This window comes from Podarcis raffonei, chromosome 9, assembly GCF_027172205.1.
Source record: "Podarcis raffonei isolate rPodRaf1 chromosome 9, rPodRaf1.pri, whole genome shotgun sequence".
NCBI classification, from domain to species: Eukaryota; Metazoa; Chordata; class Lepidosauria; order Squamata; family Lacertidae; genus Podarcis; species Podarcis raffonei.
In genome coordinates this window covers 35544582-35608442 of record NC_070610.1, presented here as the reverse complement: position 1 = coordinate 35608442, position 63861 = coordinate 35544582, and the positions used below count along the sequence as shown (strand labels likewise).

The window sequence follows — 63861 nt, the reverse complement described above, 5'->3', positions numbered from 1 at the left end:
GTATCAGAAATCAACTTTACAGTGGTGTTAGGCTGCATGTACACTAATTTCAGTAGTTTAGTACTGAGTACAGATTGCTTGTTTAATATATATAGTTTTAACAAACCACAGGGTTAAGACCTCCACCCCTTATATGGTCATCACTAATCTGGGGATGGTTTAAAACAATGTACAGTGGCATCTTGGTTTAAGAACAGCTTAGTTTATGAACAACTTGGATTAAGAACGCTGCAAATCCAGAAGTAGGTGTTTTAGTTTGTGAACTTTGCCTTGGAATCAGAACATGTTTTGCTTCCTGTTGAGTGTGTTCCATTTGTAAATTTAGTCCCCCACTGCTATGGGAAAGTGTGCCTTGGTTTGAGAACGCTTTGGTTTAAGAATGGACTTCCGGAACGGATTAAGTTTGTAAACAAAGGTACCACTGTATATTATTCTCCCCATGCAAAGTTGTAGAAATGAAGCTGCAGACCCCAGTTAGCCTTCTCCAGCTCTATTGAGTCCCCCATGGGTTGTGGAAGAGGCTAGATAGCTAGATACCATTGCAAATTCACCTATGTGATAGTTCCTTTACTGCCGGAACAAACCTTGCTGATCCCTGTAATTATTATGCACGCATTCTGCTGCAGCAGAGGGCTTTTTGTGCCACCTTGGGGCAATTATTCATTGTTGTGGATTGAACTGAAGCCAGGATGTTGTGAAAGAGGTGAGGAGGGTTGGGGATTTCTCCAGGGGCCAGAAGCACTTGCCCCTAGAGGCAGTGATAATTGGAAGCCCTTCGGCATATTTAAGCAGCTCAAGGCACAGCTGGTTGCCTGATGTGTGGCAGAAACGGCTGGCAGGTTACTAGATGTTATGGCAAGTCTTTGGCAGTGTTTCACAATCAGAGCTGTGTACAAAATGACCTTGAAATTCTCCATCCTACTTGTGGGCAGAGAATTTGAGGGGATCATTTCACTGCCTTCCTCTTGGATGGTGGAGAAGAATTCTCTAACAATTTCTCAGAGCGTAGGGCTTGCTATTAGCAATTGTACAATGCCTCTCTTTTTGCAGAGTTTCATATTTGCTGCCTCTGTGAGTGGGACCAGGCTGATCAGACCCCAAAGATCAGACTTTTTTGCGATAAGGAAAATGCACTGAAAACTGGGCTAATGCTTGATGCAGAGCCGGCTGTCCAACTCCCCCACAAACTAATCAGAACAAACGGTCAATAAATAGGTGACCTGGAAGAAATCTCTGTTGGCAGCCATTTTGCAGCCTGACCTAACATCATTCCAGGGTATTGTGGTGGGGGAGGGGGGAAATTGTGTTTGCTGCCAAAAAATTTAAAAAGTGGCATGTATTCCGAGAAAAAGCTTCAAAATGGCCGTCTTTTTCTGGAGGGGTGTATGAGAGAAAGTTTTTGGGATTTTTCTTTTTCTTCAGTTCAGCTCTATTCAACACATGTTTGTAACGGTGTTTTAGTTGAGACAAAGTTCTAGTTAAATAATTTAAATATTCAAGGGTTCTGCCCCTCAGAGAGGGCCCTGTTAACAACAAATCTTACCCAACAGGGCTTTCTCTATATTATATAGAAGGACTGTGCTTGATTTACCATTTTTACCCATCCGAAAAGTGATGCCGCTGTTTAAGCCAGAAGATTCATGGGAACAATAAATAAAACAATTGCTGTCATTAGACTGTGTGTGTGTGTTGTTGTTTTCATACTCTTCTTAAATATATTGATGTGATTTGCCTGAGTCCCTTGTAATTCTTGGGTCCTAAATCCAGCAAGGGTTAAAATCTAATGGAGGATTCAATTGTTGAAGTAGCCAGGCCAGCTTCTAGGTGAGTTAATAGGCCTAAGCATAGATGTTAGTATTACAATGGAAGTGGCTTTGTGCCAGAAGCCAAATGGATGGGGCCCCTCCCTCACCTGGCTAGTAGTGAGAAAGACAAAAGCCAAGGACTTGTGTGTGAGAGCTGGAAGCAGGCTGCAGGCAGAAGCCAGAGAATGAGAGTCATGCTTCATTTCTGTTTGAACCCATGACTGTGACGATGGGAGAAGCAAGATCTTCTTTGATGTGATATGCAACAATGATTAGTTTAGCAGAGCATCTTGTTAACTCCTAAAGGTTGAAAAAGAAATATTGCTTAGGACCGTATGAAAAAAATAAAAGACTAAGGGGATGATCACCTAAGCATCAGATTTACCTTCTGCTAAGGATAGTATTAACACCTCCGAACAGGTGTTATTCCACCTTTACCATAAATCTGCTGGGAAGGTAAATCTGCTTGAGCTTCTAGTCTGCAGGGGGTAGAAATACCATTATTTTAATGTTATACTACACCTTCCAATTCAACTAGTGATTTGGATGGATCAGAAGAAACTAGAACCTGAAAGCAATGCTCATGCCCAGCTTACCCAGTGGGGAGGCAGGAGCCAGCGTCAGAGCTGTTTCTGAGCCTGGAAGATGTGGTGGTATTCAACTAAGTTATGCTCAGAGTAGACCCATTGAAATTAAGCAACATGACTAAGTTAGGGCCATTAATTCCAATGGGTCTGCTCTGTGTAAAACATAGTTAATTGCCACCACATATGTTTAAAGCACTCTTACACCACTTTAACAGTGATGGAGACTCCTGTGAACTGTAGCTGGTTGTTAAGGGTACTGGGAATTGTAGGTCATTGAGGCTAGTACCCTGAACCAACTGTAATTCCCAGGATTCTTTGTGTGCAGCTACCACCATGTGCACAACATCATGTGTACATTGGGCCGTGTACATGTGTGCTGGGTATTAATAACTCTCTCACCTGAAGGACTGGAGGCTGTGTTTATCATTATGGCTGCTGGCTGTGAGCCTGAGCACGATAAAAGTTAAATGCCTTCTCTGGGACATTGATTTCAGTGGGAGAGAGTTATGTAGGAGCTTAACTTTCTTTCACATGGCTGTTGAAATCAACAGGACTCCGAAGTGCTTCCCTTTGGCTAGATTATGGTCTCACAGTCTTCCAGGACTTCTTACCACATGAATTGGTCTTGGGCTTCACATTATCCACACCCACCCACCCCAGTACAGACCTTCTCATCCATTTTGAAAATATAAACCTTCCCTCTCTTTCACAAACCTTCTCAGCAGCATATTCTTCATGTCCTTGTACAAGAAGACCAGCCTCTTCTTTGTGATGAAACAGATTCTTAATTGGATTGATGTGTAAGGAGTAGATTTGAGATCAGTAGGTGTAACAAGCAGGACTCCCTAATTTACAAAGATGCTTTCAATGAATGAGTGTGGCTCAAGTCTCACAAGAGACATTAGGGAATGCAGGGCCTTCATGGTGCTGCTTTCCTATTCAAAGCACATCTCCCTGATCATAAGTCATCTTTGAAGGAAATCAATGATCTTTGTTTCCTGACAGCGTTTCTTACTGTTCCCAGGAACCGCTTTCTATCATTTCTCAAGAGGGCATTAAAAATGTTAAGCACTCTCTCTCTCTCTCTCTCTCTCTCTCTCTCTCTCTCTCACACACACACACACACACACACACACACACAGCTTGTTTATATATTACACGCTGTACGATTCACTTACAGAAAGATTTTGGTGCCAAATTACAGCTTGGCTGCTGTGAAAACATCTCCTTTCACACCCTAGAAAACAAATGCTTCTCAGCTGCTCTGGGCAATTAATTGTTCTCAAAGATCCAGTGGAATAGAGGTGATCAAAATAAGATGGGTGAAGATTTCCTTGGCATTTGTGCCGATTTCTATGGTGACCACATACATTGCAAACAATAAACAGCTTACAATGCTTTTCTAAGGGGAAAACAGACTGCCTGTGTTTAGTTTTGTCAATGTGACAGAAACCTAAACTGGAGATGGGAGACTTCTGTGTTTTCACAATTTGCTAATTGCGATTTTAAAGCTTTCCTACTTCCTTGCTTTCCCCACTTCCAAGTACATTTTGAAGCAAAAAAGAAATGGTGAATCCAACTCCAAACAAAAAACCCTTTCAGGAGAACAGAATATAGTTCACTGCTGCATTGCAGTAAGAGTGTAAAAAACCCCCAAACATTTTTGTTCTTTGTATTTTCTTCAGTGCAAGACTACGCAGAGAAAGAAGTATTATGCGATTCATTGTCCAATGCTAAGAGCAGCTTGACTAAATAAACATGGTGAATTGCCCAGCAACATCCAGAGATGTCAAGGTAGCACACTGGTGCAAATGTTTAGCAAGAGATACAGGAAATGTAAAATGGGCTCCACAAGGAATCTTGTGATGGAATTCTGGTGGCCATAATCATAGTTCATTTTTGTTGTATCCCTGGTTGTGGGAAGCAGATTCAAACTGAATTCTGGATTATAGAAATGCTTGCATTATAGGCAAATGTTCCCATTCAAAATTCAAATGCCCGTACTGGAAACACTCCTGTAAGACATCCAGCAGAGTGCCTGATTTTTGTGAATATGATTTTCTTTACTTTTCATTTTGGTGCTTTGTGCTTAAAGCAGCAGGGGTCTCAAACTGGGAACCCTGGCATCAGAGCTCAGGAGCAGCTCTCCATTTTACTGTGTTGGCTTGCCAGAAGACGGAATTTATTTACTTTATTTCATACAAATTATATACCCCTTGATTGGAAAAAACAACAACAACCACCCCAGTAAAAGTGATCTTGCTCGTTTGGTTTCTGCTATACTCCAGCATCACCACCTATTGGCCTATATTTATGGTCATATAAAGCTTTTGACATTGGACAGCTCCTCAATATGAGTAACTTGTGAACAAACAGCTCTTAATATTGTCTGCCTGGTTATTCATGTATCTGATAAACTGCTTGTGAATTCGGTATATGTCCACCTACACTCCATAAACCCAGACGCCTTTCTCTCCCTCAGCACTGTGAATGAGCCCTGTCATTTTCAATTCCCAGAAGAGTAATTGACAAAACTCAGTCACAGAACGGTGGCAGGCCATTTAAGACAAGAAATTAAAAGATGTGTTCCCCTTCTTAAGGCTGGAGCATTTGAAAAAAAGCTTGTGGTGGGGGGAGTGCAGATTGGTTATTTGTTACTGATTTAACTCGTTAGTAATCTAACACAAGCTAGTCTCTAGGTGACTTGTGCAATCAAGTTTAAAAAACATACAAAATTGTTTAAAATGGCGACCAGAATTTAACAAATAAATACAAAAACACCAATCTTCACAAGGGGTGAGGAGAACCTTATCAGGAACCTCAACCCAGTTGGATCATATCCCATCAAATGCCTGGGAGAAGAGGAAAATCTTAACCTGGCACCAAAAAGCTGTGTCGGTGCCAGGTAGGCCTCACTGGGGAGATCATTCCACAGGGCTACAACAAAAAGGCCTTCTCCTTTGTTGCCACTCTCCAAGCCTCTCTCAGAGGGGTACCCAGAGAAGGGCCTCAGAGGGTGCCATCCTTTCTCATAATGAAGTGTAGGGTGAGCTGCTGGGCAAAGAAAAGAACAGGTAACTTTCTTTGCCTGAACTTACTTTAGAATCCAAGCCCAATTCTGAGTGATTCCCATCCCCCCAAACCCTATCCCAAATGTTCAGGAAGGCCTTTCTGACTTTCAGAAAAGAGGTTTTCATGGAACACAAGATCTGCTGAAGGTGGGAGGGGGCAGAAAACACCCCCTCTGTGTGAACTTCCTGTAATTCACTTGTGTCTGTATCCCAGTTACTGCCAGTCAGCTAAAAAAATCTCAGCATGTGCTGTTCTTAAAAATCAAGACACGGCAATTACGCATTTGTGCAGCAGAATACTCATGTTCATTACATTTGTCCTGAAATAATGAAGACAACATTAGCTTCAGTGCAAGCAGTTTCTTTGCAGCAAGGAAAATGCAGAAATTCTACATTCTGTGAACATAGGTTTGCAGTCCATAAATAGTGTTTGGCCAGGATAGCCACAGTCAGGATGGACAACAAGAAACACCCCCATCATCCCCAACTGCTGGACTTGCTGTCCGAGGTTGATGCCCAACAATATCTGGAGAGCCACAGGTAGTTGTTCACCTCTGGCCCAGGTAATTAATTGTTGGCAATTCTCTAAGTTCAGGCTTGAATGAATACTTAACACTTTAACATTGATTACAGTTGCTTGAGCAGTAGTCGATGCGCTGCCTTAGGTTAGGAAAACCTGTTGATACATTACAGTACATTTTTTAAAATTTATCTGTTGAGCAGAAGAATGACAAAGCCACAAGTTCTCCTATACTAGACTCACAGTTAACAATTCAGAAAAATTAGGCAGACACTGGCATCTTAAAGTGCAGCCCCTGTAAGATAAGCTGACAAGCAGAGGGCAGGAACACATCTTCTAAGAAGAGACAAAAAAAGCTGCATTAAGGAATCAATAGCTAGTTCACCCTTCCAAGAATGGGTTTCTGTTTTAGACTAAGCACATTCACGGAAGTATTTAGCCTGCATCATAGGTCCTTTTGTATCTGAGATGTGATAAAATGACACTAACCCCTGGAGTAGCCAATTTGGTGCCCTCTACAATTTGTTGAGGGATGCGGGTTGCGCTGTGGGTTAAACCACTGAGCCTAGGGCTTGCCAACCAGAAGGTTGGCGGTTCAAATCCCCGCGACGGGATGAGCTCCCGTTGCTCGGTCCCTGCTCCTGCCAACCTAGCAGTTCAAAAGCACATCAAAGTGCAAGTAGATAAATAGGTACCACTCCGGCAGGAAGGTAAACGCCGTTTCCGTGCGCTGCTCTGGTTCGCCAGAAGCGGCTTAGTCATGCTGGCCACATGACCCGGAAGCTGTACGCTGGCTCCCTCGGCCAATAAAGCGAGATGAGCGCCGCAACCCCAGAGTCGGCCACAACTGGACCTAATGGTCAGGGGTCCCTTTACCTTTTTAACTCCCATCAGGCCCATGGTCAATGATCAGGGATGGAGGGAGTTGTAGGTCAACAACACATGGAGGAATACCACATTGGTTCTTCCTGCACAACCTATTTAAACCATAATCCAGTGATGTAGCTCCTCAAGCCTCTTATTTGTGGAGTTACCTTCACCCTGACAGGGAAAGGGTTCTTCTTGAGCTTTTAGCCTAAGACCACACTCCAGAGCCCTGCTAAGAGCCGACAATGACACATGGAAACGCAGGAAAGAACAGCACATATGGTGAGAAGTGTTCCTTTCTGTTTTTGCTTTGCCAAGACACTGCCAAAGAACCAAGCTGCTTGGTTCAGCCTGATGATCACTATGGTTATTTTGCATACATTTTAAAGCTTTAATTGAACTGTTACAGGTGGTACTTTTGTGCACGTCATTGCTATTTAATACCACTTTTTAGTTCCCACCCCCTGAATACATACACCTTACAACTGAGGATAACGCCATGCACCTGATGTAGAGCAGCCTCCCACAATGTTGTGCTTTCCAGATGTTTTGGACAACAACTACCATGAACCCTGCTCCTGTTCCAGGTGCTGTCTGGGGCTGAGGGGAGTTTGCAGTTCAAAACATCTGGAGGGAAAGAGGTTCAAATTGGCTGAAGTAAATTCTTGTGCACAAAAGATTAAATTGGTTAAATCTTTAAAATGCTAGGAGACCCTTTGTTGTCTTAACCTGCTGCCATTTAGTTTATATAGTGCTGCACAAAATAAATATAAGCTGCATGTGCCATTTGCTCCTGTTCACGTATTAATCTTGGTTTTCAGTTGCAAGCTCTCCAGGGCAGGAACTTTATCTAGTCTGAGGTTTGCATGACTCATTGCCTGTGCATATCAAATACTGAATACAGTAAGACTGTTAAGAAAAGGATTGCCTTTAAAAATAATAGGCAATAAGCAGCATCTACACTCCTTTTAAATTTCATTTTGCTGTTACAGTACACTGCATTTAACAGTGCAATCCTACACATGCCTACTCAGAGGTTCCACTGAGTACAAAGGGATTTACTCTCATGCTAAGTGTGTCTAGGCCTGTAGTCTATTACTGATGCACAACTATTCCAAAGCTAAAATGCTAATTTATGGATTCCCCGCCCCCAATTCCCCCATCCCCAAATAACATAATCTTGAAGGGGATATAGAAGCTATGAAATTCCACAAAGTAAAATGGGAAGCCTGCAGTTCAGCACTCAGTATATCCACATCCGAACTTCACAGACATGTAAATAGATGAAAGACAGGGCTTAATCTTTGGACAAGCTTAATTCTTGGACCATTTGCTATGGAAAAGTCACATGGATTTAAATATGGTGACTCCAGGTTAAGTAGCTATAGTCTAATGTACAGGTCTTGTGAATAGCTGTACACAAGGAGGGTGTTCTAAGTGAATGAATGGAAAGAAGAAAAGCTGAAAGCAGAGAGGGAAAGGAGGACGTTTGAGTTAATTTACTTCTCTTTCTAACCCATCTGAGCTTTTTCTTGGGGCAAAGGCTCTACTTAGATCTATAAATTCCTGAGTAGTGACAGCAATCAAATAGGCATCTAAGTGCTAAGACTGTACATGCAACTTGTGGCAGCTTAAGAAATCCTTTTTAACAAAAGCCCCATCTAAGACATTTGCATGGCATACTAAATAAATACATGGGGGGGGTGCTGGTACACCCACATTGCCATTCTTGGCATCCTCCACAAGTTGAGAGTTGGCTGCTCTGTACTTGTGGAGGCTCCTTGCAGATTTAAGAATCTCTCAGGGTTCTAAAATGTGTAGGGAGAATTCACAAGTACAGGAGGGCAGTCTCCACTCATCTCACGGAGAGTGACCAGAACAATGGGAGGTGGAGCGAGTACACTCATCCACACAGACTTTTCGCTTTTGCATCTGATCCAGTAGTGTTGGATCCAGTAGGTCTCTTCTGAGATTCCTAAAAGGAGCCTCAGTGAGATCAGAAGACATTTCATGTGAACATTTAATGTGCTGCTATCTTTTCCTTAGCACAGGCTGTCTATTAAAGTATATACATAATGACTCTCTGGCTATGCAAGAGTTGATCTTGTAGGAAAACTATATGCTTCTTGGTGACGTCTGGGAAGTAAAATCTGCTGGAGCTATGCTAAGATGACCATCTGTGCCACAGCAATTGGCGCCTGTGGGCCTACATTATAACTAATAAGATATAAACCAGATCACTATGATTGTTACATCCTGCATCCTTCAATACGTTCACATAATTTATGCAGTGAAGTTATCCTTTAAGCTCAAGACTTGCCCAATACCAGGCTGCCCATAAATGCCAGTGTAGATTTACATTCATTGACTTCACAGAGGTCTAATGGCTTCTTTCCAAACATCTGAGCAAATAAATGAATTCCCCTCCAAATCATAGATTTGCAAGTGCTGTTCCCATGCTACACAGTGACCTGCATTCACATTTCATTACAATTCAACAGTATTGTGCATAGGTTAGGGCAGCCTCCCTCAACCTGATGTTGTTGGACTACGACTCCCATCACCCCTAGCTAGCAAGGCCAGAGCTCAGGGATGATGGGAGTTGCAGTCCAACAACATCTGGGGACCCACAGGTTGAGAACCACTGCGTCTAAGTCCCTTCATGACAAACATCACCTGTAGAACTTCCTCTCTTACACAAGGGGCCAAGTTCTCCTTTGCACGTGGCCATCATAGCTGGGGGAGTGGGCAACTGTGCTCCAGACTGCACTCATTGTTTGTATAAAGCTTTCTAGCTGGAGACAAATAGCCCTCTTCCAACGAAAACAAGTGGCTTAGTGTACCCTCCCCATGGAGCAACATTTGTTGGGCTCTTTCTTCCAAAGGAGCAAAAGAAGGAGGACATTTCCCCCGCTCCACCCTCCCCCACTCCACATGCTCTAAATACAAATTGCCTGCTTTCAAATGAAATAAATTCATCTGACCTTCTTCTTGCTTGCTACAAAGCGCTAGTAAATGGCATCCCACACAGATTTTCATTTGGCTAGGGAAATGCTCCCTCTTGAACAGCATTACAGAATCATGGGAGCAAAGTCACAAGAGACACGTAAGGGAGCAAGTCACAGAGCAGAAAGAGGCAAGGCAGGCGGGGGGGGGGGGAGAACCTCTTTGCTGTGTTACATAAACAGAGAAACATTTCAATAGTAGAACAAAACAATAGTTCCGTTGACTTCAGGAGCCCTGCTCCAAAGTCAAGGGTCTTCGGGGACCCAGACTTATAAGTCCTGTTTCCAAGCACTATACATGGATTCCAAGTACCCATCACAAGCAACGCTGACCCAAACAATTCTGAGGTAAATATTTTGTGAATTTTTTTAAAAAAATCTCCTGAACATTAAAACGCAATTCATATTAGTGTAATAGCAATTATTCCTTCACAAACCTCCTGACTAAACTAAGGGCTGAGCCAGACTTTCGTAGCACAATTAGCAGCTACATCAGGGTTTCCTCTTTCCGCATCAGGTGTGGTGGGACCAGATTTTTTCCAGCAATGGAAACTTTTGCTGCTAAATGCTGCACATTTAGAGTGTAGGGAAGAGGTTGTGGCTGGAGAGAAAAGGTTAAATCTCCTGGGTTCCACAAACCCCCAGGCTCCCAACCCAAGTCGAAAAGTGGAGAATCTCATGTGTGGTATTTAAATTTTTTAAAAAACAAAACACAACCAGGTGTGATTGCTAGTCATGCTAAGTGGGTACATACCATACATTTAAAATAACCCCCTCCAAGAACCCAGAGAACTGTAGTTTGTTTAGGGTGCGGGGAATTGTAGCTACGAGGGGTAAATTTCACTTCCCAGCATTCTTTTTGGGAGGGGGCGGGGGAGATGCGCTTTAAATGTATGGCGTGTATTCAGCCGTAATGTCTGGTTCGACCCTCAGGAAGAAAGGCCCCAGTAATCCATACATGCAGGCTTTTGCTATGATAGTCTTTAGGTAAGGCTTATTGGCAAAAACATTATCCTTTTTGTTTTTGTTTTTAAAGAGGGCTCCACCTAATATTCTTGCTATGCATAGATTTGAAGATTGTGTCATACATGGCTTTCGTAAACAGTGCATGTGTCCATGTTGCTTCCCAGAGTTGTCTCAGGAGGGTTTGGTTCACTGGAAGGCTCTGAGGCCGGCTCAGAAGGTTCTTCTGGCGCTTCGACAATTTCCTCCTCTTCCTTCTCCTTTTTAATTTCCAATTGTATACTGCCGTGTGACTGGTCATCCACCCAGTCCTTTTTAGCCAACGGGTGGACCGACACTTTTATCGCAATCTTCAGTGGTGGTTCGTGCAGAGAGGAAGCATCTGAGTCAGCGGTGAAAGAATTGCTACGCTTTAGGGAGTTGGGAATCATGTACATCTCTTCCGTCTCAGCAGTCTCTTGTCCTACAGCTGACTGCCTGACAGAGTTAGGGCCCTGCTCCTCTAGCCCCACCACCTCCATGATTTCTCCCATGATAGTCTTGCAGTTCATGATGAGAGGGGGCAGCGGGACACTCCTAGCCAGCTCTTCAATGTAGCGGGCAAACTCCATGGTCTTGAACTGCGTGACTTTGGCAAGTTCAAGGGTCTTTGCCGATGTGATGATTGGGATGCGTTTCGCAATCTCAAAAGCCTTCTGCAGCTTTTCTGCCCCTTCCGTCCGAAAGAAATCATTGATCGCTTTCTCAGTCTTCTTTAGGTGGCTGCTCATCATGCACAGCCGAGTGATGTTTAAGATCAAGACAATGGTAAATGCTACAAGACATACAATCATGTAGTAGACCCCCATATCTCCAGAGGTAAAGACAACCCTCAGAGTCACTGTGTTATTCGCTTGGCCATAGATGTTAGAAGCGACACACATGTATTTTCCTCGATCCTCAAATGACACACTAGTAATGTTCAATTGCCCGTTGTCAAAAATCCATTTCCCTGCTGGAAAGAACGCAAAAGTGATCAGTAAAATGCCTTTGTTTAAGCAAACTAAGAGTCAGCAGAATATTTTTTTTATCTCAACCATGCATAAATGCTATCTACAAATAACTTGGAAATAATGTTCTACAACAGTCCTATTTGGGCATTCTGCGTGCATATAGGACCATGAGAATGCAAAGACAGTGCGCTAAGCCTGTCCCCAAATGGCTATCCCTGCCGCCCTCAAACTTGGTGTGTGTGTGTGGGGGGGTGATCCTCCATGCATAATGGAAGCTCCTGTCCCTGCATCACATGACCCCCACCCTCTCTCCAAAGCTGGAGAGTGGTGGGAGTGGGGTGGAGCTTACATATTTCGTCCCCACACACATATAGGGTTTACATGCAAGCAGAACACCCACATAGGTTTGGTCTCCACAATAATAATAATTGTTATATTTTGTTACATTTCCATAGCAGGATTGCTATGGTTTATCTTGCTCAGTGGCTAAACTGGCTGTGTGCACATTCTGGCAGAGCAAGCTGTGATCAAAGGAAGTAAGAACAACCTTTGGAACTTTTAAATTCATCTGACCTGAAGGGCATCCTGTGGTCCAAAAGCCAATGTATCTTGTGCGAGTAAATGGAATTTAAGTGGTTTTGTAAGCAAGTTGAAACATGAGCCAGTCTTCTAACCAAGGAACAAAATTTAGCACAGTTAGACAAGGTTAAGCCCAGTAACATAAATAGACTTAAATGCACCTAACAGAGATTTTCTCATATATATTCATTTTTAGGCAATGCCTACAGGCATTAAAATGCAGAATGGGGGGAAGAGAGAGGTTAAAGCAGCTTCTTCTACCTTAGGAAGCTCCTGTATACCAGGTCAGACTTTTGGTTCATCTAGCCAAGTACTGTCTCATCTGCCTGACAGGAGCTCTCTGGCAAAGGCTCTCCTCCTCACTGGTTACCCAACCTTTTAGGAATACAGGGAGCTGCCTTATACTGAGACAAAGCAACCATCCACCTAGCTCAGCATTGGCCACATCGGCAGAAGCTCTCCAGGATTTCAGACAGGAGTCCTTCCGTGCTGAACCTGAAGACACCAGGATTTGAACCTGGAACCTTCTGCATGCAAAGTCAGTGCTCCCCCACTGAGCTGCAACACTCGCCTAATGCCAGAAACCCCAACATAACTGTTTGGGTTAGAGCAACTAGATGGGGAAAGAAACTGAGGGCAGAGTGCATGAGCAAGGAGCAGGTGGGCGGGGAACGCTGATGGCTTGCAGTGGCAAAGGCAAGGCCGCCCTCTGTGCCCTTGCACGCCTTGCCCTGCACACCACAGGCAGTCCTCCTGCCTGTCACAGGGAGAGGTGCTTTGCAAGTGCTTTAAATAACATTGCTGCAAATTGCAGGTCTTTTGAGCCCCAGCGGCGCCATTCAAACTCTAGCGGAATCGCTCAGAGCACAAAAGCATGTGCTGTAAGCCTCCTACGCTGCTTCTGAAATTCTGTCCTCCACAGTTCAGCTTGTTCCTTCCTTTGCTTTCTTTGGGCAGAAAATGTGTAAGCACGTTTCTGCTGCGCATAGTTAGCTGCACAGGAAGCAACGGCAGAAAACAAAACCTGCTTCTTGCCCAGCCAGCTGCCCCAGGGCAGTCCACAAGCAAGGCTCCTCCCATGGCTGCTCTGCACCAGCTGCTCTTCAAGGGGATTAGGAGATTTGAACTGTTTTGTTTTTAAAAAAGGAGTTTAATTGTATTGTTTTAGTGTTGACATGGGATCCTTTAGAGCAGGCATGGCCAAACTTCGCCCTCCAGCTGTGTTGGGACTACAATTCCCATCACCCCTGACCACTGGTCCTGTTAGCTAGGGATGATGGGAGTTGTAGTCCTAAAACAGTTGGAGGGCCAAGTTTGGCCATGCCTGCTTTAGAGGAAGATGTGGGATCTAAATTTAATAAATGAATGAGATGGAGATATGTCATGCTCCACTTACTTCAAAATATGGCAAGCCTGCCTTGCTGCTCATTCTGCTGGGCAGGGCCCTGGACTTCTGCCCCAAAGTCCTGCCCTGATATAGTGCCACTGAGCGCAGGTGCTGTAAACTGATACATATTCCTAAAAATGGTTCTCTAATCCGATCAACCTGAACTGGTGCTGAAATGACATTCTATGTTCAGCTGCGCTTTATTTACTTATTGGCATTGTCACGCTGACATCATCTTTGCTGCTGCCATCACTTTCATGGGTTATTTGATTTTATTGTTTCTAAATGATGGTTTGTTATTATGTGCTTATGGTGTACAGTAGGGGCGGGTTGTGAACCATTTTTGGCCACCTTTGCCCATGACCAGTCCTCCAGGGGTTGCGTGCCATAGGTGAGCATGGCCCAAAGTGGGAGAGACTACCCCACATTCTTATTTGCACACACAGGCCACAATCTGTCAAATGATCCAGCTGATGACTGGGGAAGGAGGAGAGCTGAATCCCTATCAGGGTGTTGGGTTAGGTCGAAGGATTTAAACTTCTCCACTCAACTCATGCCCCATTTGTGCCACTGTTACAAGAAATGGTGGGGGACAGAGCAAAAAAAATATCCTTTGGGGGTCCTCATATATAGCCATTCCTAGTATACAGCATTTTACTCCATGAAAGCTGCCCTATGAGGGAATTTGCTCAGGAAGGCAAGTGGGAAATATCTTTTAAAAATAAATATGTAACACAATAACTGTAGCATCTCATGTATGCACTAGAGGGACCATGTGTTAGCTCCACAGTTACATACCTGTATTCCCATCTTCCTTCAGCAAATGGCCATTGGAGTTGTACCACTTGTACTCTGGCCCCGGATTACCTTGAACGTTGCAGTCAATCAAGGCACTGTAACCTTCTTTGACTATAATGTGATCAACTCTGGAGACGACCACAGGCAAGGATCCTAAGAGCATATGAGTGTGGTTTAAAGTGCTGTTCGTGACATCTTCAGCAGCTGTCAAGACTGCTAGCAAGATGGAAAGGTGTACAGTAGTCCAATAGTACAAAAGGAGGTGGCAGCTGAACATGTTCATCTGTCTTCTTGTGCACTGCAGAGCAGACTTAAGGATGGGCCAGGAATCGTGTAGTGCGCTGTCCTGAAGAAGCCACGGGTAATATTAACCTCTATCCATGAAATTTTAAGAGCCAAGAAAATAATACCCTGCAAAATAAGACAAGTAATATCAGCAAATGGGAGTGAGGATCATTACTGAAAGTGGAATAATATGTCCTTAACCAGTCCAGTTATGCCAACCTGCTTACACCATGAGTAGCCAATGTGTTATCCTCCAAATGTTTCTAGACTCCAATTCCCATCAAACTCAAGAAACATGGCCAATCATCAGGGTTGATGGGAGGTGTAATCCTACAACATCTAGAGCTAATCACATAAGCACATATGTAAAAGGCCGCTGGGGGGGGGGGATGCAAAAATATTTAAGCACACATGATTTTTGTGTGACAGAATGTAGCTAAGGTCATAGCTTATAATGCAGGCAGAGCCCTGAAACACATTTGAATTATTATAACCTTTTAGCACTCAATTATCCAGCAAAAAACCTCTCTACTGGCGATGCAATTAAGGTTTCACTAGAACCAGAATGTAAGTTGTGATCTGTTCCATTAAAGCGGTGCAATGTGGTTGATATTATTAATAGAGCAACAAATCTATCAATAGTTGAGTCCTGGGGCAGAAAAGTCTAGCAATCCTTGCAAACAGCTGTAGCACAATAGGACTTGAGAAGATGTGCCCAGGGAGTAAATAACCATCTCTCTGCTGTTGCTGCCTCCCTGTATTAGTATTTCAAGAAACACCAAACAGCTGATGTCCAGAGTAAGTGCTGTAAGGACCAGGAGGCTTTTCTTTCCTCCCTGACTGAGAATTGCCCAAAAGCAGAAACATCAAAGGGAATGGTCTGCAAAAAGCTTCTGCAGAAATTAGGCTAGCCCAGTAGCTTCAAATGGTTAACAAGTCCATGGCTGGTGAGGATTTTCACAGCCCTCAGTTGTAATCCTTCCCTTGATTGTGTCATGTAATGAAGAGTAGAAACCATTATGGAAGCAAAATGTTGTCACACCCCCATTAATCCCAACACAACAAAGCAATGCTTGGTCACTTCTTTATGTGGTACTGTGCCCTGCAAATTAATTAATGCAACCCTTTACAATGACATAGGAGACTCTGAACTTCATGAAGACATGTTTTAAGAGTATCCAAACCAATGTATTTTTAAACAAGATTATCATATGCAACCTACAGATTTTGGCTTGGAAGGAAAGGCAAAACATTAGGATTTACTGATGCAGCACACAGAGGTGGAAGAAGGTGGTGCGGTGGGGGCGGTTCACCACAGGTGTCATCACTGAGGGGGGTGACATTTGGCCACGACTCCCAAGTTGGGGGAGGCTTGGGAGTCGTGGTTGCTTCTGGGGGCTGTCAAAAGGAAGAGGGAAGGGAGGAAGGCTGCTGGCAAAGTGGCCCAGCTCCCTTCCCCTGCCCCCGCCCAGGAAGCAGCCCACCATGGGTGACTCGCTCCATCCCCCGTGGACAGGTCGCTCTGCCCCCATGGGCGTCTCACCCCCTGGGATGCTCGCCCCACCCTCATGGCCCCGCCCCCGGGTGTACAGCATGTGCTCCGCTTCTGGCAACACATTGGGTTCAAAAGTTCACTGGTTAATGTGCAGTCTCAACGATGTGAACTCAAGGCAATGACAGGCTAGAAAGGGTGATCGATAAGTCCCACTCATTGGTAGCTGTGATCTCTCTGGCTTTTCACAGTTTTTATATGAGCAAGCAATTGTCTCCAGCTCTATGAGCCATTTATAGTTGAACAACATCACCTCTGGGATCTCTCCATCCCCATCCTTTTCACTAGTGCTAGCTGAATTATAGGCACTGAAACACACTCAACTTATATACTATGGCAGCATCTTCAAAGCACCGCACCCATCTGAAAGTTACTACGCCAAAATGCATGTGTGCATACCTTCTCTCACAATCAAATCTCTTTCTTCCCCTCTCCCAACTTCCCTGCAGCAAGCAGAAAAAGAAATATAGTATGATCTGATGTAGTACAATCCTATGCATTATTCAAAAGAAAGATCTACTGTCTTCAAGGGAACTTGCTTCCTAGAGAGAGTGTAGAGCCTTAGACACAGCCTAACAGTGTAACCCTCTTCATGTTTACTTGGAAGTAAGTCCCATTCTGTTCAATGGGGATCACTCATTAGTAAGCATTCTTAGGAAATGCGGAGAACTGGTTAGGGGAAAATGAGAAACTCTGTCCATTCATTCCTACCTAGGAATGTAACTTACTTCTGAATAGACATGCATAGGATTATATTAGGCAGGGTCCTTTCCATCCCCAGTCTTACCAATCAGGAACAGCAGGGTTTGTTTGTTTGTTTTGTCTCATTTGTTTTCCCCACCCCACTCCATGATGGAATACCAAAGGTACTGTATGTTTATCATGGGAAAATTGACAGGTATATTCAAATCAAGGCTAAACTTACCCTGGTACATATTATTTCATGTGCAGATAGTATTTCTCTTAGCAGTTGGCATGAGTGCATTCTTTGCAAACAAATCTGTTTTGTGATACTTATTACCATACACTGGACCTGCAGTCAAATTTGCTTGCTTTGAAGCCACATCACTCTGCCACATCTACAAATCACATGTTGTAATGTGCAAATGAAGCATTTAATCACTCCAATACCAGTTCTGGGTGGAGTGTAGATGCAATAACTTCTCTCATAGCAATCTGTTTCAGGCACATCATTAATTTTGGGGAAAGGACTGTATAATCATTTCTTTCATCTGCTCACAGATTCAAGTAATTTTAGTTATACCTATAGATATGGGCTGGAAAATCACAACCCAACAAACGCAACAGCACAACAAAAGTAAATTTGGATTTAAAATGAGCGATACTCTTATTTCTTTCTTATGAGCTTGTGAAGTCAAAACAGTTTCTGCCTTCCAAGTTTATTGGGACATTTTTTGTCCTTGGTATTACATTTGTATAAGTGCCACCCTAGAACATTTACAGTGTAATTATGTAGGCTTGCATACGTCAGGTAAATTCCTGACATGTGCTGGTTTTCGGGTGTAAAAATGGCGTAAGGGGGGAATTTTGCCAAATCATAAAAATGTCAATGAGACTTACTCTCAAGAAAGTGGGATTGGGATTGCAGCCTTCATGTGATACTGCATTTCCTTATCAGCAGGGATTTGAATCTCTGCAGGACGGGGTATAGCCTAGCTGTGGGGAAAACCAAGCTGCTGTTAGCCTTCTTTAGAAGCAAATAAACTGAGGAACACCAAACATACAACACACACCCAGTCTGGAAGCACCCTTAAAACACAAGTATCAGAGAGCTGCATAATTACGAAACAGCACAAGGGAGGACCTACAAGCAGCAAGAACATTTTTAACCATTAAGTAAAAGTGGCATGGGAACAGGAAGAAGGCTGTGTTTGCTTTTCACAAGCAATGCCACAGGCACTGTGCATAAGTGCTTATGATACTTGCACAGCCACATTCCATGCAGCAATTGAAAAGCAATGAATGATTGCAATAATTGGCAGAGGAGTTGCATTTCGACAAGTTTTTCCAGCCAAATGAAAAGGTCTCTGTCTTATGTTATGCATTTCAAACCCTATTTGCAGTTGTTCTTTGTATTGTTTTTAAACATATGTTTGCGGTTTTTATATGTTTGCAAATCACCTTGAGACAGATCTGTAAAAGGCGATTTGTGAATTAATTATTAGTGCTACCATCATGACTAATAATAATTTCCCAATTTATAAAGTATTGAACTTTGAATATGGACTCTCCTTGAGAATAGAAAATGTGCAAAAAGCCAACATCCTCCACCTCTCTAGCTATCTGCTCACTTGCGGAGTAGCAAGTACCAATGAAATTAGCCAAGCTATCTTAGTTTTGTTCTTTGTGCATGGCCCCAGCAAAATCTTTCTTTGACTTGTAAATGCCTTCAGAATATGGATCGTAACAACAGGTCTTGAAACCAGAAGGTGACACCATCATTTTCTTTTAAAGAGCACAACTTGGAATATCCTTTGGCTACTATCAATGGGCGGAGCAATCTAGTATGAGTAGGGGAGGGAGAATTTGTGGTAGTAAAGGAGGTAGCCTGAGGGGAAAGAGGTATTCCAGCTGGAGACTTCCGGGTTAGCGCCATTGACTAATGGCGGATTCCCTCTGAGCTCCGGAGGGAATCGGCTCTGCAGGATTGGGTCTTGCCGCTGCGGCGATGCGGGGACCCGTAAAAATCACAGGCGGTGAAGCCTGTGAACCTGGTGACTCGGCGGGCACCATTTGCGCCCCCGACCTGCGAAGGAGCCTTTTTAAAGGCTTTGGAACGGGGGACGGGGTGAGCGGCGTGGTGCGGAGAGTCGACTGCTTCTCCTGCAGAGTGAAGCCGCATTGCCATGGTCGGAGAGCGCTGACTTCTTCTTTTGAAGAATTGGACTCTAAAAGTAACAACCCGTGAGTACTACGGAAATTGGTACTGTAAAGAAAAATTTGCTTTTAAGAATTAGGCACGACCGGGGAAGGTGTAAAAAGGAAGTCTGCCTCCCCGTCTTGTAAACAAGTTAAAGCAAAGACCTGCTAACTAAGGTCAAGAGAACCTTTTCTTCTTTCCTTCTTTGGTAAAAGACTTTAATTTCACGATTTGGCAGTATAAGAAATTTTGCTGGAGGATAAAGAGCTAATTTTGGGAACCGAAGTGCCACCCTCCCGGACCCGGGAGTGTTCCGCGAGAGAGCCTGTCGATGAGGTACTAAAGAGTTTGACAGCTGTCAAAGTAGCTGTCAAAACGGAAAAAGAGAACTTTGTTTATGTTGCTTCTGCTGGTTATATATGTTACAATTTTTGTTACAATTTGTTGAAAACAAGGAAGAACTGATACAAACTAGCTGGATTTTTGGACTTGGATTGGAATGAACACTAAGAAACCAAAATCCCTCTAGAGGGGGATTTGGGACATTACAAGAATGGCTGGAGAAGGGAGAATTCAGGCTGAATTGGACAGAGTTTTTGTTCTCTTGGGAAAGTTGCAAGGCCAAATTGATGTTTTGGCTATAAATGTTACAACTCTGGACTCAACTGTAAACAATATCATTGAAACCGATAAGGAGTTGAATCTGGAAGTTTATTCAACTGAACAGAAAGAGAAACTTGACAACTTTGAGAATTTGGAGAAGGAGACATATGTTGTCCCTGAAGAGCTGCAGATGATGAAGGAGGACTTGAGGCCTGACATGATGGTAATGAAGGAAAATAAGAATTTGATGTGGAAAATCTGGCCTGAATTGGAGATTGAAGAAAGGAAAGATCTCCTTATGTGGAGATCCGAAGACCTAAGGATTATAAATTTGCTCAAGGTGGAGGTTGGAGCCTTGGGGACATTTGGACTTGAAAGGAGTAAGAAACAAGATTTGGGTTCCACCTTTAAGTATGGAGGACTGGTTGAAAGAAACATGGATCCTGAAGGGCCAGAGCTTCTCCGAGAGTTGGTGTTTAATTTTAAGGACTATCAAAAAAACCAGCAGAGAGGAATTGAGAGAGAATTAAGAACCTCGGATGTGAGATCTCCAGGCTAAATATTAGATTAAGACTGATGGACATTTGTTGGGGACTGGAACCGGGAAAGGGGTGGGGTGGGGTTTGGGAATCCAAAGGGTACATAAGTATAATGTGTTTTGCTTTTATTTTTGCTTTTGTAATGTTTATGAAATTTGGGAAATTCGTGGAAGGGAATTTGGGTCGACTTTAGAAAGAATGTTTTAAGAATATGTTCCAGTTACAGATAGGTAGCCGTGTTGGTCTGCCATAGTCAAAACAAAATTTTTTTTTCCTTCCAGTAGCACCTTAAAGACCAACTAAGTTAGTTCTTGGTATGAGCTTTCGTGTGCATGCACACGAAAGCTCATACCAAGAACTAACTTAGTTGGTCTTTAAGGTGCTACTGGAAGGAAAAAAAATTTTTGTTTTAAGAATATGTATTGATGTATAAGTACTGATGTTTAAGTTTGGATAAGGTAAAATTGGTTTTTTTTTAAAAAAATGAACTAAATTAAAGGAAAATAAGGTTAGCAAAAATAAATTGAGGAAATGGATGAAAGAGTAAAAGTAAAATAATAACATGTTAATTTATCAGGTTAAGAATTATGGTTAAGGATTTGCTGAATCAATAATTTGAATTGGAATACAAAAAGGGGAGGTATGAGGAGGTCGGGAAAATATGCCAATGAAAGTAAATTTTGGTGAACTTAATGTGTTTTTAATTTTTATGTATCTTTTTTTCTGTTTTTTCGTATTTTTTTCCTTTTTCTTTTTACTTTTTATATTCTTACTGTATTAATTTTGAAAATTTTAATAAATATCTTTTTTTTTTTAAAAAAAAGAGGTATTCCAGCTGTAGGGCTTTCATCTCTCCCCAGCCCCACCTGGGGGAAATCTTGGGGGAACAGGGGAAGGAACACTGCAAAATCCCATGGCTCCCGGGATGCCTTCTTAGTGACCACAGGATTGTGCCCTAAATGTCACCACACATTACATTCCAACATTAATCATCCTCAAAAGGAGACCCACTGAAATCAATGAACTTAAGTTACATGTCTACTGATTTTGATGGATCTACTCTGAGCATGATTAACGCTGGATATCACCTATAGGATGATTATGAATTGGCACAGATAAGGTTGGGGGTGGGGGACCTCTCAGTCCAATCCATGCATTCCAGGTGGGTTCGTATGGGAGCCGCAATCTTTGAAGCCCCTAGGTCTCAAGTGTCTCTCCAGATATTATTGACCTCCAACTTCCATCAGCCCCAGACAACATAACCAATGGTCAGACATGATGAGAGCTGCTGTCCGGAAACATTACTGGGGGGTGGGGATTCAGAAGTGTGAGATATTCCCACATCTGCAGTCCCAAGAGTTTTATACAACATCTGAATCAATGCTAAGGCTGAAATAAAAAAGAAAGAGAAGAAAAGAGTAAAGTTCTTCCACAAAGAAACATACTTTTTCTGCATGAAAATGGTTTAGTGGATTTTTTGTGTTGAAATTTATCTGCATGCCTTTTAAACAATATTGCTCTGCTGGTAAAAATCTGGTAAACAGAAACAACACTGTGCAGCTGCGGTGAAGTTTATATATATAGATAGATAGATAGATAGATGAAGGCCTTTTTTTAAAAAAAAAAAGTTCACTTAGTTCCTTGCTTGGTTGATTTCATCTATTCTTTAGAGGAGTTCTGAGGGGCTTGTGAATATGACAGCTGCATAAATCATCTGGATTTATTTAGAAGCCCTGTTTATTTATGAGGGCGGGCAAGTCACTCTCTGTAGCTTGGTACACAAAGCTATTATTCCAGAAACAGCTGTATCTCTTTATTAGATATTTGTTTAACTCATTACAAGAATACCCCAGGCAATGACTTTGAGTACAGCTGCTTCTTCAAAGCTGCAGTGCATGTGGAATATATGCACGTTAACATCACATATGTATCAGGCAGTTAAATCCCTCTTATTGTTAAGAATGAAGGAGAGAAATGCAAAATCAGGACTCTTAGGCTAATTCTCCCCATCTTCTGCCTGCAGCCTCCCTGCCATACCACTTGCCTCTCCCCCCCCCCCATTTAACTGTTTCCAGTGTTTAATTTCCAAAAAAAATCTGCTAGGGCTCAGGGCTCTGTTTACAGAAGCCATCCCGTGATCTGGAAGCCATTGCCCCTAATCCCTGATATGCAGGGAAACTGTTTGCAGCCACTCAGTGGTTAGAGAAATACAATCTGCACCTGCTAGGGAACTCTTTCATCTATTCCTATTTCATATGCTTCCTATGGCTCAGCAATGCGCAGGCAACAACACCCTTCTGTTTTCCAGTGCGCGTAATGAATCAGCCATTAGTCAGAGACAGGAATAAGGAGCAAATCTAATTTTGTGTGCTTGTCCTCCTTGCTTCCTTTCCTAAAACAGAAGCAGAAGCAAGATCCAAACATGGAAAGTGGTACATTTTATTGCGTTCCAGGTGTCCAAAAGGGCTTGACTTGTTACAGGACAATAGTGCATTGCTACTAGGAAGAGAAAGACAAGGCTAAATTGTAGATCGTGCTTTAGGACGTGTATGCAAACTTATATCCCTTTATGTATACGGGTGTCTAGAGACTTTGGTAGATCTCATAGGATTTGCTAGAGCCATATCAAAATCAGTGTTGGAATAAGGCAAGCAGTATATTCTGGTGAGCTGTTGGACCAGGCCCTCCTCTAGAAGAGGAGTAGGGAAATGTTTTCAGCCCAGTGTCCAAATCCTTTTCAAGTCAGCCTTCCAGGGGGCCACATGAAAGTGGTGCAAGGGCCAGATGCGAAAGTGGGAGGAGCAAGACATATGAATTTTACCTTTGTATGGTGAGTTAGTTTCTTCACACTTACACTTCCTTCCCTCCAGTCAAAAAAGAAACAAGGTCAGAGTGCAAGGACACACTAGTAAAGGTAAAGGTAAAGGTACCCCTGCCCGTACGGGCCAGTCTTGACAGACTCTAGGGTTGTGCGCCCATCTCACTTAAGAGGCTGAGGGCCAGCGCTGTCCGGAGACACTTCTGGGTCACGTGGCCAGCGTGACAAAGCTGCATCTGGCGAGCCAGCGCAGCACACGGAAACGCCGTTTACCTTCCCGCCAGTAAGCGGTCCCTATTTATCTACTTGCACCCGGGGGTGCTTTCGAACTGCTAGGTTGGCAGGCGCTGGGACCGAGCAATGGGAGCGCACCCCGCTGCGGGGATTCGAACCGCCGACCTTTCGATCGGCAAGCCCTAGGCGCTGAGGCTTTTACCCACAGCGCCACCCGCGTCTGTAGGACACACTACAGACAGGCAAAAACACGTAAGAAGAAGGTGCAAAGCAGCTCTGGTGATGGGTGTGGCCTGAGAAAGTCCCCATATACAGAGTGTATTCCAGGGGAAACCCTATAGTTTGCGATGTGAAATACAGAAAGAGAAAGACTCTTCCTTACCTCCTGCATAGGCAAGAAGAATGAACAGGGCATGGAAACAAAAAAAGTCAGCAAGAGGGAGAAGAACCATAAAAAATCAGGGATATTGAGGTTTCACGGTTCCTTGATAAGATTTATAGGTCCTGTTGGCCTCTGATCTCCAGAGTGTATGGAGGAACCAACACAAGATTCTAGGGACAGCAAACAGTGTCTAGAAAGTATTTGTCATTCCTGCATTATTACTATACATACTTGCTATTAACTCATGTCTGGCTATAGATACCTAAACTTAAGGAGCTTAAACAAAGGGAACAAACAAAGAACTAAAGGACACCAATCCATCCAATTTTTCAGAACAGCCATGGGGTTGGAGGAGACCTGCTTGTGTAACGAGGTGTTTGGGCTCAGAAGTACTATCGACAGTCCCAGCTTAGTGATAATTTGCAATGGGTTTTACCTTGAGGCCATCTCTCCAAGTCCTCTGCCACTACTTCCCTTTCTCAAAAGCTTACCAGGGAGCAACAACAGAGGGAGCACATTGTGGTAGAGCTCCTGTTAAGTTGTTGCTGCAGCTGGAATTATAGGGCAGTATTCAACTGAATAATTGTGTGAGTGGAACAACTTCCACAACAGGACCCTGCCCCCATGGCAATCCCAAATCTGATCCAGAGTGTTGGGGAATCTGCCAGAACAGAATTAGGGGGTGCTGGTGGCATAGCTGTCAACGTTTCCCTTTTTTAAAGGGGAATTCCCTTATTCCCAATAGTATTCCTCGCAAGAAAAGGGAAAAGTAGACAGCTATGGCTGGGGGGGGGGGTGAGACTGGAAGAAGTCCAATTGCGCAGACAGAAGTTGTTCCACTTGCACAAGGAGCTTAACAACAACAACAACAACAACAACAACAACAATATTTGTACCCCACTCATCTGACTGGCTTGCCCCAGCCACTTAGTGCTACTTTGAATACAACTCATAGTAAATACAGTCCTCAGCGTCTGTTGCCTTTAGTAGAATAACGAGAGCTACATTTCCAAAGGTTTGTGTTGCAAGCATTCAAAACAGCATCCTATACTGGTCCTTATGTTGAGATGGGCACTGCTGTAGCAGAGCTGAAGGCCTAACCAAGGACTCAGTGCAAGGCCTCTCTGTCCTGCTACCCAGGCTGGGGTGGGAAAGTAAAAGGCAAATATTGCAACAGAAACTGAACCGAAGGGTTCAGCAAGCTCATCCCAAATTACAGGTTTGGGTGCTATCACTATTTCAAACGAAGGTGCAAGCGTATTTCTGACTTGGGCCTACAGGTCAAACATCCTTAATCAAACATTTATAATCCTCCTGGTTGTTAGGTGGAGACTGTTCTTAAGGAACTTGCACACATTCTTAAAAAAAGTGATTAACTCCTTTTACAAGACCACAAAGTGTTACTATTGACAATAGTGTTACATTTCCTCAAGCTTTTTTTAAAAAAATTCACTGAACAGTTTGTAGTTCTCATAAAAGGTAATGTTTCAACAAAAGGCTCTGATACTCACAAAGGAGAGAGAACAAATCTGCACAATACCGCCCCACTTCCAAAGACCCATTCGTAGGCAGTGAAAGTGGAGGGGTGTGTTCAGGGATTTGTTTGGGGATGGGAAGATACTCTGGTTTCTCTTCAGATCGTATAAATCTTTCACCTTTTTTGTTTGGGGATGGGAAGAAATTATATGAATTTTTAGTTTCCTGGGAGCAGAAGCTCTATACCCCACTTCTTATATATCTTTAGGTGCCATGCGAAAAAATTCCTTTATAACCAGGCTTTTGGCCTTTAACTATCTGTGGGCTATTAGAAGTGAGTAGAATGTTTTTGTCTTTGTCCATGGAGTTTTCTTGGCAGGGATCCTGGAGTGGCTTGCCGGTTCCTGCTCCAAGTGGATCACGTTTGGTCAAAACTCTCCACTAGAGTGAAGCTGAGGCTCCAATACTTTGGCCACCACATGAGAAGAGAAGACTCCCTGGAAAAGACCCTGGTGTTGGGAAAGATGGAGGGCACAAGGAGAAGGGGATGACAGAGGACGAGATGGTTGGATGGTGTTCTCGAGGCTACCAGCATGAGTTTGACCAAACTGCGGGAGGCAGTGGAGGACAGGGGTGCCTGGCATGCTCTGGTCCTTGGGGTCACGAAGAGTTGGACACGACTAAACGACTAAACAACAACCGAATATTTTAAAAGGTTTCAATGTACCTGTGTGGGTTTTGTTTTTGCCTTGTTTGTTTGCAAGTTGCTTTGGGTTGCCTTGGGCAAGCTAAAGCAACAAACAAATGTAATCAATAATAGTAATAATTCAGTGTTGCTGTTGTAGCAGCAGCAGCAGCTCTCTGGCCAATTACCATGTATACCCATAATGCTCAGTGGAATGACACTATGTCAGAAGGATAGGCTAATCTGTTAATTTCAGTACCAATCAGTTTCTCATTTTCTCGTTTTAAGTTCAGTTCACCACATCACTTTGCATTTTTAAAGAACTTGAAAATTCATCAATATTTTAGTGTGAATTTATCTGAACATGTTTGTATGCATCTTTTTATACTATATACATACTTTTGGAAATCAATTTCCTAACAGAGATATATTTTGTGTGTTGTTTTCACTAACATCTGCACACATTATCCTAGTATGTGCATTTTTGTACACATTACTTGCACTGCAAAATTCGGAAGTCTGAATTTTGAAGGCAGCTGTGTTTTGCTTCACATGCAGTTTTGAAAGTGCAAATTAGGTAGCTGTGCCTTTAAACACACACTCAGTTGAATTTCTTCCCAATCCTTAGTGTCGCTCCAAGTGAGGCTTTATGGAGGAACATGGCAAGCCCACTCTATGTTCACAGAATTGCAGCATCTGTTGATCTGCAGTCTTCAAAATCTCCCTAAATTTCTTTCCATTCCCTACCTACACATACTTCTCCATACACAAATCTTCAAAAGAAAGGTTCTGAGATAGAACCTTCAACTCAGCTCTAATATCTAGGGCTTAAGGGCGTAGACCTATTTCTGTAAGCTGCAAGTATTTTTTTTTTAATTATCATTATTATTTATTTGATGTATATCCTGTCCTTCCACTCACAGGACCCCAGGGGCACATGTAACTACCAGGTGTTAATGAATGGTCTTTCCTCATTCCAATATCATAAGATAGATACAAGGAGCTTGATTACCAGTTTTGTGATTAGGACCAGTTTCTGAAACATCAGAAGCAGTTCATAAGCAGTTATTAAATCTAATCTGAGCAAGTTAATACTTGCAATTTTAGAATAATTGTTTTAAGTCAATAATTAGCATGACAAAACTAATATATTTACTAGTTTTGAGGCTGCACTAGGAATGAAGGCAGATTTGGAACTCTAGGAAAGCAATGGACTTTGCAAAAGTACTCAGGAATCCTCATATAGTTTGGGGGGAATTAAGTCTTAGGGTGTATTTACACCTGTAGTAGCAATGCTGTTTGAAGTGACCTTATAGCTGGAGATGGCCCAGAGCCTGAAGCTTCCAGGAAGGCCTCTAACAGGATTGAAGGCAGCAATGCTGTCATATTATTTGTCCCCCACCCACAAGCAACAAGAATTCATCGACTTGCTAACCATGAATTTGTAAGCTCTAGCTAGCTAAAACAGGATTGGCCAATAGCTGTTGATAGACCTGTTCTGTATTTTTTTAAACACAAAGCAGAGTCATTTTCAACCAGAAGCGTTTCTCATGTGTTTGCTCTTTGCCAAAGGAAACGGCAACAATACTTTTCTATTTGTTGGAGCAAACACATTCCGAATACATACATGAAGAACACCCCTAACACTTTAGTGTAAGGATGCAAAGTGGGTCATTCACTTTTCATTGAGGTGAAAGAACCCCAAATTAATTAAACTGCAGGATTTTAACACTCCCCTATATTTGAACACAGGTCTATGCATAATGCTTTCTTTTGAGTTATAAGATGAAAAGTTTTCACATTCTTATCTGCACTTCATTTTGTTTTCTAGTTTTATCCACCCAATATAAAGCTCTCAAGCTTTTCCTTGCAAACTAGGCCTATGAATGCTTATCTAAAATGATTTTATTATTTAACATGGGCAAAGACAGTACATTCTCTTTTACTGAAGTGCCAAGGCATCTGGGAGAAACCCAGAACTTTTGGACAATAAAGCTGTTGTATACGGACATACTTTATCCAGTCCCCAAACATTGGTTATTACATTGTAAACAAAACACTTCTCAGCACTTCTCAGCTCTTTTCCAACAAGGTATTTATAGTGAAGTGGCTACAATGGCTTTTTTATGAGCACAGTTTAATCGGGGCTAAATCTGAACAAAATCACAGCCTTTGCTAATATTTTATGAAAACCAAGGGACTGCAGGGACGGACTGAGGTTTATGTGGATCCTTATAAGAAGAGATCTACAGTGTGGGTCTACCACATCCTTGGCAAGAAACTTGCTTCACTTCTATAATCCTTTTTTTAAAAAAGTTTTTTTAATTGTTATTTCATGTTATAACGTGTATAAAACAGAGATAACAATTATAACAACAGACAACAATTAAAAGATGAAAAACAAAACAATGAGTTAAAATAACGAAGTCCAAGTAAAGACTATCTAATTTATCAGGTATCAAATAGTTCCAGATCTGCCTGGTTTGTGACAAGGCTTGTCTTGAAAATTAAGGCTCCACTGTATATGCCATCAAGGAATGCCAAATCATATAAAAAGGGTCTGGAGGTTCTAGTCCATGTCAAAATCTCAAATTATGTGTGATTTTCTCCATTATAGCTATACTCCTGAGTGAGCAATACCAAGCATCCAGTGTAAGATTTGGGGCTGTTTTCCACTGAGTTGCAATGACGGTTTGTGCTGCCAAGATCATATATAATTCTTTTGATTTCTATAATCCTTGATTTGCTACCCCCAGTGGTATCATTGCCATTGTTTAAGAAATACACTGGATCTCAGGCTCAGCAGGATGGGCCTTGAAATATCCATGGGCTGTAAGCAACTCTCTGACTTTGGAAAGATGTTGGTGTGGGTCATAAACCAGGTCTACAGTTGCTGAAGAAGAGTAATGGCCTGTGTCGGCTACTTTACCTTGTCAGGTCCACTTCCTATGTGATTATTATGTGGGGAGCGGCAAAGATTAATAGCTGTGGCTTCCCAGTGAGGATGGTAGCTGTGTACTAATGTTCTGGAAGCAGCTAGGAATGCAAGCCCTAGAACTCATTTCTTACCACTTGGCAGAGTGAGGCAGCTGCTTCAGGTGGCAAATGTTAAGGAATGGGGAGCAGTGGCAAGGTGTTCAAGGACAGAGCTGTGTGTGTCACACAGCCTGCCTTGCACCCCCTAAACTAGCTTGCTGCTTTCAAGTAGGTGGAGGATGCTGATGTGCTGTGTTGAAGTCAGAGTCCATTGCCAGTCAGGCTAGCTTTTGCATGTGGATTGGACACTGAGAGCAAAATGTCCCACGCCCAAGGCATGAACCACACGAACCCTTCTCCCCTCTTTTTCCTGGGTGCAACCTGTAATTTTCCCTGCTGCTCTCATAAGCCATGGCGACTCTGTGCTGCTTCATAACTGCCATCAGCTCCAGCTTCTCAGATGCAATTTCTTCTTCACAGGTCTCTGTATGATTTTGTTCTTATGATAGATGCTCGCAATAACTCTTTAGTGCTTTTCCAAGCTCTGTGGGATAGGTAGATTGGGAGCTACTTGCTTTTTCAATCTATTGAGCATCTATGGCCTACAGTGTGGATTTAAGGGCTACATTGTGCATTGGGATTATATGGTTCTCTGTTCCTGCTCACGTTTTGCTTGTGGACTACTATTTGGGCTCAGCAGCAAGATATATATTAAATTCCCTCCAGTGTTTATCAGATGAAAATAGATACATGTAACACCAACAAAGTAAAGTGAGAGAATGGCTCATATATGAGACAGTAGATCAGTTGCGTGGGAAAGCTGCTTCCATGGTGATCCAGTGACTGGTGCAGCCTGTTAAGGAAACTTTCAAGTTATAAGTCCAATGTACACATTACTGCTACCTAGAAAAAATTGGAGAGGACATTGCTGGTGTGGTAGATTACCATGTGCCCCACCTTTGCTTAAATACTGTATAAAAATGTTGACTGGGGATGGTGGGACTTGGCGTCCAACCACTTCCACAAAGCCTCAGGTTTGCCATCCCTGATGTAGATGGGGTGGTGCAGGAACAACCTTAAAGAAGGCAGCAATCACACTGGTCCAGCTCCCACATTTACGGGAGCTAAATACACGCTGGCAGCCTTTGTGTTCAATAATAGGAAAGAACATATACCAAGTTAGACCAGTGGTCCATCTAAGCTTAGAACTGTCTGCAAATATCTGAAAGTCATTTCCAGGGTTTCAGGCAGGAATTTTACCCAGCCCTACCTGGAGATGCCAAGAATGGAACCTGAGACCTTCTTCTGGAAAAACAAGCAAGCAAGCAAGCAAGCAAACAAGCAAGCAAACAAGCAAGCACCCACCCACCCACCACTGAGCTAAAGCTTCATTCTCAGCTCCCCTAAGTTGAAAGAGAGATAACAAGAAATGTCTGTTTCCTTACATTAATGGAGAGCTCTGGCTGGCCACTATTGGAATCAGAGTACAGGCCTTGATAAACTTTATCTAATCTAACAAAGGCAGCTGCTTCAATCTCATTGATAAAAAAAATTATGTTGCACTGATGTACAACAAAAACGAGAACTCATATAGGCCAAGTAGATATTGTACCTCTGAAACAAAGAGAGGACATGACCTTGAAAAAGGGGAAGACTTGTGGTTCTGGAATTGCAGCATTGGACAAGTTATCTTTTGTGTGTGGGGAGGAGGTTCTGAAAAGGTTGCATTTCATTCTCTGAAAGATCCAACAATATTATTGGAGCTTTAGAAATGTATAGTGTCACATGTGAAGTTTATATATTACAAATGAAATAGGAATGAGTTGGATGCTCTTGTCTGCTTTGTTTCACACGATTTCCCTTCATTGCAGGGTTTGTACTGTTGAAGTGGATAATGTCAGGTTGCTATGAAAAGCATGAAACTGCATGGCTGCTCCTTTAGGCCATTTACAGTATCCAGATAAGCATCTTGTGAAACTATTCTAATAAGAAACACCTTTAATTAAAAGTGCTGAAAGATAGCAGACAATTTAAATTAAATTCAAGGACTTTTGCAAAATCCCAATTTGAAAAGGTTATTTGCTTGCATTTACTGCTTCAGAGAAATGGATGAGAAATTAAACACCAAGTTCAAATTATCAACTCGGCATGTACTGTATTGGGCACCGAGGCAAAAGGAACAAAGGAACTTCAAAACACAAAGTGCAACATTGCTCTAGCCATGGCATCATACCCGACTCCAAGAATTACCTGATGGGTTTGTTTGTTTCTAGCTCTCTCTTTTGCAACACTTTCATTGCGTTGTTATTCCACCGAACACTGCCAGGCAGACATGAAACAAACTCGCTCCCCAACCCCCAAGTCGCATACACACAGATTGCCATCAAAAGCACTCACTCCAGGCCTTTGAGCTGTACTTGGCCATTTCAGTATTTACTAAATAACCCTCCCTGAACATTTCTCTTTTCCTGGTTGTGCATGCGCTATACTTTTAAAGCACACTGAAAACACATCCCCCCCTCAAAGAATTCTGGGCACTGTAGTTCACCCCTCAGAGAGTTACAGTTCCAAGCAACCCATAGCAAACAAGAGTGCAAGGAATTTGGAGAGGGCTCTTAGTGTGCTTTAAATGTGCCTTTTGGGCATTCCTTTACACAGCCTGAGACTAAAGAAACAATCCAAATTCATTGGTGTCAACTCTGATAGACCCCCTTCCCAGAAACAAGTGCTCCAAAGGCAACACAATATCATCCTTATGTCTAGTTTGTTCAAGGACCCAGTTCCTAGAAAAATGTCAGAGGTAGGTGAATGGGATTTGAGGTTCTCTCACTCACAAATATCAAATCCAAGGCAATCTCTAGACTGCTAATGCTGTTTACTTTGGATGCTGGGAGACCCAACTCTAAAAATCCTTAATTCCTTAAAAGAAAGGGATTGTGACTTAAGCCTGCTGGGCCTTTTTTGGCCTGGAAGTCCTTCTTCTTCACGCAAAATTCTGCATATGCTCAGATGCACTCTCTTAAAAAGTTTCATTTTCTTTTTGTTTTACTCCCATATGACTTAGACCAAATGAATCTTGCTAGCAAACAGAAGCACACATCCTCCTCTCCTTTCCCCTTCCTATCCCGTTGCCTCTTACAGAACCACCCGACACACGTCTACTCAGAAGTAAGTCCCACTGAGCTCGGATTCGTTTCCTCCCAGGTAGAATCATAGAATAGAATCATAGAATCATAGAGTTGGAAGAGACCACAAGGGCCATCGAGTCCAACCCCCTGCCAAGCAGGAAACACCATCAGAGCACTCCTGACATATGCATTAGCATGGAGATCGCCTGGAGCGCTTTCGCCCGAAGAAAGGCGGTAATATCAATGTGACACATTAAATAGCTCCCTGCTCTGGCACCGCAGAAGCCCTGCCCGAGTCTCACGTCGACTTCCCACGGTTTCATCATCCCCATCAAAACCTGTTTCGGGCTCCACACTCCTACAAGTTGCAACAAACAGAGCGACCAGAGCCGTCATTCTCCTGAAAACATCACCCCTCTCTCTCTCTCTCTCTCTCTCTCCAACCCCCCCCACCTCACTTCGCTAGTAAGCGTCAGCGTAGCTGGAAAGGCGATCTCTCCCCATCCCACCCCACTTTTCTTCCTCTCTCTCTTTTTACCTGCAAATCACCGTCCCGACGTTACTCGCCGCCACTGCGCCCGGCGATACGGCAAAGGGAATGGGATACAGGAGTGCTCGCAGCGGCGGCTTCCTTCCTGCCGTCCCGGCTTCTGGACCGCAACCCTTTTTACGAGCTCCGCCGCTGCGCCTCGAGCAGCTTGCCGGGCGACGCGTTCGATTTTGGAACGCCGGCGTGTCCACGAAGGTTCCACCGTGGAACGTCGGGACGCTGCAGCATTCCACGCGCGCGCGCCCTGCGCGCCTCCCCCGAAAGCCGCAGCGCCGTCGCCGGCTCCCTCGCGCAGTGAAAGCGGCAGCCCCAGAACTCCCCGGCTTCGGCGTGCATAAGTAGGTCAGAGCGCCACTGAGCATGCTCGAGGTCGAGCCAAGCTGCTGTGAAAATGCGACTATCCTCCTCCTCCCTCCTCTCCGTAGCCGCCGAAGGTCGCTCGCAGAACCTAGAGGGGGCACCGGGGGCGGGGGGGGGCGGAGAGAGGCTTAGCCACTAGGGAACACTCCCCTTCTCCTGTAGGTAACCTTGGGACGGGGGATGGAGGAAGATGGCAGATCTCCGCCCAGCAACGTGCAATGACAAGGGATAACGCTGCACAATTCGTATCTGGACCGTAGGGATCCCCTGCAAAAGCTTCGAAAAGGGATGGTTGTTGTTTGGTTACTATTCAGCAGGCTGCCTTTAAATACAACTGCCTATTTGTTGCCGGGTTTTTCCCCCCTGCTCGGGTAAAGACTGCTGCCTTCACAGCACACAGATGTCTGTGTCTGTTTTAAATGACTGGTACCCAATAGGAATCAATTAAGTCTTTCTGAAGAGCTACTGGGATTTATTTGGATTTCCTGGGATTCTGTCCAAATATATATATATATTTGCAACAAATTGGGAATTCCCTCAATTACCCAAAGAAGGAAAAACGACTTTTAAAAAGCACCTACTGTATAGTCGTAAATTACCTTTGTGCCATGCTGGTAATTTAACTGCTAATTAATATATTCTAAATGCCTGCTTGGAGGCCTTCATCTCTGTCTTCTGAAATTGCGTAGATACTAAACAGGAGTGGCCACTGTCACTGTCTTTGCTGTGGTGATCGAGGTTCTGGCTAAAATGATAAAGGCTGGGGAAGTAATAAGGGGAGTCAAAGTCAAGAAGGTGGAAGATAAACCAAACTTCTTTGCAGACGATATGTTACTGATGTTGCAAGACCCTTCCTCCTCCATCTGCAAGCAATCGTAGAAGAGTTCTGCCAGGTAGTTGGACTTGAAATCAATTGCGCCAAGTCTGTTATATTACTTGTAAATGTGCCACCTAATGAAAAAGTGCAGGTTTTTGCTGAATCAGGTTTTCTCCATGCTTCACCAGCTTTAGATACTTGGGGGTTGTGATAAGAGGTGGGTAGGTGTGCAACTTCTGCCCAGTGTGGCATAGAAACTGGAGTTTTAAAGGAGCTTCAAAACTGGAGCCACCTTAATTTTAGATGGTTTAGGGAAATTGCTGCTGTCAGAATGCCAATCCTTCTGAAGTTTCTAGACCTCTTTCAGGTTCTGGTGTCAATCCCCATAGTGAATATTAGAAAATGGCAATGTTTATTGAAAGATTTTGCTACCAGAGTGAAATGTAGCAGCTCAAACCACGTATTACCCTAGATCAAATGGGCGTGCAGTATCTCAAATATTATTACGATGCTTTTCTTTGAAGCAGCTCATCCCCATCATTAAAGTGTACACCTCTTGTGGTTACATAGGGATCTACACTTATCTCTAACCTTTGGAAATAGAGGGAATGATAGATACATGCTCTCCAAGCGTTGTTGGACTACAGTTCTCATCATCGCTGACCATTGGCTAGACTGCCTGGGGTTCATGGGAATTGGAGTATGATCACAAATCAGGAGGGCACCGTCTTGCTTACAATTGCAGATACCATTCAGAAGGCATGAGTGCATTCTTTTGCCATTTGGATGGGGAATGAGTTATATTAGAAACAAACAAACAAGCAAACAAAGTCTATGGAAATGAATTACATAAATAAGAAGCAGGAGAAATTGTCGTCATTTTAACAGTATAATTAGCTTTATCCCCCCCCCTATTTCTTCAATTTGTTTTTGTTGCCTCTTAGTGGTCTGCTGTTCACCAACCAAGTAAACCTCATTAAAAAATATTCACAGATAAATTGCTTTTCAATCTGATTGCATTCCATTCATTGCAGGACCAGCATAATATGAATTATAGCACCTCAATGAAAACAACTTCTTCTTGTCTGTAATGCATGTAGAAGAACAGGATGCAAAATGTGACAATGAGCTACACAAGAGCTAGAGAGTGAGGTGCAGGGCATGATATTTAACCTTCAAAAGATTCAGGATTTGGGTCATGAGGGAAAACAGCCAAATTATTCATGAGTGTGACAAAGAGATGAAATGTGTAGACTTACGCATGTCAAAAGAATACTGGAAGAAAATATTTCCTCCATCCTTTGATATCAGCATTATGTACTGTTTAACAAAACTAAACCAAAAGAATCCTGGAAAGAGAAATCTGCCTATCATTTATTTATTTAAAATATTCATCCCTTACCTTTCGACTAAAATTCTCCAAGGGGCTACTTTCTAAAATTCTCTTTTATACCAACAATAATATAAAACTAGCAGAGTTTTGCCTGCTGGGCTGAATAGGAAAATTCATAAACCAGCTTTTGCTGGTAGAGTACAATGCTGATCTAGTGAGAGAGAAGCCATGCCGTCTTAGCAATACTCTTGTGCTGGTGGGTATTCAGTGCAAAAAAGGAGGAACAAGAGTAGAATGGAAATATGGCAGGACACAAGTGGAGGTTAATCAGAATCCTGCTTTCACTCTATGTCCACAATGCCTTAATGGTATGATTCTAAAACAGATGGCCGATGGAAACATCCCCATTAGAATGCAATGGAAAGCCACTTCTCACTGGCTGTCCTTTCAACTGCAATAGAGATTGTGATTCTGACTAACTGGAGCTAATCTTGGCACAACCCTAGGAGTACACAAGTCTCAGAACACAGCTCATGGGTACGACATGTGGCAAGGCCAAAGCTGGGTCCAGGTCTGACCCGCCCCCCACAGCTAAATGTCACCTAGTAGACTCACCCTTGTGCACCCCCTGTGGCAGACTTGCTGTTAGTAGATCTATGTGTGCAACACCACAGCAATCCGCAGCTAGAGCCTGTAAGCCTCATGTGACTTCTGGCGGCAGTGACCCTCAAGGACAAGGACACAGGGTAAGTATGCATTTTGCAGGAAGGGTGTCCTTCCTAGCAATCTCCACTGTAGGTACCGTCATTAAGTCACTTGATGGTTAAGTCACTCAATGGCACTGAACTTAGTCACATGTGGATGGAGTCAAGAGTTTCCTGTGTAGGTTCCATACTTTTTGGAGTCAGCCAGCCATTTTCTTGTTAAGCTTTGAGGCTGAAGTGTCCTCCGAACCAGTCATATCCCCATCATCTCCAGTCATCTTAGCCAATGATCAGGGATTATTCGATATGTAGTCACAACAACATCTGGGGACTCAAGGTTGAAGAATATTGCTCCAGACCTTCCATCACATCTCCCACCATGCACTGATGAAGGTAACAGAGTGCCCACTCAACCACTTGGAAGAACAGGCACTACTACAGGTGCCAAATTATACCTGTTGCACATTTGTAAAAACTCAATTGTTTACTGTGGCGGCACCTGCACTTTGGAACTCCCTCCCTGACCAAGCAGGAGCTATCACTGGACTCTTTTTGGTATCAGCTAAAGGCTACCCAGATGCTTAGAAAGTTGAGATAATGTTAACCTGTATTTAACTTGTGTTTTCAGTATATTTTGGATAGTTTTAAGCAGTGCTTTTTTCTGGGGGGATGCAGGGGGACGCATACCCCATAACATTTTGTGAATCTAAGTTTGGCCACACTGAGGGGCAGTATTTCAATATGAGTAGGAAAATGAGAGTACCCCTAAACATATATTTTTTTTAGAAAAAAGCACTGGTTTTAAGTATGGTTGTATTTTTTTCTTGGCTTTATTGTTTTACCTTTTTGTAAACTGCTTTGAGGTGTACTTTTTACAATCAAGCAGTGCATAAATTATATTAAATAAATAAACATCTATGCCTCCATATGTAGACATCCAGGAGATTATCAGTGGAAGAACCTAGGCTGCTGCATCAGCCATGACTCCATGCAGAAATCTCTCCTATATCTGGATGTCTTAACAGAAATAGGATTATTAAAAATTGATGCCATAGGTAACTTTCAGAGAATGTGCTGTTCTTCCCTCTTCAGTAATAATACTACCATTCTTCTAAGGCAGCTGTGGTTTAAATGAAAGAATAAAAATTGCAGTTGGTTGCACATCAATAGGCTTTCCAAGGTACACATGGCACTAAGTGACTGCTCTGTTCCCAGTGCTACTCAATTCAGTGGCTGGGAGAGAGATGCAAGTTGCACACATTATATAGGCAGTAGACCACAGAGTGAGGAAAAGGGGTTGGGGTCAATGCTTTCCAAAAACATTAAAAAAAAAATCCCAAGCATGAAATGGAGAGTCCCAGGAAAACAGTGGGCATGAGTTCAGTTTTTGCTTTCTCTGTTGCGTCTGTATGTTTACTACCCTGCACTGAATAGCAACCACGGGAAGCACACGAGTAGGACCTGAGCACACCAGCACTTCCCACTCCCCTGGTTTCCAGAAGCTGCCATTTGGAAGCCTGACTGCCTCCAGCTGTGAAGGCAAAGCATAGCCATCATGGCTAGTAACTCCAATTCAAATTAAGGGCCCTGTGGCTGCTTTTAGAAAAAGAGAATCATACTGGCAGATCCAACCACAGATCTTCCGTGTAATGTCTTGTTAGGCACCAAACGATTCATGCGCTATCTGCACATGTGAATCAGCTCTGTATGTATTGACAGATGAAATAAACATTTATTTAAAAAATCTGATGAGTTTTATTGCCGACATTCCCAATATGTTTTGAGAAAAGGTCTTTGCTACCTAACTAGTCCATCTCCTCCCTTCCTCCCCAAAGCATCCACAGGCGAATATTTCGTTCTGAAGGTTAGCATGCAGTATTGTATTGGTTTTGGCTTTGGCTGGGGGAGTAGTGTTCTTAATATTTAAGGTTAAAAAGGTTTCAGTTTTACATTGCAGAGGAATCATGGTAGTTATATATTCTTATATGTACCACCTCAAAAATAAATTATTAATAACTTCAATGTGTTTTTAAGAGGATATCAAACTGGTAGCTATTAGATTTATGGAGTTACTTGACCCTGTACTTTACAATCATAGATAATATTTCATGAAGTTCGGGTGCCACCTGGTGGGAGTTTGATGTAACTGGGAATAGTGGGGTTTTTTTATTTTAAAAAAATATACTGTATATAAAACCTTTACTAGGGATTTCCTCTCTAAACTTCTGAAGGGACTGGGTGTGCTCCCCTTTTTGGCTTTGGTAAAAAAAAATCCATAGAGCTAAAAGGAAATGGCAGGGAATTTATCTCAGCATTGTACTTCAAGCTGGTCTCTTGCTTCTCCTATAGGCTCAGCAGCCTTGAATCCAAAACAGAAAGCTGCCATGCTCTCTGACTCTTTTCTACAGCATATAAGCAGGCAGCCTCCCTTGTGCTCTGACCTGCCTCCTTTGTGCTCTGACCTGCCTGGTTTCTCAGCAGTGCTCTGTGCAAAGGCCAAAGTTCAGAGCCCCCACCTCTCACCTTCTATTCTGCTCAATTCACTATGTTATAGTTGCAGCGCCCTGAGGCACCCCCTAGGCTCAGCGCCCAGTGTGGTGGAACCATTTACACCGCCCTGAATCCACCTCTGCTCCCCCCTGTCCCCACTAACAGACTCAAATGATTTCCCTCTTGCCCACATCAGGCAAAACTGCAATCCTAAAAACTAACACTGGCCTTTTGCCTTATTAACTAAAACCAGGGCTCAGGGAGGGGCTTCTCCAACTTGACTGTCTGGCACTGAATCTTCCAATAGCCCAACTGCCTACCTTTTGTTTGGTTAACAGCTTAGCCATCACTAGGCTACATTCTCCTAGGCTGGCTTGGCTTGTATTTTCAATAATAGTGGTTTGGCACAATTTAGCTCCTCAAACCTTGATTAATTCCAACTTTTATTGGGCCCAGGAATTTAGGGGGTTTGCACCCCACAAACTCATAACAATAATTTTGACAGGGTTAAAGGGAACCTTTACCCTATGAGCCAATGAATCCCTCCCGGCCACTCTGTCAGGTCCTCAGGAGGCTTCGTGTACCATGTTCCTCATCAACCTCACTCTGCATTCGGGTGGTTTTTCCTGGCTGGAAAGTTTCCTTGAACTGTGTTGAAGCTGCTTGCTTAACTGGATTGAGAGATGGGTGGGTGGGGGACTAGAAGTCTCTGGCTTCTGCATAGCTGAAATGGAACCCATGATATAAAGAGTGACAGCCATTGCTTCACTTTTTGCTACGCCTTTGGCCCTGCTCCACACTGGCATACAAGCCTTGGAAGGTTTTCTACGATGAAATGGATTTTCCTTGTCCCCTACACCAGTTTACAACATGATCTTCTGTCTGTGATCCTTTCATCTGGCAATGCCAAGGATTAAGCTTGGAATCTTGCTTCCATTATATAGGATGCTGCCTCATACCCAGCCAGGGCCCTGGTCCATCAACATGGTGCCCATAGGTTATATGGTGCTCACATAGTCCTTATCAAGTTCCCAGCCAAGTTCTCCATCCTCCTCACACACCCTGGGTGGAAGTCTAATCTTGAGGAAGTTATCTCAGTCTCTTTAGTAGTTGTACATGTCTGCAAAGGCACTCACCTTCTGTGCTGACCACAGGAGAAAAGCCATGAGACACTATCAGCGGACACTAGTATTGGACAAAAAGGAGAGGAAGAGACAAAAACAGGGGACTAGGATCTGTAGCTTGTTACGGGTGCTAAGAGTTGCTAGGCAACCCTTATCCCCCCCCCCCGAGCTACAATTTGCAGAGTTCCCCATGAAGAGAGATTGGTGGTTAAATGACCTTGGGAATTGTGGTGTCATGCATAGAATCTAGTGGCTATTATGTTTAGGAGAGAGACCACTAGAGGGAGTCAACGCAAAGGTTTATAATTTTTCTAGGGATGCTAGACTGCCCAGGTTTGCGGTAAAAATAAATTTCTCCAATGACTATGTAAGCTTGTGCATGTTGCTGTGGATAACCCAAATTTTAGCTGTCCCTTTCCCTGGCTGGAAGAAGGCAAAGGTGGTTCCAGATTAGTCAGGTACAGCAGCAAGAAGGCAGGGCTGGCGATCACTGCCATTGGCAATTGCCTTTTAAATTCCCTTACAATGCCCCTAGCGCAAATCTATGTCTGGGACCAAGAGGAGGCACTTGGGCCTGCTCCAGCTCTGGGCTGCTGCTGGTTTTCCTTTGCTCTGTGCTAAGAGAACCACTAGGCTTGTGGGAGCTGTAGCAATGAGTCCTTCTGAGGGCTTGGGTCATTGGTTTCTGCCCCATGGTGACAAGCCCTGGTGCTGAGTCTGGAAATAGATAATTCTGCTATTTCAAGATGTGGGTTTTGTTATGTTATTGAGAATACATTAAGCAGCGTTGGAATAATGCTCTAAAAAGGAGCTTGAAATTTTACCTTAAGTAACCACCAAATAATATTAACTGTAATAAATTATAGGCCACAGTAATGCTTGCTTGCTTTTAACAAAAGCAAAAAATACGTAATATTTAAAATAATGAAACGCTGCTGTATAATCAATGATTTATTTAACAGCTCATTCTGTGAAATTAGAGGCACAGTTTTGAATATTAGCTAGTGAAGATTTTGGTAAAAGCTAGTTCGCCGTAAGTATCAAGCAGTTTCTTCTTTTATAAGTTCAGCCAGTATCTGGAAACCCTAAAAAAAGAGAGCAAGAACATGCTTTCCAAAATGCTCATAGTTCATCTTGACAAAACTCAGTATTATTTAACTAATATTCCTGTAGTTAAACAAAGCCCATTCATCTGAAGGAATCCAAAGACGGGCTTTATTGAATAGTGTGAGCAACTAATTTATATAATAGTGTGAGCACCTCAAATGCAGCAGAGTAATGGAAGCAAAGCTGTGGAGGTTTTGTTGCATACCTAATTTATTTCTTCTAATTAAACAAATAAAAGAACATAACAAACATTTACGAGAGAAACAGCTCTCTCATATAGCCATCTTGTCTCTAGACAGATCAAAGAAAAAAAACACATTACTAGGGATGGAAGTCTGGAAAAGTAGCTTCTGCCCCCTCCTTACTCTCAGACAGAAAGTAAAACAAACATGATCTGGTGATCCTTGCAATGGGAGGGATGGAAATGCTGACACTACCAGTATAGATCCTGATCTGCCCATTCCTGTTCTGCGGCCAGCTCAGTTTTGAGAAAGGAAGTGTCGAACAGCCCCACCACACATACAGGCACACACCCTTGAAAGCAGAAAAGTGTCCCATCACGGGAGCATGGGATGACAGCCAGTAGTCAAGACAGGGAATTTTTCGCCTGCCCTACCTTCTTCATCCAACAATCAAGAACAGGAAGGTGAATTTGCTTTACCTCAGGATGAGAACAGAAATCGCGGGCCAGCAGGAGGCCCCATTAGCTAAAGTGGTACCTCAGGTTAAGAACAGTTTCAGGTTAAGAACGGACCTCCGGAACGAATTAAGTTCTTATCCAGAGGTACCACTGTATTGGTTTAGTGGCATTAGCACAATGCAGTTAAAACTTGTCTATTCACTGCTGTGCTGTGTGTGTGCCTTTCTTGTATCTTCTTGGCTTGAGTCTTTCTGTTTCAGCAGCACATGTAAAATACTGGCGGTATATGGAACCGGAAGGACACTTTAAGCATAACCATAAAGTGTAAAAATGATCACTAGGTGGTAAAGTCTACTGGGAGTTCAAAGAGAGGGCAAAATATATGCCACTTCTTTGCAAGTTATCAGACTTTTATTGTAATTTAAAATTCTTAAGACGAGACTGATTGAGAGTATTGGAAAACCCACAATTATTTTAATACAGAAAGAGAAAGTCAATGTTTTTGCAACGATCCAGAAACCGACTGTGATTTATTCTTCGTTTTTGTCAAATGCACCTTGTTCCCTTATTCCTTTTTATTCACAACATAAAAAAAGAAAACAATTTGCACTTAAACTGGAACATTCAAGCCAATGGGTTTGGTAATTTTTCTAATGTTTCCAATGGGGCTTATTTACTTGCACTAATGATTTTCAATAAAAACTGTTTCAGTTGTTTCTTCTGACAGAAAGAGAATGTCAAATCGAATGCAAAACCCCCCCATTCCCTTCCCCAGAACCAAGATGCAACAATTTGGCTGTAGTCCTATACGTAATTAACATACATACACTGAACTCAAGAGGAGTTTCGTCTCTGTAGACGTTTATTGGCACTGGCCATCACAGTTACGCAGCAACTCAAATCCCCAATCTGCACTGTTGCCAGGGATTTCTCTCTGCTGCAGGGCAAACCACCACAGAAGCCCCTGCTGTGCTCACTGAATCCTGCTGGCAGTAGCTAACAACCTAAATCCCTAAATGGGAGTTTTGTAGGCAAGGGCAGAGCAGGGCCATAGATGAATCCACTGGGTCCACAGCAGGTCCATTTCCCTCAGAAGGGCCCAGCTCAGGCCCCTTTGCTGCACCAGCCTGAGAGTTGGCACAGCAAAAATGGACAATTCAACTGTTCCTCCCACCCACAAGGTTGTGGATCCAGCAATTAATCTACCGCTCCATGCCTACTGCTTCACTTAGGATGGTGCAGTCCCATACATGTCTACTCAGGAGGAAGTTCTATTGAGTTCAGTAGGATTTAGAATCATAGAATTTGGCTTCTCATGCAATTCCTTTTTTTGGACAACAAGGGAGTAGATTGCACTTACCCGGTCCATTTCATCTGGAGTAGCGAAAGAGTAGGAAACTCTGATATGAGGGGATGGTTCTGAGGGATCAATCATATAAGGTTTCCCAGGAAGTAAAGACACCTAAAAATGTTGATTATTTTTTACGACTTGTTCATTACTTTTATTGCTTGTGTGTATGTAGATGCTACTAATTTATCATGCATGAATATATTGTTTGTAGATCTGTTATTGTCCACGTTATTTCCGCATGTTTGCGTAGTGAAGTAAATGGAAGGGAGGAGTTATAGAATGGAAATTCAACATATTTCCATCAATGAAAGCATATACTTTAGTCCAACGAACAATCTTTCCCTGTGTCCTATTGCACTAGCCTGTACTGGCTTCCACTAGCAGAACAGGGTAGTTTAATCCGTCCCCTAAATTTTAGTTATCTCAGATAGGAGTAAGAAATAGACCTTTCCATATATATTAAACTAGAGAAAACTGCTGAAACAAGTTCATTTCTGGCCTGCTTATTATAGTACACTTTATTCTTGTGGATGATGAGGGCTCATAGAACGCAACCATATTACTTATGTAATATGATTTGTGCTTTAAAAAAAAACATAGGAAATTAAATTCAAAAGGATAAATCAATGGTAGTTTTACGGACCTCCACCTTACTGAACTGGATTACTTGGCACGCATTTATATTTTTCAGAAGTATTTAATTTTCAGTTGTAGAATTTCTGCAAGAAGTTCTTTCATTTGCATTTTCCTCTGAAATGGCTTTTTGTTGCTAACACGACAATGAGGCTATAACAATAGAACTGGTAGAAGCTGATCTCCACAGAAATTTGTGGACTGCATGATTTGGTCAGAAGCAGGGATGCATGAATTTCAGTTTTTTTCTTATTTTTCCAGCCTTAAGATCAATTTTACACATTTCCACACCATTATACAAGTTGTCTTGAGAATTCACCAACATTTTGCTGTGTATTTCTCCCAGTATATACATTTTTGTATGCAACTTGCCAAATAATACACATAAGTGGACGTTATTTTAACTAATATATGCATTTTTATGCACACTTTCCCCTAATGTGCCCATTTTTCTACACATCACAGTTGTATTGCAAAATTCAGAGAAATGAAAAATTCAAAGGATACAAATGAGCCTTATCTAATTATGTTTGACTCAGAGTAGGTCTACTGAAAGTGATGTAAATAAATTAATCATGTCCATTAATCTTAATGTGTCTACTTTGAGTAGGATTAAGATTTCTTCGGGAAGTGCAAATTAATCAGGTTTGCAGTAAAATGCAAACTAAAGCAGAATTTCTTTCTCATCCTTATTCAGACATGACAGCCCAGTGACATCAGCCCACTGACTTGTGGCACTTCACCCACCAACTCCACATCATGAAATATTTCAGCCTTTCCCATTAGAGCAGTAGAGTAATCGATTTTTCCTACCCCTTTCTCCAGCGCTTTTTCCATGACCATCTGGAATGTATCTGAAACCCCCTTAATTTTAATCCACAAAAATAGTCCAGCATTAGGAGCATGCCACTCTGCTAAACCTAGAGGAGAAAGCACAACAACGAAGTGAAAGCATCCTAACGAGCTTATCAAGCGTTTGTGTTTTTAAAATATTCAGTGCTTACGACAAACACAGTGGTGTAGAAGAACACTTCAGCCTTCTTCACCAGGGCCTCAGACAAACAGTTTCTTATGCCAGAGGCCAGATTTTCTATCACACTCAGCCAACAAATAGCTATCATAGTCTTGTATATGTATTGGTTTTGAGCACACATGGTCTGGTCCTTGGACATTCCAAGGGTGAGTTCACACAACCTGAGCTTCATGCTTACATGTGGGTCAAGTAAACAAGCACTAGAACTGGGGTTGAAAGCTGCCATTTACCATCATACTGTTTTTCTGCTTGACCCAATAGCAAAGCAATGTCTCTTTTTCTGATGATGTAAGACACATCCAGATACTACTATGGTGGTGTTATAATCTGATGAGAGTAAGTAGAAGGCACAAAATGAAACCCATGTCATTTGCTAATCACACATCCAGGAAGTACCATTCCATAGTTCTAGTTGGCTAATTTAGCGATAAGGATCGCCTCTAGCGAGTTCTTTTTACCTTCCTGCCTTCCAGACATACCTGCTTTTACTCTGGAAAACAAGTGATACTGGCTGCAAAGACTATATTAGAACTGTCACCAGTTCTTGACAGATACCTAACATGATCTAGAGCTCTTAGTCTCATGAAGTGAAGGCCAAGAAATGTGCTCTACAGGCTAGTCTAAATGTTTCATTTCTAAAGCAGATACAGCTTATAATAATCTCTCTGTGTTGCATTTTCCGCAGTAACTCAGAGTGCAGCACCTAATGGACTTTTCTCAGCAGGCACAGTTTCCATGCACTCATTCTTGACCGTGGCTGATGCCTCCAACACGAACACTCTACATGATGTGGACAAATAACTTGGTAAGCCATGCTGTGCACACCAGTGGCGCATGGAGGAGACACACTCCATTCTGTTCTGAGTTCTTTTGAATGGCAGATGCTTGTTTCAAGGAGCAACTGTTTGACAAGTAGTAATGGCAACCCTAACCCATCCGTTTTCTCACTCCTACCATGTTAAAATCATCTTAGCCTTTGTGTTTCTTCTTTAAATCTGTACAGAATCTTTTGTGGTTTATTTTTAAAAAAATCCGGGCACATTGTTACGTCTAATTGCCCATGGGAGTGAGTTCACTGACCTGTCAGCCATTTGTCTGCTGCAGCAAGCATCGCGTCGCGCTGTTTTTTGTAGAACTCTGCCACTCTGAAAACAAACAATCAATGCTTGCATTCTTAGCGAAGAAAAGTGGGGGTCATGTGTCAGCCATAGCACTTCCATTAAATTGTTCTAGACAAGTCACATTCAGAACTAATATAACTTGAACAACAATACAAGGCACTCAATCTCTGTACTGTGGATGGAGACTATGGGCAGTTGCTTAGGTCACACAATAGCTGGCAACAATTTACTGCGGAAGAAATGGCTAGCACTGTTTCTTCTACTACCCCTTTCATAGATTAAGCAAAAAAATGCATTGTTGCCCATGATCTCAGGTGTGACCAAGAAGACAGCATATATTTGGGTGAGAATTTAATGATTGCATCCTTCCTAGTTAGTATGATTTCTTCAGAATTCATTTTGATTATAAGTTTGAGTGAAAAATAAGCTCCCCAAATTTTCCATCCTATTTGGGTGGGGAAATGGACAGTGTGGGTTTCTTTGTATATTCTCCTACATAACCCTAGGCTGTCCGCCTCTTCCACGATGTAGCAGCAGTAAAGTTAATGGGAAACCTCTACCTGCCAAGAACCAAACAGAATGAATGAATGAATGAATGAATGTCATCAAGAGAAATAGGGAAGGTAAGTGGGACACATGTCAAGGGGAAGATGGTGCTGTATTTTTTGCTCTATAATACACACTTTTCCCCTCCAAAAAAGTAAGGGGAAATGTGTGTGTGTCTTATGGAGCGAATGCAGGCTCCATGGCTTCAGCGAAAGCAACGGGAAGCCTCCGGAGCGCAGCGGGAGATCCCGCTGTGCTCTGGAGGCTTCCCGTTGCTTTCTCTGAAGCCAGAAGAGTAAGAGGGGGTGGTGCTCTCCTGGCTTCGCTTCACTGGAGAGGCGCTGCGCAGCTTTCCCTCTCTGCTCAGTGCCCCTTCAGCGAAGCGGGAGGAGAAATGGAAGGGGCTCCGTTTCTCCTGCCGCTTCGCTGAAGGGGCGCTGCGCAGAGAGGGAGAGATTTTTTTTTTCTTGTTCTCCCCCTCTATTATCAATTATTTCAAAATAGAATGAAGACGGTAGGACCATGGCGAGAGCTTTCACAGGCAAAAGTGCTTTTTTCTGATCTGGTGCTATGAGATACTGTGGTCAACTGTTAACCGTATCCATTAACTATAGCCTGAGCCCGGTTTTTGCCAGGGAGGGCGGGATACAAATAAAAATTATTATTATTATTATTATTATTATTATTATTATTATTATTATTTCTTCTATGGAATTGATGAAAGTGACACTTACAGCCTATGGACTGTGAGCATGTTAGAAACATAAGGAGCTGCCTTATACTGAGTCAGACCACTGGTCCAGCTAGCTCAGGACTGCTTGCACTGACTGACAGCAGCTCTCCAGGGTTTCAAGCAAGGAGTCTCTCCCAACCCTCCCTGGAGATGCCGGGGATTGTACCTGAGACCTTCTGCATGCAAAGCTGATGCTCTACCACTGAGCTATAGCCCTTCCCCAAATGCTAGCATTTTCATAATCCCCTTACCGGTCTGCATTATCCAGAAAACCCTTTTGCCCCCACTTCTTAAGAAGTTCCATTACGATGACCTGCAAGAGAAAGCAAGAAAGCACCCAATGTGATGTCACAATCTAAATAAAATATGCAAGATTTGCGTATTCACCGTTAGTTCCCAGGATTCCTTGGAGGGGAACCATAACTGGGAGTGTGTCGACTTTTAGCTGAATTCTATATATGTTTATTTAGGATTAAGCATTCAGTTGGGGCCCCACTTTCAATTAAGTGTTATCAGGATTACAGCTTTAGTTTTGGAAAGCAATCCAATATATGACTAATGCTTACCTGTGCAAAAGTGTTGGGTTGCATTGTTGAGGCCTGAGTATGTAGAACAATCTTGTCTATAAAAGGTGCAGGTCCTGTTATAAAGCCTATTCTCAACCTATAGAAAAGAAAATACAACAAAGAGTTGAAAGACACACACCCTACTTAATTTGGCAAGTCCCCAATTTTAAATTTTGTCCTTTTTTGTTTTGCACATTGTTTTGTACAATGCTGTCTGGATTTTGTGAGGGCTGTCAAATCACTGAGAAGACCCATAGCTGTGCAACGAGTATTTCAATTTGCAGTATTTGACAGATTCAAATGTCGTTATCGTTTCAAAATCTCCACCGTCACTCTAATTTAAGGTGATAGGGGCATTGCTACAAGGGAGCATGTTCTGCATTTCCATATTCTACTCACCCGGAAGAGATAATTTTAGAGAAAGAATCACCTCTGATGACTCGACCATCAACATCCATTGAAAGAAATGATGGCGCTTTAGTCTTAAAATGCAAACAACATAATATTATTAAAACAAAACAAACCAATATTCAGGTTTCGCTTGGCACATGAGCTATGTGGAGGTGGGATAAGAACATAAGAAGAGCCGTGTTAGATTCAGGGGCAAAGATGTCAGAGGCAAAGGGATGGAGGCTGTCAGTGTTATTTACTGCTGAAGTGGTCCACCTGGTCCAGTACCTAGTCCAGCAGGTTCTGAACCACATAGCCATTTTCAGCAACTGGAGTACTGCTTCCAGCAGTGGAGGCAGAACATAGACATCAAGATTAGTAACCATTAATATGATAGCAAACTGTTCTCCTGAAAAGTACCGTAAGAAATGGGAAGGGGAAAAAATTGTATTTCTTTCCTACCTAGAAGTTGTACAAATGGTGCATAGAACTTTTTTAAAAAATGAACCAACCTCTAGACACTAGCACAGATCAATGGAGACTAGCACAGATCATCATGCCAAGCCTACGGATCAATGGAGATAATGACTATCATCGTCATCATACCAAACCTGGGCCTAGGAGAACTTAGGTGTCTGTAGGGGTCTCCGAGCTGATCCTGCAGTTTCTCTGGGATCTGGAGGACCTTTCCCCACAAAAGACAGAGGGCTATATATTGCCACTGTGAGTGTGCTCTCTACAAGGCATTGAAAGCACCTTGAACCAATCACGGGGCTTGCAAATAGCCAGGAAAGTGGAGTTAGCTTTGGCGAAGCTACAGGATGAAGTGAGATGGGCGCACAACCCCAGAGTCTGTCAAGACTGGCCAGTACGGGCAGGGGTACCTTTACCTTTACTTTACTAGGGCAAGGCAGAACTGTGTGACATGTGACTCAAGACTGTCAGTCATCTGCTCTTGGCTTGTCACCTGCTTTTGGGGGAAGAATTGTGACTCGGTAGTAGAGCACCTGTTCTGCATGTAGAAATTCCCAGGTTCAGTCCTTGGCATCTCCAGGCAGGACTGGAAGAGACGCCTGACTGAATTCCTGGAGAGCTGCCAACATTCAGTGTAGACAATACTGCTCTTGATAGATGAATGAGATGACTTGGTTGTAAGGCTTCCTATATTCCTATGTTCTTGGGCCTAAGTGCCTAAGGAGCCTTAAAATCTAGAGGCTGAACGTGCTTTTCTTTTGTGTCAAGAAGAAAACATACACAGAGCAAACCAATTAGTACATTTAGTTTGGTAAGCGCTATTAGTTTGATTTTACCTTCTGAAACTGGATGAAATAGTATGGATCATCTTCTATTATAAGAAAGTTGTATTCATGGGCAAGCTAAAAGGTAAACCAACAACGAAAGAAGAGAAAATAATTTTGTGGAATGATCAGTGAATACACAACTATGGTTTGCCAACAAGCCAAAGCAATAGTGGTCCTATCAAACATGAGAAAACCTTGGAAAATTGATGCGTCCCAAGTTTATGTTCATCTTTCCCATTTTGTGCTGAGTCTATGAACAGTCACCTCAGGTGGCGGCGGAGGGGAGGAGGAAGCAAGGGGCGCCATGTTGTTTTGCCTCAAGTGGGAAAATGCCCTGGGCTGGCCCTACTTTCTGTGAACTCTCCTTTGCTGCCTTCTTCCTTGCTGTTCCAGAGCAGTGAGGATGGGAGCACAGGGAATTTGCTTAATTGTTTTGGGAAAGAAACATCTCTCTCATCTGCTACTGCATTTGTAGAACTGCCAACTAGTGCTCTCCTTTTTTGGATAAAATAAAATAAGGTGTCAGTACATAGGATGCAAAGAGGAAGAAGAGGTGATCACACTCCATATTGGTAGGTAGTTTCTTAAAAAAAGCAAAAGAAGCAGCAGCAGCAAGCACAGTTGTCTATACTAAATTGCCGCTCTGTATACCTGCCTAGGGTTGCTTAGTGGAAATGCTGTCTTTGTTTCTACTTAAGATGATGCCTGGGTACCAAGGATTACCTGGTAAATCTCTTTTTTGCGTTCCGCTGTCAGGGAGCTCCCAGAAGGATTGCCACCATTAGGAACACTGTACAGGAACTTAGGGGGCTTGTCCGCAAGCTTATGCACATTGTCTGATTTCCACCTGGAAAGAATCTCCTTCAAGCCTTTGGGAATGATGCCATGTTCATCACTAGGTACTTTGATGATGTTACATCTCAAGGCTTTTAGCTGTTTATGAAAAGAAACATGGTGTTACACATAATTTATTATCCAATCCACAGAGGCCATTAAAACCAGGACATTATTTCAGCAGCTAAGCTCGAAACCACACATATACAGAAGTCATATACTGTGCCCCTTAAAACTGGTTCTGAAATGTCATGTGCTGATGGTAGTAGGCTGATGGAGGATGGATCGCAGTTGGAGGATGGATGGTGGCTAACAGATTGAGGTTGAATCCTGACAAGAAAGAAGAACTGTTTTGGGGGGACAGGAGGTGGGCAGGTGTGGAGGACTCCCTGGTCCTGAATGGGATAACTGTGCCCCTGAAGGACCAGGTGTGCAGCCTGGGAGTCATTTTGGACTCGCAGCTGTCCATGGAGGCGCAGGTCAATTCTGTGTCCAGGGCAGCTGTTTACCAGCTCCATCTGGTATGCAGGCTGAGACCCTACCTGCCTGCGGACTGTCTTGCCAGAGTGGTGCATGCTCTAGTTATCTCCAGCTTGGTCTACTACAACACGCTCTATGTGCGGCTACCTTTGAAGGTGATCCGGAAGCTACAACTAATCCAGAATGTGGCAGCTAGACTGGTGACTGGGAGCGGCCGCCGAGACCATATAACATCGGTCTTGAAAGACCTCCATTGGCTCCTAGTATGTTTCCGAGCACAATTCAAAGTGTTGGTGGTGGAGGCTCTGTTAGTGTGGTTCCGGACATAGCTCAACAACTTTTCTGTCTGGATTTTCACCACTGTTTGAAAATGGTAAACCTAGCTTAGATGCATAGCTTGTAGCCACCAGAAGCTTTGCATCCAGCATTGTGGGCCTGATTCTATGGAACCCCCTCCCAGCTGAGATCAGACAGACCCCTCTCCCTGTTTCAGGTGGCTGACAAGGACCTTCCCCTACCATCAAGCAGGCATTTTCAGGAAGTTTTCTGTTTTTATGATTAATTGATTTTATCCATATTTTGTAATGTACACCACTTAGAGACTGAGATAATTAAGTAGTATATAAATACCTTAAATTAAATAAAACACTTGTTACTTTTTGATACAATTCTTGTCATACATGGCAAACCACTCACGGAGTCCCAATATGAACTTTTACAATGGCGTGTTTATGCACCAAAGAACTAGAGTTGGCATAGCATCTTGCTGTGATGGGACCCCAAAGATAACTCACTGCTAACATTGCCCCATGGAAGTTCGGCTCCTCTACAAGGACGTTGTCGCCTGGGTTGATGAGCATATCAAACGCCTGCAAAAAAAGATCAAAAAGCTTTGAAACAGTGAGCATCCTACTGGATTTTAGTGGGTGGTGTGGTGGAGTCCTATCCAAGTTTTAATATTTAAACCTAATACTTTACCAGTGTTGATGTAAGGCATATCACCACCACCTCAACCCCCATAGCAATTAGGCTTGGCAAACAAAATGAAAAGTCCTGTTTTTCTCTCTCAACCTAATTGCCACAAAGGCAGGTTAGGGCCCAAGAAGCGAGATGGCAGGGCACATTCAAGTCATCAGGTCATATATGGCCCACAGGTTGGCCAGCCCCCCAATCTAAATGGTGACATTATCTTGCTCTTCTTTTGACACCAGCCAGGAAGGCTGTCCTGAATGCCTTGTCTGTATTTGAGATATATAGCAGAGACATGTTAGGAGATCTTTCTCTGGTTATATCTGGGCTGTGGAAATCATTGTCACCTGATTCTGGCTTAATGTTTTTGGGCTGCTTTCTTAAGATAGCCCATCAGAAGTTCAATTTATCTGGCTGACAATTGATATCTATCTGCTTCCTGGTTTTAATCTTTTCTTCCATTAGTCATGTGTTTTTGTTTTAAAACTGGTTTTGATAAACTTTTAACCGTGTAGTATTTGGCCTTGGGTCCTTCTCAGAAGTGGACAACCAGAATTAATCTCATTTTATAAATAAATAAAAATGATAAAATTGCACTACGCCTAACTTAGATTTTACGCAACTCCCCCCCCTTGAGCATATAGTTTACATATAGATGCTAAGCACAAGCAAGCATTACATAACTAGAAAATAAAAATAGTTAGTAATGCAGAAGATTAAAAACAAAGATGACAAGGAGCAGATCTCTGGTGAATAAATCATTCTATGATATGTCCCTGAAGTCAATCATCTCTATAAAGAACAATGGACGTGTATCTATTTATATTTAAGAATCAGAGTTTAGAACTACATAATTGAAAAGCTACATAACTGGAAGCAATTTCATCTGGTTCTGTCTCCACTGAGGACAGGGGTGCCAACTTGAATAAAAGATTGGGGGGAGCAGGTAAGATGTGGCACACACACCCCATTTGAATGCCCATGGCCATCAACTTTGGACCCTCCCCCGGCACCCTCAAATATTTTATTGGGGTGTGTGTGAAGGAACCTCAGTCTCTCGGACTCCTATGACTAGGGACAGGAGTCAACAGTTTCCATGAGCTTAATTCTGAAAATAGGATAGTTCTGCTGGATGAAGGGGAGAAGTAATTTTAATTTCTCCTCCTCCTCCTTCTCCTTCTCCTCCTTCTTCTTCTCCTTCTCCTCCTCCTCCTCCTCCTCCTCCTCCTCCTCCTCCTCCTTCTCCTGCAAAGCTGCTCAAGAAAGTTGGAGGACCCTCTTGAACAGTGTAGGAAGCAGTGTGAAGGACTGAAGGAGGAATGGGGAGTTGATAAAAACCCCTTCCCCTCTACCATTGGAGACCTCCACTGAATCTCAGACCTTTCCATGGAAGGGAACAACAACAACAAAAACTTGATGGAATAATACACTTGTATTTTCCAATAGTGCACATGAAGCAGTCATGTCAAGTCTTTATTTTCAAGTATTAACTTTGCTCAACTGATTTGATATGATGGGGAAGAATCATCAGCAGAAAAATATCCTTCTGATTTAATTGCTTATAGAGGGACTCAGTGGGCATTTGGCTCAGTTGTCTGAACTGACATGGTTCTGTTGACCTTTGAATCGCTCGTACTTTAGTAAGGCCATCCTGGCTGCCTGAAGTGAGACATATCTTCATTTGTCCTTTCTCAGGAGCATACGTCGCTGTTGGTGGGTTGTGGAGCTTCATCTGCAAGTCTCTGAACCAAGACAATAAGTTGTGCATTCTGGAAGACAGAGATTTTATTCCTCTTTTTAAATATCCTCAGTTCTTCGTGCATAATATACCACTTCAGGTTAGCTTGAAGTTGGTGCGATGAAGAAAAAACAAACAAACAAACAAACAGAAATACATAAACATCTTAACACTTACTTAGAAATGGATATGAAAAACTTATTTACGTGGACCAGGAGTGTGTTCATTAGTGTCATTTTAAATAATAAATCTTTTGAATAAATGACTAGGGAGTTGCTTGAGCTAATTAAGAACATAAGAAAATCCTTGCTGGGTTAGGCAAAAGGCCCATCTGTTCCAGCACCCTGGGCTCACAGTGGCCCACCAGATGTCTGTGGGAAACTCTGAGCACTCTCCCCCCAAAGTTTTATATTAAATTGTAATTTATTTTGTATCTGTTGTGTATCCATCTATGGACAGAGTTCCCTGGAAAGAGAAATTGTTGGTTAAACCACTCTGGGAATTGTAGCTCTGTGTAGGGAATAGGGATTTCCTAAGAACATTCAGTACCCCAAACAAACTACGATTCCCAGGATAATGTTGCAGAATACACCTGCAATAAAACAGCAGTCTGGAGGGGCCCTCTGCATGATTTTTCATCATACCCTTCTGTAGCACTGTACTGAAGAGCTCTCTTCATCAGTTGTTCTCCAATTTCAATGGTGCTTCCATCATTGAGGGTTATAGTTGCTGTTTTCATTGGGAAATAGTTAGGGTTTGGCATACCCCCACTCAACATGATGACGGTAGACGCTGTCATCTTCTTTTCCAGTTCATCTGTCGTTAACACGAATAAAAGAATATTAGTTAATAAGTTAAAAGATATAATTAACAGAAAAAATGAACAAGGCTAGAATTTCAGAGGAAGCCAAATGTGAAAAAAAATGCTGTTCTTACCTACTGTATCACAGAACACTTTTTAAAACATCAGTGTTTTTAAAATACAAGGGGATATTAAACATCACAATTGTGTTCTATGGTGAATGTAATCCAGTTTTGATTTGTATAAGCAGCTATCTTGGAGAAGCCCATATGTTGTGGTTTTCTAGTAGTTGGGGAACACAATATGGTGGTTGAAGGATGCATTGTCTACATGATTAGGTATATCATGAAATAAGGGCTTCTGTAGGAGTGAGGGTCTTAGCCGAAACTAGAAACAAACCTAGAGGTTTTCCCATTCATGTTTAATTTCATTGTGAACAGCATGTTGGTGTTGTGTACCCCCCCATACAGATAAAACACGTCTTCCATCTTCAAGAATCCTGGGAACTGTAATTTGTTAAGAGTACTGGAGATTGTAGCTCTGTGAGGGGGCAAACTGCAATTCCCAGGATTCTTTGGGGGTGGGTAGGCGGGGGCTTTAGTGATGTATGGAAGTGAGAGCTGGACCATAAAGAAGGCTGATCGCCGAAGAATTGATACTTTTGAATTATGGTGCTGGAGGAGACTCTTGAGAGTCCCATGGACTGCAAGAAGATCAAACCTATCCATTCTGAAGGAAATCAGCCCTGAGTGCTCACTGGAAGGACAGATCCTGAAGCTGAGGCTCCAATACTTTGGCCACCTCATGAGAAGAGAAGACTCCGTGGAAAAGACCCTGATGTTGGGAAAAATTGAGGGCACAAGGAGAAGGGGACAACAGAGGATGAGATGGTTGGATAGTGTTGTTGAAGCTACCAGCATGAGTTTGACCAAACTGTGGGAGGCAGTGGAAGACAGGAGTGCCTGGCGTGCTCTGGTCCATGGGGTCACGAAGAGTGGGACACGACTAAATGACTAAACAACAACAAGAAGGCAGGGGCTTTGAATGTGTGCTGTGTAAGCAGCCTTAGAGTCAGATAGATCCAATTCCATTACAGATAAAACACCAAAATAAGCAAAAACTAACAGAAAATGAAATAGGAGTTGAGTGCAATTCTATATATATCTATTCAGAAGTAAGTTTCACTGCATTCAGTGGAGCTTCTTCCCTGTTGAGTGTGTGTAAGCCTACAACCTAACTCTATTAGTTTTTACTGTTATGCAGTGATGCGTATACTTATGATATTACTGAGCAGTAAATTACAGCATTACAAGGTTGCCTTATATACCTGGCTACATTATTTACTCTGATTGGGAGCAACCTGCCAGGGTCCCAGGCAAAGGTCTTTCACATCACCTGTTACCTGCTCTTTAAAAAAATATGGAGATACTATCAGGGATTGAACATGAGACTCTGCGCAAACCATCTGCTGTATCACTGAGGTGCTGTCCCACCCAATTTATTATTCATTTATTTCATAAAATTAATACGCCGCTTGATTGTAAAAAACCCCTCAAAGCAGTTTACAAAAAGGTAAAACAACAATACCCAATAGCATTATTCTTCCGAATGGGAACTTGCACTCTCTCTCAACAACTTTTTTGAGCATAAGCATATTCTATAGATAGAAAGCCAGGAGAAAATGAAAATTGTGAAGCAAATCAGGTGATGACTGGAAATTGCAACTACTCACTTGAAAGTCTTGCAACATTTGGTTTCCTTGCTGCACTTACATCGGACAGGAATTTGGAGTAATCCATTTTGATGTGACAAGCAGTGAAAAGGTTCCTTAGATTTCCTTAGAAAACTGCAGTAGAAATTAGACACAGATAATGATTACACTTGTCTGTTCTGATCTCTTTCTCTTAGCACAGAGAATGCTTCAGTACTTTATGTTCAACTGCTCGCGTGTTCTACTTTATAACTTGGCACAAATAAGAGCAACCAAATATCTTTTCAAATCCAATATTAACTAAGGGGCATTCTCTGAAGCTGAGGAACACAGGGCAGCCTAAAACAATTTAAAAATGCAATGTCATTAAATACAGTAAAAAAAAAAATCACATTAACAACAGGCAGAACAACAAGTTCCAAACAGAGTTAAAATCACCATCAATTTTTCTTCTTAAAAAAATGTATTTATCAGGGATGACAAACTTCTATAAAGTAGGACTGTGCTAACTCTTCATGCATGAACATATCAAGGACAAATATTGTGCTTTTGAGAAGCAAAAAAGGGTTTCCCGACATCACATCTCCCCCTCTCCCTCTCCCTCTCCCTCTCCCTTGGGTGTGTGTGTTATATTCACACCTGTTCTTGGCCACTGTTTCCAAAGTTGCAACTGCTTCAGCTCCACTCTGCCCCTCTGATGTATAGCTCCAGGAGTGGTCCTACTCAACCAGGGACTACAAAATGAGCATGATAATTCTACTAAGTGGAAACATAGTTGAGCTAAGGTGAGTGTAATATTTTCTAGACTAGCGATGTGGGTCATCGTAACCAGCCAGGAATTCATTGCTTCTCTAAGCAGGCAAATCATTTGCGGATGAGAATCATTCAGAGTGTGGATTGCTGTTTTTCAAGTGGCAGTTTGCCACCACTGAAGTGGCAAAATGTTTGTTCACGGCAAAAGAGACGGGCGATTCCCTCTCCCCTTGACAAAATGTGAACTGGCTAGGGGGGATTATGTCTCTCTCTCCCCCCCCCCCCCGTTTGGTGTGTCCCCAACCTATTTTCATGGGGAATAAAGGGACATCCATTTGGCTTAGCCTTGATGTAAATGAAATCAATATTGTTAGTTTCTGAATAAATCTTTAACACAAAAAAATTAATAAAAGTATGAAACTTACAGTCTGCAGCTTGATGAAGAAAAAAAGGGCAGGAAGACCAAATGCTCCAACAATAACAAAAAACAACTTTTTTTCTTCAACCCTCAGGCACAAAGAAAGAATAGTAGCAATGCCGAAAGCTGTTCTTCTCCTAAGGTGAATATAATATAATTGTGTATTTCTCATAGCTTCCTTCAAAACCATAAATCTCTAGCAAACTTTGCCCAAGTACTTAATAATTTACCAAGGAAAATCAGTTATGAAAATTTAGACTCTGGACTTACATCAGGAATAGCTCAGCCTTTCTCCTTATCTCCTCTCAAAAGCTAGTTGGCTCCAAGTGTGAAACAGCAGCCCCTTCAAGCTCGTCTACCCAATAGTTCACACAATCTCCACAGATAAAACTGACCCAATGCCTATATTGACTAATAATGGCACCAATTAGGGTCTCTGACTGCTGAATAAGAGATAGTTCTTTTGATGCAAAACAGCCAGGCGGACCTCAACTTCAGATCTTAATAGACAGACAGAACTATGTGGAAGGAGCTGCTTCTTTGAATAAGCCCCTAGCTGTTTGGGACTTTATAAATTAGATCTTCATAATACCTTCTGAAAGACAGGTAAATGACCATGTGTATTCCTGCATACGAGGGACGTGGGTGGCGCTGTGGGTTAAACCACAGAGCCTAGGACTTGCCGATCAGAAGGTCGGCGGTTCGAATCCCCGCGACGGGGTGAGCTCCCGTTGCTCGGTCCCTGCTCCTGCCAACCTAGCAGTTCGAAAGCACGTCAAAGTGCAAGTAGATAAATAGGTACCGCTCTGGCGGGAAGGTAAACGGTGTTTCCGTGCGCTGCTCTGGTTCGCCAGAAGCGGCTTAGTCATGCTGGCCACATGACCCGGAAGTGTACGCCAGCTCCCTCGGCCAATAAAGCGAGATGAGCGCCACAACCCCAGAGTCAGTCACTACTGGACCTAATGGTCAGGGGTCCCTTTACCTTTACCTATTCCTGCATACAAAGGTGCTCTCCTCATTCAACCCTTGAAAAGTGTTTCCCGCTGCATTTTACTTAAAAAAGAGAGAGAAACTTGGCATCTTGAATGGCCAAAACTATGGAATGTTAGCTTAAACATACTGTTAGGATCCTCGGCGAGGTACTCTCCTTAAAGGTAATGAAATAAGCTGGGTGGCAGTAAGAATGCAGATCTCTCTCCCTTTTTAAGCCTTCAATGTATTGCTCTGCATCTTAAATAAGGACAACCAAGAAATCAGTAAGCTTTTAATGATAGTTCTTGATGAATTAGTAGCTTTTCTGAGAAAGAATCCAGTACCACCCCCCTCCCGCCGTTCTTAAAACAACAACTTAGTTCTTTGCTTCTCTGGCAAGAGAAACCATAGCCTATGCTGTATTGAACTGCATGTTCTATAACTAATTAATTTGCTGAGTTCTTAAACAATTACTCTGTCTATCAAGCACGAAACATGGCTGTATGCCCAGTCATGACCAACCTTTGATTCAATACTACTTAGCAATCATTTATTTGCTTTTTTAAGGTGCCCCAGGGGCCACTGAATAGGTCAGGACCTTCCTCCAATGCCAGAGATCCATTATCAGAACCTCCCTCTCCAATGCCTTGGCTTCCAACTTAGGTTGGAACTCTAACATCAGTAGGGCAAGATTCTGGGTAGCGGCGGGCGAAACAGTCAATTTTGGTTTCATCCCATTTAAGTTAAATTCCCACATTCCCACCTCACTTTGCAAATGTTCAAAATACAAGAAGTTCCCATAAAAAGTCACCTGCATTTTAGTGCAAAATTCTCCTAATAATGCATTTTTTTTGTTTTCCCCAATATACATATTTTTGGCAAATTAATTTTCCCTAATAAAATTCATCTTTTGTATGTTATTTTCAAAAATATATGCATTTTTAAAAATACACTTTACCCTACTATGTGCATTTCTGTACACATTACATGGCTGGGGAAATCAAACTGTAAAATTCGGAGAAGTGTGAATTTTGAAGGATGGCTGTGTTTTGGTTTGTGCATTGTTTTGGAAAGTCCAAAACAGGTAGGTTTCCCTTTAAATGAAAACTGAATCTGCCCCCCTCTCCCCATCCTTGTGTCAAGGCCATTCCGGGTCATTCCAGGCAGCAACTGTATCCGAATACTGCCTGCCAAACTTGGAGAAAATTTAGACACTTAGGCTGCCTAAATCTTTCACTCCCCTTACCTATTGTTTCCAGTGTGGCAACCCTCCTCTTCCCTCACTCCCATTCTGCTAGCACCAATCCAGCAGAGATGGAGATTAAAGTGGTAGGTTCACCTTTGGGTTTCACTACACACCCCACTTAGCATTGCATTGTTCCCAAATAATTTATCCCACTTTTCAGACAATTGTTGCTTTCCAAAGTGACTCGCATCAGTTTTTAAAAAGGGAAAGGAAAGAGAAAGAAGCCCTGCCAGCCAGCCAGCTTGCAAACCAGAAAGACGAAGGTATACAAGGGGTGGTGCGCTTTAAAATGTTCGACATTTAAAGAAATGAGCTTTTGAGGAATGACAAGGAGAAAGGTCAAGCGTGCTACATGTTGAATTAATGCATATCACCGAAGTGCGAGGGTGGGTGGAATATCCTATCAGACAATAAGTCGAGGGTCTAAACCAGTACAGGGTTACCTGCCTAGCCTGTATTCAACCTTTTGTGCTGCTTAGATCTTGTGTTCCAGTTTCCGTTATCTAATCACTCAGATTCTGTAAATGAATGCTGCAGCATTGGGATGCTGGCACACATGCTTAGTTTATATCATTTATTATAAACTGGATGCATTTACAGTATTTTTTATAGTGGACATGTTTCTTTTCTGCTGTTTTTGGAGTCTCCTATTTTGATAAATGGGGATAAAACACATGAATCGCTACAGAACAGTTGAAGATGGGAAGTGTTGGATGTTGTGCAGTGAAGACCTTGCTCATCACTCCCCCTCCCCCACCATATATTGTTTAGTACTAAATGCTATATTATAAAATGTTTCAAAACTTTAGCTGACCTTATCTGGGACAAATATATGGTCCACCATCAATCCTGATTACAGGACCTGCAACATTGAGAGAATTGCGGTTATACGAAGTGTTAAAAGTTAAAAGCCATCCATTAAAGTCCTAGTTTTTCCCCAGCAACAAAACATTACTGATTTCCTTTCACATAGTGTGAAAACAATGTTTTATGTTGCAACAAATCCTAGTAAAAAAAAATTAAAGCTATAGTAAACATGTCACGGAAATATATCTTCCTTGGGACAGTTGTTTTCCTGTGGACAGCTAATATAAATCATTTTTAATTGGATCCTGGATACAAAAGAAATACCCAGGTAATATTTATCTATCAGAGTTTTGACATGGTTAACAAATTTGTGGAAGGTCTAAACAGATAATATAGCATAAACATCAATACATAAAACAGTGATGGATAATGCTGTCTCAAGTGAGTGAATGTGCCTATTAAAATCTGAAGATGTTTGGATAATGGAGGCTACCTGATTGTCAATGCTTATTTTTAATTTGTTAAAACACACATCCCATTTGAATTTCATATACTGTATTCAGGCTACAATTCTATACTCGGTGATGTGTGAGTAAACACTATGGAACTCAATGGAACTTATTTTGAAATCAACTTCTGTAGGATTTCATTCCAAACTATGGAAGGGTAAGCTTTTGGTATTGCATGTTGTGGGGTGTAAGCTGCCAGGGCACTAGCAGCCTAGACCCAAATGCAACACTTGGTGCAGGTTGCCAGAATAGGGTGCTGTTGGTCTCTTAATGTGGTTAGAGGCCACCACTGCTGATGGTCAAAAGGAGGCACAGTAGCTACTAGCTCATTAAAGGAAAAAAAAGTAAAGGACCCCTGGATGGTTAAGTCCAGTCAAAGGCAACTATGGGGTTGCGAAGCTCATCTCACTTTCAGGTTGAGGGAGCTGGAGTTTGTCCACAGAGAGCTTTCTGGGTCATGTGGCCAACATGACTAAACTGCTTCTGGCACAACGGAACACCATGACGGAAGTCAGAGCGCATGGAAACGCCGTTTACCCTCCCGCAGGAATGGTACCTATTTATCTACTTGCACTGGCGTGCTTTTGAACTGCTATGTTGGCAGGAGCTGGGACAGAGCAAAGAGAGCTCACCCCGTTGTGGGGATTCGAACTGTCAACCTTCTGATTGGCAAGCCCAAGAGGCTCAGTGGTTTAGACCACAGCGCCACCCGCATCCCTATTAGCTCATTAAGGATCAGCTGACACAAATGGCCAATGAGCTTCTATTTGGCATCATAATACCTCCAGTTCTGGCTTGCTTCTTTAGTCTAAGCAATTTATTTCAGGTACAGAGCAAGCTGTAATTGGACTATTCTAGCTGACCTCTCTGCATCCTCCCCTCCTTGTGACTCTGCTCTTCACTCATTAGCTTACCAGCTTACTTGGTCACCAAGCTACTTTCCATCTCATCGGTCTGCCACTTGCTTTATCTCCAAAATAACTACCTGCGGCAAATAGGAAGGTTCGTGGAAGTTCAAAAGGGTAGATCAAATGGTACAGAACAGAAATGATGGACAGGTTACACAGCCAACGACTAATAGATATGGTTATGGTTACGGTTGTTGTTGTTGTTGTTGTTGTTCTTCTTCTTCTTCTTCTTCTTCTTCTTCTTCTTCTTCTTCTTCTTCTTCTTGTTATTGTTGTTGTTGTTGTTGTTGTTGTTATTATTATTATTATTATTTCTGTTGGGAGCCACCCAGCCAGATGGATGGGTAAATAAATAAATTTACATCTGACCCCCACCTACCACTGAGATGGGAATATGGCCCTATTGTTGAGAAATCTTACCTGTCCCCCATGAATAGTTAAAGGCTCAAGAGACTTGCACCAGGACAATGACACCTCATCATCTCATGTTGTCCTCTCCCATTCAACTTCTCCACCATCATTGCACCCTTTATTGCAGTCTGTTGAAACGTAGATTGCAAGCTTCTCAGCATGCAGAGTTTGGTTGCTACTGCTGTTGTTGCTCCTCCTCCTCCTCCTCCTCCTCCGTAAAGTACCATGTACATTGATGGCATAATAATGATGATGTTTTGAGTTCTGACCCACTTTTCCCAGTGTTCCTATAGTAACCATGGCACAAGATTGGATCAGAGCTTTTCCTTTACATTGTTTTGTGTTTCTAAGTTCTGGAGAATTTGGTTTGCTGAAATACCTTCTTAACAATGGCATAAAAGTCCTTCCAGAAACAACCGTACTCAAAGCAGCCAAAACATAATACTATCTGGTAAGGTGCAATCAAAATACAAACTTTATTTAGCACAAGCCAATGATGTAGGCAACTGAACATGATGACAACCACCACTTGCTTTTGGAGACACTTCCCGTGGAAGCCAAAAACTTTTAATTGCTAATTATAGCAATGTGAATCAATCTTTTGCGATAAACATAGCAGAGCAGTTCACTCCTGACTGTGGGATTATTTAGTTTTCCAACAATAGGAGTACAAAACACATGCTCTCTGTCATTTCTCAGCACCAGTACTGAAAACAATGCAACTAGAGTGTAATATAGTGCCTTTTATTTGAACTCGAATAAAACCTTACAAGCAATGGGAAATTGTACTGCGCTAAAATCTGTCCTCCATTTTCACAAAGGTTGTTCTCCCTTGCAAAAAGGGCTTCCATTTTGCTGCCCTGTTCTTAGGGAATTTTGGTGGGTGTGGGGTTTTGAGCTTACCTTATCATTGTGAGGTAGCTGTGTTAGTTTCTGTTATCACTGTGCAGCTGCGTGGAGTCACAGGACTCTGTTTACATTCCAGAGACATTCCATACTATTGGAAGTCTCACGGGAGAGGAGACGGGATGTGATGTTAGTGGTTTCCTGTTTCCTTTGTTCCTTTGTTCAGTTGCTCCCTGCTCTCACAGGGAGAGGATGTATATTTCTTTGCTCTCTGCGTAGCTAGAAAATAAAGCATAGCAATGTAGCTCATACTATCTCATCCTTCCGCGTGCTGTTTTGATGCTCTGCTGGGACGACGTGCCTGAGGCCTTATCAAAGGATCAGGTCGTCAATTAATCGTTGGGAGGCGATTCCGAAGATGAGCCTTATCAGCTCGGTCGAACGGAGATTCCGACAAGCTGAAGGTGGTGTGTGGCTTAATTTCCATTAAACATTAGTCTACCACTCTGCAGCTTGTCTTGTAACCTGCATTTTCTGATCTGAAAAAGCCCCATGAGAGGAGTTGCCTCCTGATATTTTCCCTTGTGCTTTGACCGAAGCATGGCCTACTTGGAAAGGCTGCAGGATGTAGACTGCTGGTGAGGTGATTTGTACAATGAATGAAAGGCCACAATCTTGACCACCTCAAAGTAAGGTAATCCCAACACCCATGAGAGTCTCACCCAAACTTTTATCTTTCCCTTTGCTATTTCTAACACAATTTCTTTACTCATTGATGGAGAACGGTTAAAAAATGCAGGAGAATTTTTTTGGGACAGCACTTGTAGAAATTACTCTCCTGTAGTGTGCTGGAGCCTTGCACTAATGCTGTCATATCATGTCCCAGCCGACATGTCCCAGCTGTGCTTGGTTGTGTCAAATGTCCAAAGAGTCAATCTGCAAATAAGTAAACAAATAATGCCTGCATGAACACTAAACACAACTTTTCTGTCAACCCTTTCAGTCAAAACCTTTGTTTCTACGTGGTATTTCTTAAGGAAAAGATAAACAGATCGCCCTCAAAGGACACTGCTCAGAGCGTTTTCACAAAGTTGCCTCTGAGCTTCTGTTGCATTATTTATGTTAACATTTGAGCGCTGCTCATGCAGGAAACAAAGCCGAGAAGGGGCATTTGTAGTGCGAATCAGTATTCTGGTCAATGTGGTTTTTTATATTGGCATTACAAACTTGAATGATACAAGAGCCCTTTAAGCCTCGTATGCAAGTCCAGAGGTGAAAAGAACAGGAGCAACGTAAAAACATTCAAAGGCACGACTGCAGAGAACCATGGAAACTGGTCAACCACCTAGGAAATCTAGATGGTGAATATTTACGTTTTCCCTCTCCAATGCATTTTGGGAATGTTGGAAACAGGCTGATCCACAGAAGGACCAGAGTGGGAATGTTGTGGCATAAAGCATTATAGCCCCGGCTGCCTAACTAGGGTCTTAATCCAGAATCAGGTTCTGCCACAATGGCACTGTGT

At 42.6% G+C, this 63861-nt stretch overlaps 2 protein-coding genes across 6 annotated transcripts; both read right to left on the bottom strand.

Annotated features, from left to right (window-relative positions):
* Nucleotides 1-10720: 10720 nt before the first annotated feature.
* Nucleotides 10721-33099, bottom strand: MFAP3L (microfibril associated protein 3 like). Of its 5 annotated transcripts, XM_053402847.1 has the most exons (4): nt 32672-33096; nt 15079-15198; nt 14575-14985; nt 10721-11812 (listed from the first exon to the last, which is right to left on the bottom strand). In XM_053402847.1, the coding sequence occupies exons 3-4, from the start codon at nt 14855-14857 to the stop codon at nt 10938-10940; spliced, it is 1158 nt and encodes a 385-aa protein (XP_053258822.1). In that variant the 5' UTR covers nt 14858-14985; nt 15079-15198; nt 32672-33096; the 3' UTR covers nt 10721-10937. The 5 variants fall into 5 exon arrangements, with proteins under 5 accessions (XP_053258822.1, XP_053258825.1, XP_053258821.1 ...); XM_053402850.1 differs by lacking the exon at nt 15079-15198 and having other exon boundaries at nt 10721-11809; nt 32672-33099; XM_053402846.1 differs by lacking the exon at nt 15079-15198.
* Nucleotides 33100-40449: 7350 nt separating this feature from the next.
* Nucleotides 40450-61662, bottom strand: LOC128420849 (kynurenine/alpha-aminoadipate aminotransferase, mitochondrial-like). The gene is made up of 15 exons (XM_053402845.1): nt 61500-61662; nt 56645-56774; nt 55488-55601; nt 53598-53769; nt 52852-52984; nt 51041-51115; nt 49656-49865; nt 48942-49007; nt 47641-47723; nt 47242-47338; nt 46927-46988; nt 45356-45420; nt 44056-44162; nt 42619-42720; nt 40450-40596 (listed from the first exon to the last, which is right to left on the bottom strand). The coding sequence occupies exons 3-15, from the start codon at nt 55552-55554 to the stop codon at nt 40552-40554; spliced, it is 1284 nt and encodes a 427-aa protein (XP_053258820.1). The 5' UTR covers nt 55555-55601; nt 56645-56774; nt 61500-61662; the 3' UTR covers nt 40450-40551.
* Nucleotides 61663-63861: the final 2199 nt, after the last annotated feature.

Bases quoted from the DNA above. Each gene is read 5' to 3' on its own strand.
- LOC128420849 (XM_053402845.1), bottom strand. From the start codon at position 55,554: ATGGATTACTCCAAATTCCTGTCCGATGTAAGTGCAGCAAGGAAACCA. The intron at 47,339-47,640 runs GTGAGTAGAATA...TCTTTTCTATAG, and splicing joins TCTAAAATTATCTCTTCCGG to GTTGAGAATAGGCTTTATAA. The intron at 42,721-44,055 runs GTAGGAAAAATC...CAACATTTTTAG, and splicing joins AAAAAGCGCTGGAGAAAGGG to GTGTCTTTACTTCCTGGGAA.
- MFAP3L (XM_053402847.1), bottom strand. From the start codon at position 14,857: ATGAACATGTTCAGCTGCCACCTCCTTTTGTACTATTGGACTACTGTA. The intron at 11,813-14,574 runs GTATGTAACTGT...CGTTCTTTCCAG, and splicing joins GAAGGAAGATGGGAATACAG to CAGGGAAATGGATTTTTGAC.